Source organism: Uloborus diversus, chromosome 8 (assembly GCF_026930045.1).
Source record: "Uloborus diversus isolate 005 chromosome 8, Udiv.v.3.1, whole genome shotgun sequence".
Lineage (NCBI taxonomy): Eukaryota > Metazoa > Arthropoda > Arachnida > Araneae > Uloboridae > Uloborus > Uloborus diversus.
Window position 1 is genome coordinate 120,122,076 of NC_072738.1, and position 72,089 is coordinate 120,194,164.

Below are 72,089 nucleotides of genomic sequence, written 5' to 3' on the forward strand. Positions count from 1 at the left end.
ATAAATGTGTTATTTTCCTTTCGGCTTCTCATTTTTGTAAAATGTCTGGTTTTATATTAATTTTTATAAAACAACGTTTTTTAACTCACTTGACTGTAAATTTGTTATTGCTATAGGGTCTTATATTCGCAATATAGTAATGCCTTAATATTACAAATTATTGTTATTATTAATATTTATATTATTTCATTTTTTTCTGGAATAAATTCAATATATAACATGCTGAAATTAATTTCATCTCTTTATATCAATGCCTTTTTGTCTAGAAAGAATTGAATATTCTGCTTGAGAAATCTCATTTTTCTTTCGATTTTTCAAGGGATTTCTGTAACCTAATAACTGGTGTATGAAGTAATATTTAAAACCTGGTTTCTAAAAAAATGTTCTCTATTTTTTTTCTCTAGTTTTTTAACGTTTATGTGAAAAATATTTGATTAATTTGTCTACGCTTACATTGTAAGCATTTTTATCATAAAACTATATTTTTCATTTTGATTTCGGTGTAAATTATGAAAGTATTCTCACATTACAGTGATAAATGTTGGAGAAAAATAAATAAAAATCTTAGTTTCCGTATTTAGCAATGTTTTACATTTTCATGATTATAATTTCCATATTTGCGTATCATTATGAGGTTGTATTTACTGCAGTTTAGGTAAACGTAACCTGGCACTCATTGTAAAAATTAAGTAGATCCTTATCACAGCAATACTACACTGTAAAAAACTTCCGAAACGTTCCTGAGTATTTCCATGTAACGTTTCGGGACTTCAATGGTTCATATCCACTTTCTGGAAATATCAATTATCATTGTCAAAAAGTTTCCTGAATTGCTATTAGTTGCCCGAATTCAGACGTCTGTCTGTTGTAAAAAATATTTTTAGCTCCCAGTTTATAGATTAACTGGGAATATTTATAAGGAGTATCGGCCTCAGCTGGATTACAGCTAGTTCATGCTGATTAAACTCCCAAAGGAAGCGAATCACAATGGACTACGTAGCTTTGCAAGAATTGTAATTAAATGAGTTGCTTGATCCTCAATTGCAATTCTTGCTTAGCTTTGGCCACGGTTGCAATACTGCTTTTGGAACTCTGCTGATAAATAAGGAAGGTGCCAAGCAGTTATGTAATTTCTACCTAAGATTACTCTGAAGTTCCAGAGACTCGACAGTCTTTAATCGGGAAGATTTCTGGGTTTTTCAGGATGGTTACTGAATTTTAGCGAAAATGTTTCTGGTTTTGCGAGATGTGTTACTGACAGAAATTGGGCACATCAGCTGCCTATTATTTTCCAGGAACGTTTCTGAATCGTTTTACAGTGTACACTGCTAGGTTAGGTTCGCCCATACTATGGATCCCCTGCTAGGTTATTTTAATTTTACGTAACAGTAAAATTTGAAAAGGAAACCAAAAGTAATGTAGTGTCAAATTTATCACTTTTTAGAATCTTTAAATTGATTTGTTGCAGATTTTTACAACTCGTTATGTAAGCATTAATTTAGAACTTTTTAATAAGCATTCTAAATGACTGGTAAAACAACTATCGTTCACTGTAAAAACGATTTAAAAACGTTCCTGGAAAACAATGGGCAGCTGACGTGCCCAATTTCTGTCAGTAACATATCTTGCTAAAACCAGGAACTTTAATTTTTGCTAAAATTCAGTAACCTTCCTAAAATTATCCTGGAAACAACCTGAAAAATCAGAAATCTTCCCGTTGAAAGACAGTCGTGTCTCTGGAACTTTAGAGTGAACTTAGGTAGGCTTAATATAATATTTTGGAACCTTCCTTATTTATCAAGAGTGTTCCAAAAACAGTATTGCAAAAATGGCCAAAGCTAAAATGGAATTGCAAGCAAGTGTCAACAGTTTTACTCGCCTGCAATTCTTGCAAAGCTAAGCAGATTATAGACTTTTTTGCTCCTTTTGGGAGAGCTTAATCAGTCTAGACGGGCTGTAGTTGGACCAAAGCCGATAAACTTTTTTATAGATGCTCAGTTAACCTTTATACTGGTAGTTAAAAATATTTTTCACATCAATGAGAAGTCTGCATTCGTGCGACTTGTAGCAATTCAGGAAACGACTTGACATTGATATTTGATTTTGACAGGAAGTGTATAAAAATCATTGAAACCCGAAACGATACACGGAAATACTCAGTAACATTTCGGAATTTTTTCAGTGTTGTTGCTCCGAAATGTTATGCTTTTCTCATCTGTTCAGAATTCTACTAAAAATAAGCTATTTAAAATATCATTACTTATGCAAATTTCAGTGTTTATAGTTTTATTAGTTGCATATCATTATGGGTCTTTTTTACGTTTTTGTATCAAACGAGTTTTAATGCAGAAATATATGTCCTTTTTTAACACGCTTTTATTAGCTTCACTTGTATGAGAAACTCTCCTTTGGACTAAGAGCTAGTGACTTATTACTATTAGTACATTCCTCCACTTCATGAGCGTTCGTGGCCGATCGGTCTAAGGCGCGGGTCTTCGCTGACGTCCACCTCTGGGAATCATTAGGCGTGCGTTCTAATCCCGTCTACACTGAAATTATATTTTTAATTTTGCAACTCAATTTCCGCTCACTTTTTGTGATCGGATTCTTTTAAAATTTAGAATGTAACTTTCGACCCGATGACAATGCAATATTCTATAATCAAATTGATTTATTAACGATAAGTTATTAGTTTATTCTAATTAACACGCTTTTATTAGCTTAACTTGTATGTTTGTGTGTATGTTTGTGGGTTCAACTATCTTTTGGACAAATAACTAGTGGCTTATTAGAATTACTTACAACGTACAAATCAGAGCTGCGGAGTGTAACAATGTTTGCACATGAATTTACCAGAAAGCATTCAAAATGTCTAATGCAAATAATGCAATAGAATACTAAGATACATTCCATTATAAAATTCGAACACACGCACAAAGATTTCATTTAAGAGTTACAAGTGGTAGCAATATTCAGTATCTAAATCTAATTTGAAAAACAAAATGAACTGAAAAGCAAAAAACAAAATAATAGTTTAAAAAATTGAAAAAAAAAAAAACCACGCTTTTGTAGCAAAGTGAACTAAAAGTTCAAAGCGTGGGGGGGGGGGGGGGGGGATTCTTATCAGTTGGTCTTAAATTTCGTCCACTTGTTATCCCTGCAATGATGTAAATAGGCAGCCCCACACGCTTTTTTTACTACAGAAAATTAAGTGTTTGGTCAATTACTTTATATACATTCAAAGATTATTTTTAACTTTTTAGTTCATTTTGCAACGAAAGCGTGCTTTTTTAGTTTTTTAAAATTTTAATTTGATTTAGTTCTAAATTTTTACAATTCGTCACATAAACATCATTAAATGGCCGATAAAACAACTGTCGTTGTTGGCAATCTGAAATTTTACGTTTTGCAGATCTCCTCATACTATTCTCAAAAATAAGCTATTAAAACTTCTATTACTTATGTACTCATAACCAGACACCCTGTAACTAATGAAACATATCGTAGTTGATAACTTCAAAGACATAAAGCTCAAGGCTTTTTTAGATGAAATATAAAAGTATATTAATTTAAAAATCTCTCCAGAGTTTTACGAGAAAAATAGCCTTTCTTGCTTTTAGTACAGCATTAAAAATTAAAATTGAATTTTATGTGCGCATGAGTGGGTATAGCGAAGATGAATTTCTCAACTTCCTCACAGCATTTCCCATAAAATGAGGGTGATATTGTTAAAAGTAGCTTTAACGCAGATAAAAATTGCATTTTAAAAATATTCATATCCAACGATGCTTTATACTTTGGAGTGAACTTATTTTTATAACTTCCGAATACAGTATACCTGGTATAGTAAAGCCATAAACTTTTATGACCCGCATGAAAGATATTTATTCAACTTCTGAATAATGCACAAAACATAAAATAATGCTTTATTACATGGAAGAATCTAACATTTTATGCATATGATATTGAAAAAAAAAAAAAAAAACTTTTGTATCGATAAGTTTTATTACGAGGAATAAAGTTATTGAGAATTAATTACGCTTCTCTGCTGAATTCTAGTTATTGAAAAAAAAGTATGATAATTTGTGTTATTTTATTTAAAAAACAAAAAAATGCCTTTATGTTTTAAATCTTAATAAAAACTAATATGCAATTATGTATAGGTACATTGTTTAAGAGCAGTACATTGTATTTTGTTAGACTAAAAGACAGAAGAAAACATTCAGTAAATTAAAAGCATTGATAATAAAAGAAAAACCAAAAATGGTAATTCCTCTTGGTAAAAAAAATCATTAATATAACTTTGAAAAGCCCTAAACTTCAAAAACATATTCGCATAAATTTATATTATGTAGAACAAATATAATATGTATTACTAGGGTAATTAGAATGCTGTGCGATGAGTAAAAACTTTGTGTAAATTAATTGCAAATCAAAAAAAAGAAGTATAATTTTTTCCTATACAAGTGAAAAAGGTTTAGAGGAAGTCAAAAAGTTAATACAAGCGTATACGTGTTAGGTTAGCAGCTAGATTAACGACGCTTGAGGATAAAATTTTTCTCAATTGGGCTTGCTGAATAAATTATTTCTTGCACTGTAAAAATTCTACTTCCAAGCTTTAGCTGCCATAATACATATATTAGAAAAACAAAACAGATTTATGCAGTTCACGAACTACCTATAGAACACTGATCTTAAAAGTAGAAATAATAACTTGGTATGTGTCAATTAACCATGGGAGATAGAACGTAGTTCTGTAATGCGGTTGTTTCCTTCAGTCAAAAGTACTACTTTTAGTCACTGAAATTGATAGTATAAGCAATAATAATAATAATAATAATAATAATAATAATAATAATAATAATAATAATAATAATAATAATAACAATAACACGGAACCAGAACAAACTTTCATTTTTCCAACGCTTAATTTTTAATTACTTTTTTTTAATGTCCGATTTCAAAAATACGAAGTGGTCTTTATGACGTCACAAATGATGCACTTAGGCTCATCTGTCTACCGCGTGTCCACGTTGTGACAATCAAGAAGTGAATTAAATATTGCGCTCTATGCTTGCATATCTAATATCAACTATATCGTTGCCAGTACTCGCGAGTAAAGATAATAATTAAATATTGTGATCTGTGAATGGCAACAAGTTAATGGCATTTCAACATTTCTGATGTGATTGGCAAAAGCGTAAACAATGAAAGCGCATCGATTAAAATATTTTTTTTTTTAAATATTTAACTTGGTCAAATTATTTAAAAAATGGTCAGATCCTACGTTTTTTAATCATGATATTTCAGAAAAAATACTTTTGAAGTTTCGCAAACGACCCCATTCGCCCACTGAGAAATATTTCCACTTTTGGAAAACTAAAATGGAGTGAAATTTAATTATTTATTCTCTAAGATATTTTTAAATGAACAGAACATCTTTTTGTCTGTATAAACTGTTATTCTACTAAGGTTTTGAAGTAGTAATTACAAAATAACCCATTTTTAGTTGTTTTTATTTTTTATTTAATGTGTGGGATTACTCTTTTTGTAATGTCTCGCATATCCTTTTTATAGTAGTTTTTTCATAGCAGTATACACATAATGTAAGTAATAATCATATCCACAAAACTGAAAGCTACTTAATTCAATCTCCAAATGATATAACTAATTTCTATATCTAGTTCTTTGAAATTAAACCTTGCAGTACCAACTTGAACATCATTTGAAATTTAAATATCAAAAAAGAAAAAAAAAAAACATATTAAGAGTGACGATTTTAATGCATAATTTGAAATGCATTTATTCGCAACAAAGTTTAAGTGTGAAAATTTCTACTTTCTAGAATGATATGCACTTCTTATCTGCAGTTCTTTGAATAATCTAGAGTTCAGAACTCCCCTTTAAATCAAACGTAATTTCTCATAGTTTAATCGGAAAAATGTTAATGCACATGACGCAAGCTTTTTGTGTCGTGAATTCTTATTGATTTTTAAGTTAAAATAAACACTAATGTTCCTACAAGCTTGCTACAAGATTGTTTGAAAATCAAGTTTTAACATAAAAATAAGAGGCTGTTTCTTATCGAATTATTTATATTTCAAATACTTTATTTCAAACCTTTGACTTATTTAACGACTTTTTTGAAGACCAGAAATAAAGTTCTGTTTTTTTTTTTTTTTATTATTATTGATAAAGAAGTGAAAAAGATAAATGAACACAAAAAGCGAATGCTTAGTTGTTTTAGAAGCGATTTTATTCAAAACTGGAAAATCAATCTTCAAGATATGACGGGTTAAAATTGCTTCTACATTTAAACGAAGCAATTGCCTGTTTGGTGATATTTTGATTTTTGAAATATTTACCTCAACTCGAGACTCGACGTTAAATCCCGGTTATCACAAATTTGTCATTTCAACTGCGCTTGCGCGAGGACTTAGCTTATTTCAAAAATCTTGCTAAAATTAATTACAAAAATTTTAAATGTGTTAATAAATATGAGATCGCAACAGATCAAAATTAGAAATCACAAAGCTTTCTCTGACTTAGTTGTTAGTCCTCGGTAAATCCTGAGTTTTGCGTCTAAACTATTAATGGATTCGGTGTCTGATTTTTCTGTCCCTTTTCAGGGCCAAATTTTTAACTTCAGAAGAGCATACTAGAATTGCAGTTTCACTTCTATTACAAAGCCGAACCCTCAACCTAAATAAAAATGTATAATACTAAGCTGTTTAAGCCTAACGTAAAATATCCGCAAAAAAAGGACGTCTGTTCTCATATTCCAATCATTTTTTAAGTACACAACGTATTTTACGTTTATGTTAAATAAATATTTCCAAACCAATAAATATTAAGGTGTCATTCTTCTCTTTACATTATAAAGATTATCAGTTATTCATATCCGTATTTTCATATAATATGTCACGAAATCGCTGAGAAAATATTCTAATCGCATTCATTAATTTGTTGGGACTCAGCCTAAATATAAACAAGCTACACGAAATCTTAAAACAGAAAGCCCAAACAGCTAAGTCCGCGCGCAAGCGCAGTTGAAATGGCAAATTTGTGATAACCGGTATTTAACGTCTAGGTCAACTCGAGTGGATGAGTCCTCAACTCCAGTAGACAGCGTACATTGTTGACCACGTTTTCGGTTCTTCATTCCCCTGAAATGAGTCTTACCAGTGAAACATTTCAATTACCGGATCAAGTTCAACCTTGTCACAACAAAGCCTTGCCCTGCATGTTAAAAATTACCAAAACACATTATCAAATTATCATGCCGTGGCGAAAATTTCTTTCTTGATGACGTCAAGAGCATTACTTGATCATTGGCTATTATTTATATGAGGATACTGAACGAATGTCATACGCTTTTGCTTTTGACGGTAATTTCATTTATTTTAATAAAACATATTTGTAAAATCTACTTCGCATTTGTTTTATTTATTTTCTGTAAACATAATTCATCTTTTCTTTTCTTATTTAAAACTAGCATTCCCGTACCCGGCATTGTTTGGGTAATGGAATTAGCAGGGGTTAACAATGTTTGGTGCACCTAGTTTCGAAAATCCCCCTTAATAATTACTTATTACCTATATTTTTTTTATAATTTTGGGAGGATTCCGGGGCCCCTAAACTCCTTATATATATGTCCTTGTCCTTAACCGATCTTTAACTGTTATTAACGTTCCTTTTAAAGTATTGATTATCTTTGCAAACACAGACCATCCACATTTTTTTAGTTATACCTATGTTTAAGCAAAAACTTCTTTCTATACAACATTTTTAGCTTTTTTTTCTGGTGCTAAAATTATTAAGCTGCTTGATGAACTGACTTTGGAGCAAGCTACATAAAATTGGCCGTGTGAAAAAAAGTCTTCTCTTAAATTGATCCCTGCTACTTTTAATGTCTGTCCTTGTGACTTATTAACGGTTATGGCAAAGCAAACTTTTACAGGAAAGCGCACTCTTCTAAATTCAAAAGGATAGTCTGCCTGTGATGATGTTCTTAAAAACTTCGTTTCTAGTTTCGAAAAAATAAAAGCCAAAGACAGAAACATTATTATTTGACTTGAGAAAAGCCTCGAAGAATCACGTGAGAAACAAAAACAATAGGTATCAAATTCAAAATTCGCTATCGACCAAAAGTTGAGATGAAGTACTGAATAATGATTTGAATGGAGGAAAGCCTCCGAGAAAATAAGGGATTTAAATTTCAATGACAGGTTTTAATTTCACAGAAATTAAGGGGTTTTAATTAATTTCTCCCGAACTAATTGATATTTCGAAAAATCCTTTCTTAGTGGATACTTTCGTAATCATGTGGACATGCCTGCCAAATTTCAAGTTTGAGGCTTCAGCAGTATTGGCTGTGCGTTGATATATATATATATATATATATATATATATATATATATATATATATATATATATATATATATATATATATATATATATATATATATATATATATATATATATATATATGTGTGTGTGTGTGTGTGTGTGTGTGTGTGTTATCTCAGGACATTGATTTATATATATATAGACTAAGGTCAATGTGTATATAGTATGTAAAGTTCAAAGTAAACCTGTAAAATTAGTAGGGGAAGACCGCTTATATTGGACCACTGCTTAAATTGGACCGGGGGCTTAAAATCTAGCGTAGAGCTCTGTGCTACACTCTAAAGGTGGAATTACAAAGACTTGTACCTGAAACCTTTGAGGATGGAGTTTCGTCACCTTTCAATCTGCATAACTTGAGTTACGATGGGATTTGTGTTGAAAACGTGTTCGATCTTATTTTGAAAACTTGTATCTAGTAGAATCATACTAAAATTTCTGAACTGAGAAAATTGCTTTTATAGTATTACTAGTGGTACCCGCACGGCTTTGCCCGTAGTTGAAAACTAAAAGGTCATTCGGTTTGCCTGTATATTTACAAATAATGGATGACAAATTTCTCGCCAATTGGCTATGTTCATTCTCTCTCCCACTCCATGTCATGATAATTTCGTAATTTACTCGTTTATCTTATGATAATTTTCCTCTCCAAAATGTTCTTAAAATTGGAATAGAAAAAGAACCACATCGAATTTTCGAAAAATCGCTTCGAGGTGCATATCCCTATGCTACAAACTAACTTTTTGCCAAATTTCATGAAAACCAGCCGAATGATCTAGGCGCTATGCGCGTCACAGAGATCGAGACATCCTACAGACATCCTACAAACATCCTCTAGACAGAGAGACTTTGAGCATTATTATTAGTAAAGATAAACAGTATTTAATGGGGATTACAGCAATGTATTTACATGCACGATTGGGAAACATTTTGACACAGTATAAATAAAAGAATAAAAAATGGCGTGTTTTCCTTTTTATTGGCCCAAAATAATTTTCCTATTCGCAACTCCAACAAACTATAGGGGACGCTGCTGCCACTGTCTAATGGCGGAAGAAAAAGGTAAAACAAACGCACGCCGAAATGTATAAATTGCATCTAAGCTTAGTAAATGACAGAAAATATCTGTTCGTATGTATGATTTTTTTTGTTCTTCATTCTTTTGAAATGATTTTTTGAAGTCTTTTGGTTATTCTTACCCATGTAGAAAGAGATGAGAAATTAAAAAGTATTATGAAAGTGAGAAATTTATGCAAAACACACAGTAAGTTGTTCTCAAGCAGCATTTTCTACGATGTAAAATTCGACATTCCTAACTTTTTGGTTCATTTCGAACGACATTTTCATTATGCACTGTTTTTTCTAAACATTTATACTTATTACGTGCAGTTTCGCGACATTTCCGATGTTTGATTACATTTTTGTCACATTGTGCACATACGTGACCGCAAGACTGTTCGAATCGGTTGACTTTAATTCTCGCTGTTTCATATGTTTCTATTTCTCAACTAAATGATTTAATTCTGTCATACTATGTTGTGTGAACCATCTACAAAATGCTCACGGATACGTAGTGGCTGTTTTCTTTTAAATCTTTAAGATGCATTTAATTAATTCGTCATGGAAATGATTTAATCGATAAGCGAAATCTTTTCAAAATATACATTATTCTTTCACACAATACTACCACTAATAGCGGCAGCTTTTGCAGTAAAGTTGGCGCACTATTTTAGCGATTAAAATTCCAAACTTTTTTTTTGTTATTCAAATTATTAACGTTCTTTCTGGATTTTTCATTCCGTTCAGCGGCGGCGATAAATACTTTCAAGAATGCTTATTGTCCATTTCAGTAAGATGCTTTATTTATAAGGTTATTTAAATCAATTATTTGGAAATAGGTTAAAGTAAAAGCGGCAATTTTTCAGCTTGGTCCAGTATCCAGCCAATGTTATTAAGTCCACTTGTTTTATCGAATTGAAATCTAATATTTATTCAAATTCACCTAGAACAAGATAAATAAAATGTGTACTCACAGTTTTTTAACAGATATTTTTAATGTTACTCTGGCGAATGACGATTTGAAATGATGAATCACGCAAATAAAAAAAATACACATAATGAACTGCTTGTTTTGCTCAAAATGGTACACGTGGAATGCAATGTTTTACCTTTTCCGGCAATTTTATAAATCACCGCAAGGTAGCGTATTCGAGCTCTGGAGTTGCGAATATCGAACCGGTGGTCCAATGTAAGAATATGTAATTAAGCAAACCTTTTTACTTATCACGTTATAAAATATGTGATTAGTGTAACTTAACTACATAGCTAGGATTATTTTGAGCATATTCAAACACTAATTCAGGAAATTCATTTTGACATTTTTGTTTTTTTCGAGCACACTTTCTAGAGCCAGCAACCTATAAAACTAAGTGTTTATCCAATAAGAATCAATTTTAGTTTTGTTAAACATAGTTTTTCAATTTTACTGAAATGTGTGCTTGTTCACGGTACTTGTTGCCTGGTTATTTCATTAATTACAAGGACTGGTAGTCCATGTTTAAGAACATGAAATTCAAACAAAGCTTAAAATGTAATTTAAGGCTTATTAAAGTATTCACTTTGGTTTTTATTAAGTACGTGGATTAGTAGCTTGAACCTCATAAAATAGATTATTTTAATTCTTTTCTTTTTAGCCAGAAGATTCAATTTCAGTTTTATTTGATATAATTCTTTATTTTTTTTTCAAAAAAATTATTATTTAACTGAAATTTGTCCTTGTTAACTTTTTTTTAGCTGATTTCTTTTCAGTTACAAGCTAGTTAATTTCTATCACTCTTGGTTTTAGATGATGTTTAAAGGGGAAAATGTGGTTCTTAGGTGGGAAAGATAATGGAAAGAGTTTGTAGGGTAGATAATATGAGGCTACGCTGTGAACTTAGTTAACGATAACGGTGTAATAATGATTCATCTTCCAGCACACACTTCCTTCTCAGTTTTTCGGAAAAAATTAAGAAAACTGTGGCGTTTATCGCAAAAAGGGCAATATACAAAATAATCTACAATTGGGGGGGGGGAGAAGTTAATAAATTAGTAGTTTTTATCAGCATTTCGGAAATATTTAGAAAACTGGCATTTACCGAAAAAAGTGCAATATACAAAATAATTACAAACAAATTAAATGTGAATTAATATTACACTAAATTACGAAAAAAAAATGATCCTTAACATTATTTTTTTACGTGAACCGTTCCAGAGTTACGGCGGGTGTAAAGTAGAAAATTTTTGCATTTTAAAGATTTTTGGGAAACATGAAATTTTAGCTACTACGTAAATAACTAAACAGTTGTATTAAAAAGTAATATTGCACAGTCGTATTGTAGTCTACCTACCCTCATAGAGTTTTCTAAAACTGTTGAAGCGCAAAAGTTGCAAATAAATCTAGAAAATAAGAATTTCTACCTCTTTCACGTGATCTAATTAGGGTTACCCGTGGCAGAGTAAAAGCTGTAAATAAAGCGCTTAAGCAAGGTTGTCTACCTTTTCCAGTCATTAAGCGGGTTGCCAGGGGTTAAAAAGTGCCCAAAAATGAGTAATTTACAATCATCGAGTTTCCAAAAATCGTTGTTTTAAATGAAGAGTAAAAGCTGTAAAGAAAACTTTGAAGTAAAGTTGCCTACCTGTTGCGCGTGAACTAATCATGGTTGCCAGAGGCTAAAGGTGCATAAAAATGGGTAATTTACCCTCATTGAGTTTCCATATATAAAAATGTAGGTTAAAATATTACAAAACCGATGGTAGAGGATTGACTAAGCAAAAGTGCTTTAATCATAGAGTTGCTGCTATGCAAAGTTTCAATATTGAAATTTCGACTCAATCAAGCAATCGACTCATTCGATGTAACTATCAATCGAAGTGAATTTCTAGCCAACGCTTAGGTCAAAATTGGCCTTATTTCCGATTCCGATTCCGAGTCACAACTGACTACAACTGTATTTATGTCGAGGATTGCATACTAAGTGCCTTGCGTCCATTATTTTTATACCGATAGTGGCAGCACCATCACCGGATCGTACAGTTAATGAAGATTTTTGAACCAGTCCAGGAGCTAATAGCTACCTGGTGCTAGCACCCTCAGAGGTGTCGTTTCACTTAGAGGACATTGAGACCAAGAGCATATTTAACGTCGCCCAGTCCCCTTTAATGACGACGGTGGATCTTCGACCATCGAGGTTCGAACTCAGGACCCTCCGGCCCCGAATCCGACACTCTACCGATCGGGCTACCACGGCCCCAATTGGCCTTATTTCTCTCCTTACAATGCACTTGCAAAGAGGCGGTTGCAGAGTTCATCAAGCGTCGGGTGACGCTGACTTATTAATAGTTTTACCAGCGATTGATAAAACTAAGAATGCAGTTGAAGCTGATGATTGGTGATTATAGACTTATTATAGTCTTGTTGACTCTTCAAACACCATCAGAAAACAAATTGAAAATGGTGGTGCCAAAGAAAAGCAATTAGCAGGAAAAGATGTACACTATTTCGGACATTCAGCGAGGCATTGGAGATATGAAAGGTCTACTCTTAGCAATATACGCCTTCACAGGATGTGACAATGTATCATCTGTCTACAAGAAGGGAAAAAATTCACCATAGAGAAAAGTAGAATCCAACAGCGATCTTTGTACGAAGCTTCTAGTCTTGAACGATCCCAAAGCTGACCCCAGTGCAGTGGCTGACAGATTGAGAAGAGATAAAACGGACAGAGTGAAGACTTTCGATCATAAAACCAAGGCCCCAAGTCACTTGATAGATTTTAAAGCATAGCATTTGAAAAAATCAGGTTTCTTTCGCTTGTTTCACGTGAAACGCGCCAACCTGTCGTTGTTGTTGAGTCACGTGACTTGGGGTCTTTGGGTCAGCTTTTATTAAGCCAATGATTGGACTTGCTCCCTCCATATAAATTACTGCTCTAAGGGCTGACGCAGAAAAGCAATTCCTTCTTGCGGTGTTAGGAGCCAAGAATACTGAAGATCTGGATAGCTTTCGCTACCAGTGTTACTTGTAGACTACCGCAAAGCAGCCCATATATTCATTGTTCAAGTTTGCTGCACTATCCCCCTTTTTAAGCAGCTTCCATGCAGCATTCATATAGAAACTACCACCAGGAATTACTTTCATTGTGTACATTCGCAAAGACGAATGCGTCCGTAACTGCGAGTGCAGAAATAAAGGTCTAAACTGATAGAAGATCTAGAAGATGACGGTGCTATGCTTGAAGAGAACTGAATACTGGTGAATATCCTTTATCACAATATGTCGCATGTGTCGTTCTACATTTTTACTAAATACAATGAAACCTCTCTAAGCGGCCACATGTCATAAGCGTCCACCCCTCTTAACGGTCACTTTTTTGTGGCACGGAATTTTTAGCCCATAGACTTAAGGGTAAAAACACCCCTAGCAACGGCCATCCAACCCTTCTGAACAGTAGCTGAGTGGATACGTTCAATCCCATTTTCACGAAAATCTCTTCCACTTTCTGTTTCTAATCTGCAGCTTTTCAGTTCAAAGAGGAGAATTCTTATTGGCCTTTAACGAATTTCGATAATTTTGGACTAAAAGTGTCACTCATGTTTATTTTATTAGTTGGTCAGTGTGTATGTGTAATCTAGGTTGCGAACAAATCTGTCAGAGATTATTTTATGACTCTCGAACTACGTATTGAAATTCTGAGCAATGTGAACGCAGAAAATCGGCGAGACAAATAATAGAGTACGATTTCGAATTATTTCCAGCACGAAACAGCAATGGAAAACTTTGATAATGATAATTACACTGCCGACTGAAAGAAATATTTTCTGGTTATCGAGTCAGCGAAAATAAGCATTTTTCAATCAAATGTAATATTAGTTTGGGATTGGTTTAAATTAACTAATTAGTTCGCTGTGCGTATTATTAACGCCTTTTGAGAAAATATATTTTTATTCCCTTCAGGCACTGATTCGGTCTCTGACAATCAGTTTACAAATACGTTTTGTGATCCTGAGCAAACTAAACTTTCAACTGAAGTGATTTTGGGGATAATAAATAAAGTCTTCGGAAGTTCAGATGCAATGACAAATAATCTTGTTAGAGCAATTTCGGTGTCATTGTGAATTAAAAACAAAGTTGAATTGCAACAAGCAACATTTTGAATTAAGTTTTGAAAACAATTGTTGGAGAAGATTAAAAACGTAAGTCCCAAATTGTATCCCTTCTTAGAAAAATGTAAACAATAATTAAATAATATACTATTTACCTTTTAGAGAGGTCTCAAACTTCATTCTATGTATTAGACTTGCTTATATTGTGTATTATAGAATTATATTGTAACTGGTACGAAAACCCTTAAAAACGGACACTTCCTCTCAACGGCCGAAATTTCGTGGAACGGAGGGCTGCCGCTCAGAGAGGTTTCACTGTATTAATATTGCACTCAGTTTACGAACTTCAAAAAGTTTGATAAAATATGGTTGCAATACACAGGCAATCATGCCTTATTTCTAAACAAAAAACTTCATGCCTTATTTCTAAACAAAAAACTTCAAAAACTGCACCCATAAAAATGTTATCATTAAAAATAATATAATTTAATCCATAATTGTTATGCATTTATACATTTTAAAATCATCTATGTTGAAAATATATTAATTCTTATTGCGGCAAAGTCTATAGAAAGTTCGGGTTTCTCCGTGCCACAGATTTATATAGCCACGACCTGTGAAAGCCTCGTTTCCCTTAAAAGAAAAGCCCCTCTAATAGGTGGTGTCGTTGTCGTTCCTTCAAGTGCTTATCACAAACATACTACCGGCCCCTAAAATCGTAACTTGCTTTTACAAAACACAATTCGTGCAAAAAATTTGTTTCCTTAGTGATAATGAATATTTTTTTCGAAAAATCTAAAAAAAATGCAAAAAATTTCTATTATTACACCTTTTGTAACTCTGCAACCGTTCACGTAACAAAATAATGCTTAGGACAATTTTGCTCGTAATTTAGTGTAGATTATTTTGTAAATTGCACTAAACACGCCACAGTTTTCTAAATATTTCCAAAAATCTGGTAAAAGCTACTAATTTACGACCAACGTCACCCCCCCCCCTCCCCCCAAAACCCGACGCTGAAAACGGTGTAACTTTTTACCAAACAATATGTGGACTGTATAGAACAACTTGGAGTTGGAGGGAAACTTTTAATTTGGATGTTAAGGTTAGTCCCTTTTTTGGTTGACCACTTTTTAAACAACGTAAAACCTGAAATCTACACTGTTAAAATCGGACCGGATACATACCTCTATGTACTTATGTTCCCTTAAAGATAACCCCTGATTGGTTGTTGGGTGGATGAAGTCATCACAGATGTCATGTGACTTTGATGATGGTTACACGACAGTGATGACTAATAGGTTAAAATCTCGTGAAAACTTCGTGACATTTGGCGCCAAAACTAAGTCACCGAAAAATGGTGCCAACTTTATATTATATCTTCTATTTTCTGCCAAGCCTATAGACTACACTGTAAAAAAAAATTCCGAAACGTTCCTGAGTGTTTCCGTGCAACGTTTCGGGATTTCAATGGTTTTTATCCATTTCTTGGAAATATCATGTATCATCGTCAAAAAAAAGTTCCTGAATTGCTACAAGTTGCCCAAATGCAGACTCCTCTCTGTTGTAAAAAAATTTTTTGCTCTCAGTTTAAAGATCAACTAAGTGTATTTATATGGGTATCGGCTTCCGTTCACTTACAACTCGTCCATGCTGATTAAACTCCCAAAAGGAGCAAATAAGTATGAACTACGTAACTTTGCAAGAATTGTAATCAAGCGAGATGCTTAATTTTGCAATTCTGGCTAAGCTTTCGCCATTTTTGCACTACTGCTTCTGCAACTGTCTTGATTTATCAGGAAGGTGCCAAGCTATAATATTATCGCTACCTAAGATTACTCTGAAGTTCCGGAAACACGACTAGCTTTAAATGGGAAGATTTCTGGATTTTTCAGGAAGGGTTACTAAATTTTAACGGAAAACGTTACTGGTTTTTGCGAGATATGTTACTGGCAGAAATTGGGCACATCAGCTGCCTATTATTTTCCAGGATCGTCTCTGAATCGTTTTTACAGTGTACAAACGCATATGACGTCATTGATATATGAGACGTCGAAGGCACCTCAGGCGGAGAATCCTGTCACCTTAGACCGCTCGTATAATAAATACTTAAATGTTAAAATATACTACTAAAGACAATGCATTGGTATTATGAGTGATCAGAGTAAGTGCAATAAACTCCCAATTATCTGCAGAAAAGGGTGGCATGGTAACCGCGGATAGGTGAAATTTGCGGATAATCCGCAAAATAAATTCAAAGCGATTGTAAAAAAAGCAACACTCGCACATACCAGCGATGAACTATTAAATTAAAAAAGCGGGCCGTGGTAGCCTGATCGGTAGGGCATTGGACTCGGGGCCGGAGGGGCTCGGGTTCGATCCCCGCTGGTCAAAGACCCACCGTCGTCATTAAAGGGGACTGGGCGACGTTAAATATGCTCGTGGTCTCAATGTCCTCCAAGTGAAACGATACCTCTGGGGGTGCTAGTACCAGGTAGCTATTAGCTCTTGGACTAGTTCTAAATTCTCATTAACTGTTCGATCCGGTGATGGTGCTGCCATCTATCGGTATATAAAATAATGGAGGCAAGGCACTTTGTATGCAGTCCTCGACATAAATACAGTAGTAGTCAGTTGTGACTCTTGAATAGAATAGAATAGAAAATTAAAAAAGTCGGCACATTTGGCAACATTTAGCAATTTCTCGTCAAATTTTGGCACCAAATATATGATAAAAATTACGGCAACTTAGCGATATCTCTTTAATTTCTCGCCAAGTCCATAGCAACCACTCCAACCAGATATGACAGCACTATCATGTAAGTCGCCGCAGGACCCGAACGTTACCGTCGACCCGAATTTAGTCAGCATAGCTGCGAGAATAATGCCTAAATTATGTAACATTACTGTTAAGTAACCCTTACATAAAAAAATGATTAATAGTTTATACGGGGGTCCAAAAGCAACTTTCCCTATATACGGAGTCCTAGCGGCCTATTCGCAGAACCTATTGATCCAAAATTTTAGAGAATGTTTTTTGAAGGAATGCGTTTTAACTGATGATTTTAAACAGCACAGTAATCACCTGGCTGCGGTTACAGTGATAGAATCTTGAAATTTTCATATGACAACACACACTTTTTCCTTGCGCAAGTTGATCAGTGTATTGATGAGCCAGAAATGGCGTTGGATCGATCGACCTGTGACGAAAATTGCTTGTTTAAAAATTTAAGCACCAACTGAAGAAACACGCTTTCCACTCTGCATTTCAAAGATTTTTTCCTTAAGCTTTGCACATGGTGTTTAGTGGTTGGTGCTTCTACTATTGTCTTATCCTGTAAGTTATGCAAAATGCTTCGCTTTTATATTGTCACTAGGAAAAACAATTTTCATCTTTTTTTTTGTCACACGCCACTCGTTACCACGCAGTTTGAGGTTTTTCAATACGCAGATCAATTTGCGCGAGAAAAATATTTGTGTTGCAATTCGAAATTTCCGAAATTAGTTTACTATAATAGAATTTGTGTTAGTACTATGTTGTTTAAAATTTTTCGGAATTAGGAGCCCATCTGTTCAAATAACCGTATCACAAATTTCGGTTCAGCGGACAGGCTAAACCGAAGGCTTTTGTTTAAAAAAATGCTAGTCAATTACTAGCATTTTTTTAAACAACAGTAGCATTATATTTTATCTTAAGCTAAAAATGTTTGCAATCACTTTGTTTCGAAAAAAAGCTTTAAAACCAACATAAGTCCATTAGTTGACCGTTCTGGTCAACTATTGGCATTAATTGAATTTTAGGCAACCAGTAGTTGACCACCCCTCAGTCGCAGCATAAATGATTAGTAAATTGATGCTTTTTTTTATTTACTTAGTATAAACGTGGATGATCAGCATATAACATTAAATAAACCTGAAGAATAAAATTTGACGTGGAGGAATACGATTAAACATTTTACCTCATGACAATTCTCACTGGTAAGAAAAGTGATTTTCTTGAAATTTTTATGTGTCTTTGTAATTGTACCGTCCTAACCTGCATTCAAAACTTTAGTCACAACTATAAATTAAAACTTCATGGGATGCTATAAATTAGTTTCAGCAATCAGATTAAAAATATATACTTATTTATTCTTGATTGCATATTAGTGCTCGAGTGGTCAACTACTGGCATATGGTCAGCCTTTGACGAATCACCCTATATAGCATTTGATAAAATCAAACCCATTTATTGCACATTCTGGTTAAAAAAAAATAATTTATTCATGCTCCATTTCAACAAAATTAAAGCCGATGTAACTCCAACAAACGAAATAAAAATGCAAAAGATTCTTACATTTTTCTGGTTTTAAACACAGAATAGAAAAATCCAGTTTTAGATTAAAAATATTACTTCTTCAAAGTCATTTTCTCGCTGCACGCAAGTGTTCTGAAACTACGAATTTAAAACTTTCCATTTTTACTTTAATGCAGCAGTTCTCAAAAGTCATTTTCGTAATGTAATCAAGTCTCGACACAGCCACATTGTTGGGGACCATTAAAAGTAGGTTCGTAGAATATCATTAACATTTACCATCGTGTACTTATTTCTACATCAGAGAAATTAATGTTAGTGTATTTTAATATTCAAACTACTTTATTTTCAATTGTTTTTTTTTCAGGAAGGAACATTTTGCTTTGTCTTTTTTATCCATCATCAGAACAAGTGTTTTGTTGAATTAACGCTATTTTTCTTGTAAACTAGGTATGCTTTTTTTTTTTTTTTTTTTTTTGTAATTTTTAAAGTAGTTCCCATTACTAGCGTAAGGTTTTATAAAGATATGATATAGCATTTAGTTTGTGAAATAAATGCTTACACTTTTAACATTAATTAAATAATATATTTAATCTAATAGTTTATGCATTACAACAAAACACGAAACACTATTTTTATAACACATGTTTTGATGCTCAGTTTTAAGCAACAAAATTTATGAAACTTACAAAAGTTTAACCTTCTTCTTTACTAATAATAAAGCAGAAAGTCTCTCTGTCCGGAGGATGTCTGGATGTCTGTAGGATGTTTGTAGGATATCTGTAGGATGTCTGTGACGCGCATAGCGCTTAAACCGTTCGGCCGATTTTCATGAAATTTGGCACAAAGTTAGTATGTAGCATGGGGGTGTGCACCTCGAAGCGATGTTTCGAAAATTCGATGTGGTTCTTTTTCTATTCCAAATTTAAGAACAAAACTATCATAAGATGGTCGGGTAAATTACGAAATTATCATAACGTGTAACATGGGCACAAGCCAATTGGCGAGATTCGAAATGATCATAACGTGTAACCGTATTATGAGTACAAGCCAATTGACGAGAAAATTCACAATACATTATTTGTAAATATACAAGCGAACCAAAAGACCTTTAATTTTTCTATTACGGGCGAAGCCGTGCGGGTGTCACTAGTTACTAATAATAAAGCAGAAAGTCTCTCTGTCCGGAGGATGTCTGGATGTCTGTAGGATGTTCGTAGGATGTCTGTGACGCGCATAGCGCTTAAACCGTTCGGCCGATTTTCATGAAATTTGGCACAAAGTTAGTATGTAGCATGGGGGTGTGCACCTCGAAGCGATTTTTCGAAAATTCGATGTGGTTCTTTTTTTATTCCAATTTTAAGAAAAATGTATCATAAATTACGAAATTATCGTAACGTGGAACCGTAACATGGGCACAAGCCAATTGGCGAGATACGAAATTATCATAACGTAGAACCGTAATGTCGGTACAAGCCAACTGGCGAGAAAATTCACTATACATTATTTGTAAATATACAGGCAAACCAAAAGACCTTTAATTTTTCTATTACGGGCGAAGCCGTGCGGGTGCCACTAGTTACTAATAATAAAACTGAAAGTCTCTCTGTCCGGAGGATGTCTGGATGTCTGTAGGATGTTTGTGACGCGCATAGCGCCTAGACCGTTTGGCCGATTTTCAGGAAATTTGGCACAAAGTTAGTATGTAGCATGGATGTGTGCACCTCGAAGCGATTTTTCGAAAATTCGATTTTGTTCTTTTTCTATTCCAATTTTAAGCCAATTTTTCACAAAAATTTAATAAAATGGGAAAGAATTTGTTCTGAAAATTACCTTTCTTTTCTTTACTTCTTTATCTTTCTTCTTTTCTTTTCTTCTTCTTTATCTTTATCTTTACTAATAATAAAGCTGAAAGTCTCTCTGTCCGGAGGATGTCTGGATGTCTGTAGGATGTTTGTGACGCGCATAGCGCCTAAACCGTTCGGCCGATTTTCATGAAATTTGACACAAAGTTAGTATGTAGCATGGGGGTTTGCACCTCGAAGCGATTTTTCGAAAATTCGATGTGGTTCTTTTTCTATTCCAATTTTAAGAAAAAAAAAACATAATGGACGAGTAAATTACGAAATTATCATAACGTGGAACCGTAACATGGGCACAAGCCAATTGGCGAGATACGAAATTATCATAACGTGTAACCGTAAGATGGGTACAAGCCAACTGACGAAAGAATTCACCATACATTATTTGTAAATATACAGGCGAACAAAAAGACCTTTTGATTTTTCTATTACGGGCAAAGCCGTGCGGGTATCACTAATGTAGCATAAAACTACTGAAAATTAGAATTTTTTCCAACATCGAACATTAAAATTTAAGCACACTTATCGAAAGATATAATGCATTTTTTTTTCTTCTGATTTAATATTTTCTTTGAATTCAAATTAGAACGATTTCAATGCGTTGTTATGAATTGCAATCATCAAATTATTAATATCATAGAATAAATTATTATGAATTTATTTAACATTCAAAGTAACTAAAAACTTGTAAAAATTCTGCTCATGATTCTGGACGCTTTACCAATTCAAAATTTAGTGATCTTTACTAATAATAAAGCTGAAAGTCTCTCTGTCCGGAGGATGTCTGGATGTCTGTAGGATGTTTGTAGGATGTCTGTTATGCGCATAGCGCCTAAACCGTTCGGCCGATTTTCATGAAATTTGGCACAAAGTTAGTATGTAGCATGGGGGTGTGCACCTCGAAGCGATTTTTCGAAAATTCGATGTGGTTCTTTTTCGATTCCAATTTTAAGAAAAAAAATATCATAAGATGGACGAGTAAATTACGAAATTATCATAACGTGGAACCGCAACATGGGCACAAGCTAATTGGCGAGATACGAAATTATCATAACTTGGAACCGTAAGATGGGTACAAGCCAACTGGCGAGAAAATTCACCATACATTATTTGTAAATATACAAGCGAACCAAAAGACCTTTTGATTTTTCTATTACGGGCAAAACCGTGTGGGTATCACTAGTATGATAATAAAATGCCAAAAACAAAAATAAAATACCAGCAGGTATGTATGAAATAAATATATCAGCACAAATTGATACATATCGCTCCACGCAGAAAAATAAACTTTTATGAGAATATAAATTAACAAAAGTGTATATTTGTGATTTATAGCATAACTTTATAAATAGTTCTAGATGCCAGTGTTGCTTTATCCTTTTAAGAATAATACTTATTGCAAACGATCCGTGAAAAAAAGTGATGCAATGAATTTTGAAATAATTAATGCAAGCAGACCTAAAAAAGTGTAAAGAGCTTTCATAAAAACTAAAAGTTACAAAACCTACTCCTCCCTTCTTGCAGTTCTGAGAAAAATGGTTCATAAGGTGTAGGAATAGCCAAAAAAAAAGGATTTGGGGTCATTCCATAGTGTCTAACGTAACATTCGCAGCTGATTTTCAAACTCTTTTTACTTACACCGGGAGTAAAAATTAATGTGTTTTGGTTTAATATGCAGATTTCAAATGTACAAGGTGACTATTTTTCATTTCTACCAAGAATTTGAAGCAAAATAAGCGCTGGCAGGTGTTTTTTCACCAAAAAATTCATCGTCACTAACGCAACATTTTTGCAACCCTGAAAAACAATGCTTACGTTACGAGGCAAATTTTTCTGAAACTTACTCAGACATTTAAAATTGGCCGATATATTTGTAAGTGGAGAACAATCTATTTTTAAAATCGTACTACAGATTTGTTACAGACGAATGTTTTTTGGCCCTAAATGGTACTTTTCCAAAAAACTGTGCGTGACTAACGTAACGTGACTAACGTAACGTGACTAACGTAACCATCGAATAACAAGCAATGAATGCATATAAAAAAATTTTTATAGTTAATTTATTGCTCTTATATTACTTTTACACTTTTTAGGAACCTTCTTTGCGTTCTATTATGGTTCTTTCTTTACTTTTTTTCTATATTAGTGCAAGAAATTGAATGGAAGGATTCAGTTCAATTAACTCAATTTGAATGTGCGAAAATAAACAAATAAAAAAAACTGCTTTTACAAACTGAATAACATTATTCTTGGGCTAATTAAATCCTAAATATCTCTCTTTTAAAAAAATAACTTTTTGCAAGTTGGTAGTTTCATTGAATTCTAGTATTCTGCTGATATACTAGTAATTTATAAAAACAGAAGTAGAGGCGTTTTAAAAACAAAATGCAATGTTATATTAATTTACTGTTATCTCTATTAAAAAATTATATCTCTATTAAAAAATTATTCTGAATTCCTGAAACAATTTATTTGAAAAGACCTAACAAATTTAAATTAGCATCTTCGGATACTCAAAATGTGTACTTGAAATATTTAGTTGTAAAAATACATATTTTTGATATTTTAGACAATTTAGTTTAAAAATGAATAAATAAATAAACTAAATAAAAAAACGAATATTGCTTTGAACGCACACAAAAATTGGCATATTTTAAACATATTTTAATTGTACGTGAAATACACCGCCAGCTCAGTCATTTCCAGCCGAGGACTGCAGTTTCGTGCTTATTAGCACTCATCAGCCCGGCATAGGAAAGTGACTGAGCTGGAGATGGAAAACCTCTGCTAATTCCATATTAGCTACCAGTTTGTTTCGCACTCTTGGCTTCCTTTACAGATTTTACATCTCCCACTCAGTCACTTTCATATGCCGGGCTGATGAGTGCTAATAAGCACGGAACTGCAGTCCTCGGCTGGAAATGACTGAGCTGGCGGTGTATTTCACGCATTTCTGCGTTAGCATAGGCAAATGGGCGGTAATTTACTGAATATATTTTAATTGTGTTAAGAAGTTTGAATATAGTATCAGAGGGTAGAAAGTAACTTGTGAATTCCAGCGGCAACGGAAGGACAGTTTTACAAAAAAAAAAAAAAAAATCGTTGCGTTTCTGTCTGTGAACATATCAAAATTCATATTTTTTTCAAAAACTGATGCATAGACTTTTATACACATCATAGTAAGTTGTTAAAAGAGCCAAAGCCAAAAATCTTTTGTTAGTAACTTTTTTTTTTAAATCAAATTTAAAAAACAGTAACGGAAGGACATTTTTATAACATGATTTTTACGCTACCATGTTCTCCATAAAAGTTCAGCTAAACTATAAAAGGGAAAATTCTATAAAAAATTGAGCACATAGTGGAAGGTTCAATCATTACAATTTCACTTTTAGTTTTAAAAAATAATTATTTTAAGCACATGAGTTATGTATTTGTTAAGGGTAACGGAAGGACAGTAACGGAAGGACTAGAAGTCCAAATCAAGTAAACTTGATAAGTTTCAACTTACAAACATTTATTCAGTTAATACAGCAGTCTGAAACAATATTATCTAATGCCTGAGCCAACTGTTGCAATTCTAAATTATTTAAATACTCAATACTTTTATCATAATCCATAGAACATGTATCTTCTTTCTCGGCAAACACGAAGATCATTCCCACATTATTCGCACTCTCAAACAAGATACTTCTATTTCTTCATCTTCTACATGAAATACCTGTGCAACATTGCTTTTTGTTAATTTCTTTCCCTTCCATTCAACTAGCAAAACTTGTCCAAACGTTAATGAATCCTTTTGCATATTCTTATGATTTGGTGTTTTTGATTCAGCTGTATCTTCATTTTCAGTAATATTTATTGACTTTCAAAGTCAGTATGACGACTTTGAAAGGAAATCTCCTTCAGTTTGTTGATGTACTTACTATATTCAATAACATAAGTTGTTATAGGATTCAAATAGCGCATATTTTGAGGGTCAGGATGAGAATGGATATTTTTCGATCATTTTTTCTCCATCTTTTTGAAAGTTGATCTATGAATTTACTGATCTCTTCGCAGTACGTTTAACAGTTAAATCAATGCTCTCAACAGTCCTTTCATGTACTTATGGTAACAAATCTAAAAGTAGATTCAATATTGTGTTGTTCTAGTATAAATTTGAAGTTTTGAAGCAAATATTTCTGCTTGAATTGGCTTGTCATATCAAAATGATTTTCATATGCTTAGGAGTTTTTAAGTAGTTTTCATGATTTTCATCACATACAATAGAAGAAATAAAATCACGAAACAGTTTTTAAACAATTAACACAAAAGTTAATTTTTTAAATAAAATCACATATAATTTTTGTACGAATATTACTTATATATGTTTTTAATCTGGCATTTAACTTTGAATATAATAGTTTGTTTTGCACTAACATTCTAAAATTTTACCCTGTACCAGCTTATAATTAAATGTCCGTTCGTTTCCGTATTTTTTTTTGTCATTCCGTTACTATTAAAAACCATATAAATTAAATCTATATTGAAATTCTAACTACTAGTCGACCCGTGCGGAACTCCGCACTGTGCTTCGAATCGTTTCATAAGGTATTTCGCTCTTTAAGAATTTCAAAGGAAGAACATTATGAAGAAGAACCGAAAAAAAAAGTAAGCGCAGAAGAGAACACATGTAACTTAAAGACATCAGTAACAAAACCTCGTTAAATACAACGTTGTGATAATTTGATCATCGCTCACCTTTTGGTCGTACATATTTTCAATTCAAACATAAATATTATTAAAAGTGTGGCTGAGTAGTGACTCGTGAAAAAGCAATAATTGTGCATGTAAAAAAACAGGTTGTGGCAAATACAGTCCTGCCCATGTGAGCATCTGACGGGAAAAAAAGACATATTAAAGAGATATTTAATGGCACGGATTCGAATTGGCGCAATTCTGATTAACAGCCCGACACCCCAACAAACCTAGCAATTGCGCCTTCCTTTTCGAAAGCTATTCATTGAAGGAATGCGTAGTAAAAAACAGCAAAAAAGCTTTTTGCCAAAAAAATAATAATGATAATAAGATCATGCTTCTATGTTTTGTCATTAACCAGCATGATACGATTTAAAATTATTCGAAAAGCATGGAATTTGATTAAAGAATGACGAAGATCTCTCGTAGCGATTGAAACGAACATTCTAGAGAAGAAATAAATTAGATTGAGAATAAGTGTTTTTATCTTTGAATATTGAACTATTTCACATAGAAGGTTGCTTTAACAGTTACGGCTTAAATGTACGCACATGTTTCTCTTTTAATCGAACACTTAAAATTCAAAACCAAAACCAGTTGAACTGATTCCGTTTTTTAAGTGTAATTTTTCGAACGTAGACAAAACGTATTTTTTGTGTGAAACTCGGAGTTTTAATTTGGCGTAGAATTTTTTTCATTTGTATAAACTGTCGAACACTGCTATTAGAAATATCTACATTTCAGCGTACAAAGAAAATGTTTTCTGCACAAAAAGGATTCCCTTGAGGTAAATCTAATACTTTTTTATGCTTACATTTTGTTTAGTGGTCTGGACGGAGTCAAAGCTTAAAAAAAAGGAAGAACACCCTTCGATTGACAGTCAACTTATCCGCATGATAACTGTAGCCTGCATAAAGCAATCGGAACACCAAGTAGCATTCCCACTGCATTTATTTTATTACGTGTGTATGTTATGAGTACATGTAATGCGTAATACTGATACAAATTTGATATTATGTCGGACAATCCAAGCTTGCCCGAAGTTCAGATAGTTTATAGCCGAACGCTCTACCGAAAAAAACTTATCAATTTGACCGAACAACTAAGTCCAGTGCTTTTAAGCTTTATTAAAATATAAACACACACACACAGTCTTTTTTTTTTTTTTTTTTTGCCGAAAGCGACGTAAAAAATTGGAAAACTGCATTAGAACTTTGCTTTAAAAAAATGCATAAGATCTACAGGCTGTATCAAGGTTTTGAAACAGCAAGGGGCGTTTTCGAAAACTTGGTTTTTCGACCGTAAGTCTATTTTTCGTCGTTAGCCAGCCTGATAAATTTTAAAATGAGAGGGGAATAATATATAAGGTAAGATATTGAAGAAAAATGTTTTTATTTTTGAAAATTTTTACAATTTGTTATCGCAGGCTGCTTGAACCGTTATAACTTAGATGGCAGCACGTGTTCATCATTTAACAGCACGGTTAAAATACAAAATAAATTGAACTATGCTCTTTTTTAAGCGTAGCTTTTTCGAATGTAGTAAAAATGTGATAAGCTATTTGTTTTTTAGCAAAAAGAAGAAAAAATATATATTTTACCCTTCAAATTGAGGTGGTATTTTATTTATTTGTACAAAGAGTCAAAAACTCATTAGAAGAATATATATTTCAATATACGATTTATTATTTTTTTTCTGAACAAAAAACAATTCTATTGTAGTCTGAAATCTTAAACCTGTTACTTATATTTTCGCTTACATTATGCTTTAATTTTCTTTCCAGAGCCAAAGCTTCAGAAAAAAAAAAAAAAAAAAACACGTGCAATTGCGAAGTAATTTAGCACAAAATCACTGAACGTTTTCATATCAGCAAGGAGCATTTCCTTCTCATTTATTCTATTCCCTCATAGTTGTTTTTCATTTAGTTCAGTGTTCACATAATGCGCGATATTTCTCTAATTTTTTTTGGTGCAGATTGTCCGGACGTGGGCCCGAACACGTAATCTCCTGGTTATGAAGAGAACGCTCTGCCGATCAAGCTACTCAGCTCTGTCGGTCATATCGAAAATTAAAGTTATAAGTTTGACCGAAAACCTTATTCTGGTTCTTTAAAACAGGTTTTCGGCTAAAAGAAACAATTTTTAGACCTTGGGTCTATTTTTCGTCAGTAGCCAGCACCATAAGCTATAAAATAAGCCGTAAATCAAAGAAATCGATCAAGAATTGAGGGAAATTTGGCGTAGAAACCAAAAACAGGCTACAGAAATAATATATAAGGATGCTTCCTTGACAAGGGAGATAGTTCTGCTTTGCATAAAAAAACATTAGTTTCTATACACAATAGGTTCTGGGTGAACTAACTGAGATGTAGTATTTTTGAACCGGAAGGACATCAAATTGTCACCTAAGTAGTGGGCCTATTTCATAGTTGAAAAAATAGAACTTTAAAATACTTACCAAAAAAATTCACTAGACATTCAAAATATTAAAAATAACCTAAATATTATATGTTGCTAACAAGTTTATTAAATTTACAGTATGTAACAAAAAAGAGATTTTTTGCAGTGTAAAAACACAAAAAAAAAACTTCATTTGCCCTTGATTTTTTAAAATTCATCAAACTATTTTGGAAAAATAAGTTAAGATTCAAGAAACTGATGTATTTATGAAGAAAATGGTATGTGGCAAGTGACAGAATATTAATTTTCAAACTTCAAATGGGTTGTTCTATTTTTCCTGGAATTCACCAACTGTAAGGGATAAGAACAGCTATGTTATGCAAACATATACGTGTTTGATTGATAAAAATTAATGGAACTTTATTGAACATTTCAATTCAAAAAAATTATTTCAGTTAAATAAGGATGTATTAAGGGCCATTCATAAAGTATTAGGCAACACTAAATTAAGGTATTTTTTAGACTACAAATAAAAAATATGTTTTTTTAACGTAAGTTTAAGTAACTATAAGTTATTTCCAAATAAAAGACATAATGCAAGCTAAGTGTGAACTGATTTTTAAAATAAAGTGCGCTAAGATAGGATTTGTTAATTTGGGTAGCGCATAAATGTAAGGCCATACCAAATTTTCCTCCCAAGAAGTAACCAAAAAATACGCTTCTCCGCTTCCAGTCATATCTGCTTTATTCTTAGTCACACACTTGAACACATTTTGTTGGTGACTTACCTTTATCTACTGTTTATTGTATAGAACTATTGAAATATTAGTGGTACCCGCACGGCTTTGCCCGTAGTAGAAAATAAAATGGATGATGAATTTCTCGCCAATTGACTATGTTCATTTGCTCGCCCATTTTACTGTTCCACGTTATGATTATTTCGTAATTTAATCTTCCACGTTGTGATAATTTGGTAGGTAAAATGTTCTTAGAATCAGAATATTCAAATTCGAATTTTCGAAAAATCGCTTCGAGGTGCACACTCCCATGCTACAAACTAACTTTTTACCAAATTTCATAAAAATCATCCAAATGGTTAGATCTGTTCGCGTCACAGAAATCCAGACTTACAGACATCCCGACAGAGAGACTTTGAGCTTTATTATTTGTAAAGATTACAAACAAATACAGAACAGCTCGGTTACAATATGTAGATACGGTACTTCCGTCCTTATTTCAGGCTCATCAGCTTGGAAGACCAGTAACAGCGCCACAAGAAAATAATCTTCCAAATAAAGCTGTTATATCCTTACAATTACCTTACTTACCTTACTTAAATTATTTAAAACTGTTTTAGCACTACAGTAGCCTGAATTATCTGAATGATGTGACTGGGTTTGTATGTGCTTCCAAGTCTGGTTATGTGGAAGTTATTTTGCTTTATTGAGCAACTAGTTTATGCTATTCATTAAATTTAATGCGCCGAAAAAATCTGGAAAAGTTATCATTTATACGCATTATGTATAATTGTTTCATTTCTGAAATTTCAAATTTTGAAATTTAGATTAATATTTATTTCTATGAAATAATTGGAAAAACGATTTAACTTTGAATTAAAACGTAATTCATTGAAAAAAACAAGCGAAATAATCAGCAGCTACAATATTGACTATAATTTCATTTTGCAAATTTTGAATTCTTGAACTTTCAAAAAAATCTAACGTATTGAAAAACCTTAATCAGCAGTCGCGTTATGTACTGTTATTTCATTTTGGAAATTTCAAAATTTTAAGCTGTCAATAAAATATAATAAATTTAAAAAAATGGAAAAATAATTAACTTTTTCATTAAAATGTAATGTAGTGAAAAAACTGGAAAAGTAATTTCACTTTTCATGTAAATCTAATACGAAATAAAAAACTATCAAAGTAATCATCAGTCACAATATGTTTTATCACTTCAGATCAGAAATTTCAAAATCTTAAATTTATACTAAAATCTAGCGTAATGACAAAACTGAAAAAATAATTTCACTTTTCATTAGTATCTAAAACGATGAAAACACTGGCAAAATAATCACCAATCACGTAATGTAGGGTAGACCGGGGAACGTTTACGTGGATTTTTTTCAATGTATTTTCTATTTTTTATGTTTTAACCTAGGAAATTTTAGACATTGTGGTTTTATGAAACAGTTAATGAAGTCAAAATTTGTACATTCAGTTGTTGCGCAGCTTGTGTTTCTAACCTTTAAAAAAATGTTTTTTTTTTTTGAGTCCAAATCGAATGCATAAACTTGCCCCGTACAGGGGACAAGTTTACGCATCGAGTGGGGCAAGTTTACGCCCATTGAAAATGGAAATAAGGAGTTCGTGAGAAAGATATTTGATCAAATTTGAATGTTTTGTTTCTCTTAAAACACTTTAAAAATGAGAAAATCACACATAATTAAAGAACATTTTATTGGTTGAACTAAAATCCCAGAGCTTACTGCTAATTAAAAACATAAACTATTTAGTCATCTTATGCTTTCAAACAATAGATGCAAACACAATTTTCTACTTCGTGAACAGAATCGTTCAATAATTTCCATTTTACAGAGTGTGCTAACTTTTTCCCTGTCGCAGGTTTTGGTTGCATACTTTTTTCTTTGATGTCTTCTATTTCTATTTCAATAGAAACTTGATAATAAGAAATAAATTTCTCCTTTTTGGTTTGTTACGCCCATTATGTTTTTTTCTTTGTAGCTTCTAACTGCTTTTGTCTGAGGCCTTCTTTAATCGGAGCATAAGTAAGGATTGTAAGCATCCCTTTTTTTTTCCTTTTCTGGTTCCTAAGCTTTAGTTCTACTTTTTCAAATGGTCTCACAGTTGAAACAGTCAACATGTGACGATGTGGAAGGCCTAATATGCAAAATGCTAGGATTATCGTAAAGCCTTTTCATTATTTTGACATCTAACGTGGTTCTGCTAGTGTTTTGAACGTAATTTCTTACCGTCTGAAAATGTATTACTGGCAGAATACACTGTAAAAAAATTCCGAAACGTTACTGGGTATTCCCGTGCTACGTTTCGGGATTTTAATGGTTTTTATCCACTTCCTGGAAAAATACAGTATCATTGTCAAAAAGTTTCCTGAATTGTTACAAGTTGCACGAATGCAGACTTTTCACTGTTGTGAAAAATATTTTTAGCTCCCAGTTTGAAAATTAACTGAGCGTATTTATTAAGTGTATCGGCTTCATTGAAATTACGGCCCGTCCATGCTGACTAAGCTCCCAAAGGGAGCGGATAAGTATGGACTACGTTGCTTTGCAAGAATTGCTGGCGAGTAAAATTCTCGTTACTTACCAGCAATTCTGGCTTAGCTTTGGCCATGTTTGCAATAATGCTCTTGGAACTTCCTTGATATATCAGGAGGATGCCGTGCATATTATACCTTTTTATGTTTGCACTATTTTTCCCGAGAGACGACTGGCTTTTAACGGCAAGATTTCTGAATTTTTCAGGAGGCTTCCAGGATAATATCAGGAAGGTTACTGAATTTTAGCGGAAAACTTTCCGGGATTTTGCAAGATATGTTACTGGCAGAAATTGGGCACATCAGCTGCCCATTGTTTTCCAGGAACGTTTCTGAATCGTTTTTTTACAGTGTAGTGTATAAAGTTAAAGCTGAACAGGTATGAAGAAAACACTATTTGATTGAAATTTATAAGAATATGTTACCTAATTAAAAATAAATGGTGTGTTTCAAAACCAAATAACTTAAAATATTAAAGGTTTGAAACAGTACAGAGCGAAAAAAGCGTACGGGGCCGGTTCAAATGTAAAACAGAGTAATAGTATTATTTCATTTTTGAAATTTCAAAATCATAAGTTTTCATTTAAATGTAATGGAAGGAAAACATTTAAAAAAAAGGTTTTCCCTAAAATACTATGTAATGAAAAAAGTTGGAGAAATTATCAGCAGTCACATTATGTGTCATTCCCTCATTTTGAAAATATTAAAATATTAACATTTTCATAAAAATGTAATGTAAAGAAAAAACTGGAAAAATAATTTAACTTTTCATTAAACTCTAATACAACGAAAACACTGGAAAAATAATCAGCAGTCACATTATGTATTATTATTTCATTTCATGAATTTCATAAACCAAACGATACCAGTAATAAAACACATCTACATCTATCAAAACATTATCTAAAATGATTCCCGTAAAAATGTATGAAACAATAACAAGAAAGAGGCACGGAAACCCAGTGAAGAATATATAAGGAATGTTCTTCCATTTCCTGTTTGTGTATCAAACTGCACTTCATACAGAGAGGATACAATTCCATTCCGCATCCCGAATTGGAAATTGAAAACGCCACTTCAAAAGTTTTTCCTCCGGGCTTCTGGGGAATTGAAGAACAGAACTATTTTGGTTTTCTTCCTGTATTATGTTTTTCGATGTAACAAACAAGAAACAGCGTTTATAAATTCAAGTAAAAATTCTATATAATACATAATTATATCATTTTCACAATGTTATTACATTATTTAAGTTGTGCTACATGAACCTATATTATACCTTTAATGAATCTCTGTAATTTTTTTGAACTAAAGTTTTGAACAGCGTTTATAAATCCTAGCAAAACGTCTTCAAATATCAGAAAATTTAGTTTCACATTTTCTGTAGTGATAAGAAAATTTAAATTGTTTTATATAAATCTATGTAGCATCTTCTATGAGTCTACGCAATGTTTAATATAACAACCAAGAGTAAAGTTCGAATTCTAATAAAATTTCTTTCAATAACTGAAAGTTCAATATTTCATTTTTTGTAACGTAATATGACTAATTTAGTCTTTTCATTTGAATATTCTAAAAATTTTATTTGATATATCTTAATAGTATTTTATTTGAATCTTTCATGATATCTTATTTTAATCTATTTAATGGTTCTCCAATATAACAAACCGGGATTATTATCTCTAAATCCTAACAAAAAGTCTTGAAAACACCCACACACACACAGAATGGATAATTTTCTGAATTATGATATGATTATTTTATTCGTTTAAATAAAACTATATATTTTTGAAAAATATGTATGATATTTGATACGAATCTGCATGAAGTTTTGCCAAAAGAAAACATTCTTAAAAAAAGTAACAAACGGCTACAAAACACTTTTTTTTTCCTTTTCTGTAATGCAATGAAAATATTTTTTTTCTTTAGGATTATTTACATTATTATATGTTTTAAAAGGGGCTCTAGAACAAAAAATGTATAATCTGCAAAAAACATTGTGTAGAGATACTATTATTAATTACAAGACAGAAGAACAAAAATTAAAAATGTTTGGAGATTTAGGTTTAGAAAAATGTAACATTTGCATAAATACATTAAAAAAGAAAAGAATTATGGGTAATAGATGTTTGACCCGTGCCAATGTACTACATAACAAGAGTTAACGCTCTCGGTGCACAGGAATTTAGTGTTTGCTTTGAGAAAAAATGTTTTTGAAATTTGATGACTCAAACATTTGTCCTTTACAGTCCTTTCTGAACAGTCGCTGTAACTTAATGTTTCATAACCCACAAAAGGCGAAAGCATAGAATAAGCATCTAAAATTTCTCAAACCTACTAAGTACCGTAAAATGGTTCAACTATGGGCCATTGTTCGATGTTTTCAATGAAAATTGCATGCACCGTAAACGCGGGCTTCTTTGGCCCTAGGGTCCTTCTTTGGCCCAAATGGATAAAAGGAAACAATGTCCCCTTTCAACCTTTAAGGTGCAATTTTTTCAACATATCTTGACAAATTACACTAGCGAGCATCCCCAAATACTCAATTATGTGTACCAAGCAGTTCTATAGCTATGCTCAAGAAGCAACACTAGTGGTTCTGCATTTCTTGTGCTAGCATGCGCCTTCATAGCCTCTCAACGTTCTTCATGTACACTGTAAAAACGATTCAGAAACGTTCCTGGAAAATAATAGGCAGCTGATGTGCCCAATTTCTGCCAGTAACATATCTTACAAAAACCAGGAACGTTTTCCGATAATAGTCAGTAACCTTTCTGAAATACTAAGAAATCTCCCCTATTACAGCCAGTCGTGAACCTTCTAGAAAAATTAAATAGGTTTAATTTATTTGATTAGAATCTTCCTGATTTACCAAGAAAGCTCCAGAAATATTCGAGCACCAACGGCCAAGCTACGCGAAAATTGCAAGCAAGAACCAAGCATATTCCTTGCCTGCAATTCCTGCCTCGCAAAGCTATCCAGTGACTTATTTGCTCCAATTGGAAGCTTAGTCAATCCGAGCGGGTCATAAACAATCTAAAGCCGATACAGTTAATAAACACGCTCCGTCAATATTTAAACTGGTAGCAAAAAATATTTTTTCACACCAGTGCAAGGTCTGCATTCGTGCATCTTTTAGGAATTCAGCAAACTTTTTTGCGAAGATACTTGATTTCTTGGGGAAATAGGTGAAAACCTCTGAAATCACGAAACGTTCCACGGAAACAACCAGTAACGTTTCGGAATTTTTTTACAGTGTAGAAGCAGTTCTACATTAGTCAAAAGTTTTTTAAGAACCTATTTACGAGCACTATTTAATAGGCTATGCCGTAAAATAGTTGTACTTTTCATTTCTGTTTCATTTTTTTAAGTGAGAGTGGCAACATATCTCTTTACCTAAAAATTACGACCTACTTTGTCCCAGCATGAAAACATGGAAAAATCCGCCAGAGAGATTTGGAAAAGTAAAGAATAGCTAAAATTGAGATTTTAATTAGGAAAAACACAGAAAAAACTTGTAATTCTAGACAACTGATAAATAGTGAGATTGCAGACTCAATTATCAGGGTTCCATTACATGGCTTTTTTTATGAAAGATGAAGAGGATTTAAAATATGCAGAAAGTTAAAAAAAAAAATAATACCCAGTTGCATCTAAATCTTACAAATGTTGTTAAAATTTTTGGAAAGTTTATGGAACTTTAATATTGTAGAATGGAATGAGCTAAGGTTTCCAAAGATAGCTGTTGATGTGAAAGAAGAAGGAGCAAATGTTTAGAGCAATGGAATGCACCAAAACGTTTTGGAAATGACCGAAAATTAAGGATCCTTTGTTTTACGACTGGTGTTGTCTTCATAAAATTATTCAACCTCCAAAACTGATGAAAATATGACTGGTCTTCGTCGGTAATTCCTGAGACAATAACTAGGTATATGCACACACATATTAAAATAATAATAATATTTTTCCTTAAAACAAATATGTGTATACTCAAACTTCTTTTAAATGTATTTTTTATTCAAATATATAGTTTTTCGTATGAGCACACGTATTTTTTTGACTCTGGTTAGTTATGCAGTGGTTTTAAATAGAGAAAACCACTTTGGAACCCAACCGAAACGCAAGGGTCAAAAAAAAAGAAAAAAAACACTAATAAAGGGACAAAAAAAAAAAAACTTAAAAATGAACTGATCACGATTCAAAAATTAAATTAAGAGATCTTTAAATGTGTAAAACTAGATTCTACAGCATATAAATATGAATAGTTGTAAAATTATTGAGAAAAGAATAAAAAAAGATAAAAATCTGGGACAAAGTAGCCCGCGTTTACGGTATGTTCTGGATTAAGAAATTTCAGGACTTCGGCAATGGTAGGTATACATGGCAGCTTTAAATGAAGTATTTAAAAAAATGTTTTAAAAAGTTGAAAAAAAAGAAAGAGGAATTTTTTAACCGCGGCCCATAGTTTTACCTTTGTTTTGCCATTAATTACAATAAATAACACAAAAAATGACGAAAGCATTCCTACAGAGAATAAAATGAAGATCCTAGCCACTAAAACCGTGAAAAATAGGTGGCATTTTGTTGTACCCCCAACATTCCTATTTTCGATAAAATGTCTAAGAGCTTGTGAAAACTATGAAACATTTTAAGTCGACAAGCGGCTTAATTCATAACTGACAAAATAGTAAAGCAATTCTGAACCTACCAGATCTCAGAAACTAGTATAAGTGGTTTGCCCAAAGGAGACTTTTGGCTCTTCCACGAGTGAGTAGAATAAGGCACTAAGAACGCCAAAGTTATCTTCGTTATACAACAATGGCAATCTCTGATAAAGAGTCTTTAGCTACCTAAACGGTTACACTACCTGATGAATTTTGTTGGAGCTCTTAAGTTCGAAAAAGAAGGCACTAGATAGCAAAATCATCACCATGGCAACAATGGCCAAAATTCGAAAAAAAAAAAAACAGAGAGATTTAGAAAAGTAAAAAATAGTTAAAATTAAGATTATAAGTAGGAAAAACACAAGACAAAACTTGGAATTCTCGGCAACGAATAACTAGAGATATTGCAGACTCAATTCATTAGGGTTCAGTTACATGGCTTTCATTATGAAAGATGAAGAGGATTTAAAATATGCAGGAGGTTTAATAAAAAAGGTTTACCCAGTTGCATCTACATTTAAAAAATTTTGTTAACTTTTTGGAAAGTTTATGGAATTTTAGTATTGTATAATGGAATGAGCACAGGTTTCCAAAGATAACTGTTGATGTAAAAGAAGAAGGATCAAATGTTGAGAGCAATGGAATGCACCAAAACGTTTTGGAAGTGACCCCTTGGCACAAAGTTGCACCATTTTACGGTAACTTCATGTTGTTGTTTTTTTTTCAAATTAAAGTATTTTATTTTAATGCTTTTCAAGTATCAAATAATATACTGATAAATAGCTACTAAAATAACTTAGCGCAGGTTGAATGATTCTTATCATTCTACGTGGATAGATTTAATTCTTTAAAAGATATAAATGGCTCTTTTTGTCGTATTAATTCTTAAACTTACAGAGTTTGAGGAAAGAATTCCTTTTAGACAGAAATTCCCAACAGTGACACATTCTCCCCAAAATTATAGGATAGCAATTGATTGATAAGGTTACAAAAAATACCTGAGGGAAGGTCTCAAAAAGAATCGGTGAAAAATGACTTTTCTTACACTCTGACCAGCTAGAAGCTGTTCTTCACTTGTGTTGAAAAGACTCCTTAAGAAAGAAATTCGATTTATTTTCCAAAACTTAGTAGCTGGTTTTCTTAAACACTCTTTGTTGAGTATAGGTTTAAATAAATATTGAAAAACGGCATGAGAAAGTAAAAGAGCACTCGTCATTTTTTTTTACGTATTTTCAACGTTTATCTTCGCTGATATCTTCGTAATGTGTAATTCTGAATTTACAAACATTTCTTTTTTTTTTTTTTTTTTGCCAAGATCTGCAGCACTTTGTCGAACTATCTCGAAATCATTGGTACAACAACTTTTTGTGAAAATACATTTTCTATTATTTAGCTATCAGATGTTAGAAAATCTAGTTTCATTTAAAATGCATGCTTAGTTAAAATTATATATATTTTTTATTGAACTATTTGAGAGAATAAATTTATTTGTTTAGCTAGGTTATATACATCTGTGTTAACTTTCGTAGCTTGAAAGTTTCAACCGAAATAATAAAATTTGTGATTTTCGAAACTTTTTTTTTTTTTCGAATAATATATTTTATTCGTGAAATGTTTTTCGCAAAAAATCTGCTGATATGTTTATTAAACTTTATGTAGTTATTTTAACTAGCTTTATAGAATGATAGAATGACTTATAAACAATGCCTTAATAGCCTTATAGAAAGTTTAGAAATGTTCAAAACTAAAGATTTAGTTATGTCCGAATTAATCATTTACTGCCAGTATTGCGAGAAGATTTAAACAGTTGGGTTTTGCTAACTAATATTTTTTTCTTCCCTTGGTAGCATAAACTATTCTGATATATACTCCAATATCTATTTTCTGCAACATGTGAGTTTCAGGCCATGGGGGCTAAATCGGTAGGAAGAGGGACTCGTAACTGAAGGGATTTGGGTTTGATGCCAATCTAATTGTTTGATGCTAATGATGACTGAAGCACGTTAAATATAAAAATAGTGGTCACAAACTCCTTCAAGTTATCATTCCAAATCAATACCTTTAACCTTTAAGAACACGGACGGCGTAGTGAGTACGCCCCCACACTGAGAAAGCAGCGGTGAATTTCAAAATAGTCAGTTGACCAATGCCTGGCTATTATTTACCCTTTTTCATAGGTCTTTTCAGTGACGTACTTGTGTTTAAAATCGAAAGTTGCCTATTTGTCTTGTTCCTTTTAATATTTTCATAGAAAGCACACGTAAATTTACCACTTTCGTATGCAAAAAGCATATAAAAACAACAAAATACAATTGTGAAGGCTGCAATAGTTGTTCAACAAGACAACGAGTTGTCTCAATGACTAAAATATCATTTAATATGTATACATTAAAAAAATTGCAATTTTACATTTGTGAAATTAAACGTTATCATTTTTCTTTACTATATCGTGATCGTTTTCATTTCAATTTGTTTTTCTCTGCTCGTTCAATTAGATCTTTGCTCCTCCTTTAACATTACTAGACATCAAGAAGGAAAATCTTTAAAAACTGATAGTTAAGAGCCAGTTTTTATAAGAGTCAGGCAGATCAGATACATGACATTTTTAATTTCGCTAAAAATTTTACAGTGGTTTCTTTGAATGATTTTAGAAAACACATGTATTTTCTTTCCTTCCAAAAGTTTTTTTTGTAACCCAGGGAAATTCGAAAGTTGGTCCCAACTTAGGGTTTTTCTCAAATCGACATTTTTAAATATTCAATTATACTTGCGCATTGATCATCAGCAAAAGTAATCTTTGTGATTACAACATGATACTTAGCGCCTCTAATGAAATGTATGGTAATTTTTACGGCTGATCTTCAGTGGACCCTGGCAGGGGTGGCTAAACTGCGCCGAAGAAAGTGAAAATGTGTCATGTTTGAGGCATCCTGGATTCATGCACTGAGGTCCAACATAGTTTTTGCGAGCAATTTGAGTAGTCAGATATATAAATTATTAAATAGGCTCATTAAATGCATGGTTAATGTTCACTAATGCGAAACAATAGCAGTTTTTTCATCAAAACATGATAAAAAGTGTACTTTTTAGGGGGCCTGCCTCTCAGTGCACTGAGGGTCAGTATAGAACTTACTGGCTGCATTTCAAACTAGAGTATGTGTATTTTCACAATCAAGTGAGAGAACTATGGGCAAATTCTTTTCAAAAACATAATACGTATTTCAAAACAGTAAATTGAACTATTTAGTTTTCAATTCAATCAACATATCCGGGTTTAAACTTTCCTGTAGGGACTTCCAGATGTTATTTAAAAAAACTAGTATGATCAAAAACTTAACATAAAAGAGTTATAGACATGCAAATAAACTGAGTATGCTTAAGCGCATACTTTATAATATGATAACTGGAAGCAAAATGGAAAAAATAAGTTATTTTTGCGGTAAAAACTTAAGTTATGTATATATATATATATATATATATATATATATATATATATATATATATATATATATATATATATGTGTGTGTGTGTGTGTGTGTGTGTGTGTGTAAAACGTTTTTGAAAATGCTTTAGATATATTTTTAATAATTTTAATTAGGATAGCTCTTTTTCGTTTTTTCTGTATACACTGAGAAAAATGAAGTTTTCAAAAATGAGTACATTCATGCTTTCAAATTTTCTTGAAACCTTGTGTTTCAAATATGAGTACCCATGTTTTCAAACAGTTTGCTGAATTTTTTCATACTCCAAAATGAGTACATAATACTCAGTTTTGAAACTATTACATATTCAAAAATGAGCACAAAGACCTAATACCTTAAAATATGTAAAATATAACCACTACATTTGCGTGCCTAACTGTTATAACATATCAAAGAGTGGTATTAACTATATTTCAGGAATACGTAAAAATGCTCTAATATTACAGAAACCTCACGGGCCATTGAGTTTAAATTTCACTCAATGTGACGTCCATTAATTCACATCCAGAAACGAATAATGAAACAAAGAATTCTTCAAAAGCGAGACGAAACGGTCCTTTCAAACTCGAAGCGAACATGTAATTAGAAGAGTTATTATTACCTAGAATGTATCTCAACTAATAGACTCCAAAACGTTGGAGCAAAGTATTTCAGTTTCCGTTAATAATGCTTTGGTCGAACTGCTTTACACGATTTTAAACTCTGCGTCTATGCTCTACCAGTTATTATTTTCGATCAATTTGTTTCAGATGCATTTCGGAAAGGCCAAGGGCAATAAAGATTATTGTAAAACTTTGGGAAATGAAGTTCGTTAACTCGAATTTTCCGTATTGTTTCCCTCCTAAATAATGTTCGTCGCCATTAGAGCTTTATATCCAGAACTTTTGCCAAGTAATTTAAAATAATAATTATAGTTAGGAATAATGTGATTTTATGTAGGCAGTATCTAGTAACACACAGTGGCTCCCAAAAGTGTTCGTACACCTCGAAAGTTTGTGGTAAAACAAAAATAACGTGAAACTGTGACTCGAGTATGATGTGCGTTTTTTTTTTCACATCATTCCTATGCCATTCTAAATAAAACCCTGTAATTTTTTTTTCAAAATATTGCCTGATTTTATTTTTGAAATTTGTCAAAAAACGTATAGAAAGAGAAATAATTCGCCACAAAAGTCATTGTACACTAAAGTATTTTCGAATAAATTCGTGATTAAAACTATCGCATGTCGTTTTTTTATTATGTTTTGCGTTGTGTTGACACTATAAAGTCATTTGGTTTTATAATATTTTGTTTATTTATACCCTAATATTCTGCTTCTTATTTAAAAACGTCTGGAACTCGTAAAAAATACAACAAACACCATTCGAAATTTCTTTTTCTTTCCTCACAGTGGAGGTATACTGATTTGAAATGTCTCTAAATTAGTTTATTTACACCATTTTATAGTGAAGTGCTTAATAAAATGATTTAAAGAAAAGAATCGGATCGAAAACAAAGAAAGATAAGGTCAACCGTAAAGTCAACAAAGTGTGATCGGAGATTTACAGTTAAAATATTCATGAAAAATACACGTTTGAGTGCTGTAAAAGTTTCTGCAGATTTTAACGAAATATTTTATGTTTAATTTTCACCTAAAATTATTCGCCAAGTTCTCTGATCAGCTGGATTAAATGGGACCTTTTCCAGCAGACATTTCCTTGTTCGTGCAAAAAACAGAAAGCTTCCGCTTTCCGTCTTGAATTCAATAATAAATGATCTCAAAACGTTTTGGAATAACGTCTTACTTACAGATGAAAATAAATTCATCATTTTTGGTTAATTTGTAAAATTGTTAATGCTAAAAGAAAAAATAATGAATTTAATCTTAAGAATTTAGATGGATCAGTTAATGAGGAAGGTGAAAGTGTTCTTGTGTGAGGGTGCATATCAGCACCAGGACATGGTCGGTGGAAATATTTTGATGAAATAATGAATCACGTTGTTATCCTAAATATTTATAAAAAAAAACTATTTTAACCTATCAGCCAAAAAGTTGGTTATCCCAAACAACGTTTTATTTATTTTTTTAATCAAGATAACGATAAGAAGCACACGTTTTTTAACCTTTGCGTCTGGTACCTCAAAAATTATCCTTAAGCTTAGAAATATCTCCTTAATCGCCAGATTTAAACTTAGTGTAACATACTTAGAGAAATCTGGAGGTTACATTATGAAACTAGAGCATTTAAACGAAAAGAGAACTAGAAACAGTAAGACTCAATGCTACTGCATGAAATTCTTTAATACTGCATGAAATTCAACTAAATAATATCTTAGTAAAGAGTTATTTACTAAAGTATAGATATTTTTTCAAAGTGTACGAAGACTTTCACGAGATAAAATTTCTGGCATTTTTTGATATTTGATTTCTTAAAAATCAAGTTTTATTAGGTTAGTAAAAATTTTCATGTAGTTTTATTAAAAATAGATTATAGATCTTCCAAATAAATGCCTATTCCAAATTATAATATTTTACCAATGCATAGGCGTGTATTCCTTTTAAAACAGCAAGTGTACGAACATTTTGAATTGAAAAGTTTTTTTTTGATTTTATACAATACAAAAATTAAAACGTAAATTTTTGTTACTATAAAGTTTACGGTGTAAGTCCAAAATCAGTTGAATCTTGACATTAGCCGGTGAATTCCAACAGTCACATAGCAAAGATTTTAGTGAAAGACCGACTATTATCAGTGATTTACTTGTGAAGTTCAACATACTCCAATATTGGTCTTTTACCGTAACATATAAAATGGCAGACAAAAAAAAAAACTGCATGACTTTCAATTGTTAACGTTTTAAAGAATTTCATGAGAACATAGAGAAGAATTGTTCTGTAACATTTGTCACTTAAAAAGTATTTTTCAGCTGACATTTTTTAAAAAACATTAAATACTCATACATTAACTGGACCAGCAACAAACTGAAGAAACCAAAACACATTCTTGATCATCCTTCATAGTATATATCTAGGAATAAGCTTCGAATCTCTGAACAATTCATTTAGATATTTTCGTGAAAATAACAATTTCATTCACAAAGATATAAGAATGTCTTACAACAGTATCAATTTTGTTCGCATGTTTTTGCCTCATAAAACGCAGAGTTTTCCTTCAAACCTTAACAAAGTAAAAAAAAAAAAAAAAAAAAAATACACCATACAAGAGAACGATTTTTCCAAAATTTCAAATAAAAGTATTGAAGGTAAGTGCAAATATGAACATTTAAAGAAATTAATTTATCACTGCATACGTAATCAACTGCATTTTGGCGTGCTAATAATCCAGCTTGGGCCACTGGAGACATTTTATGCGATTGGTTCCAAAGCTCTTTCCAGAAGTTACACTGTAAAAAAATTCCGAAACGTTACTGGTTATTTCCGTGGTACGTTTCGTGATTTCAGAGGTTTTCACCTATTTCACCAAAAAATCAAGTATCTTCGCAAAAAAGTTTCCTGAATTCCTAAAAGATGCACGAATGCAGATCTTGCACTGGTGTGAAAAAATATTTTTTGCTACCAGTTTAAATATTGACGAAGCGTGTTTATTAAGTGTATCGGCTTTAGAATGTTTATGGCCCGTCCGGATTGCCTAAGTTTCCAATGGGAGCAAATAAGTCACTGAATAGCTACAGCTTTGCGAGGCTGGAATTGCAGGCAAGGAGTATGCTTGGTTCTTGCTTGCAAGTTTCGCGTGGCCGTGGTTGCTCTAATACCTTTGGAGCTTTCTTGGTAAATCAGGAAGGTTCTAATCGAATAAATTAAACCTATTTATTTTTTCTAGAAGGTTCACGACTGGCTTTAAAAGGAGAGATTTCTTAATATTTCAGAAAGGTTACTGACTTTTATCGGAAAACGTTCCTGGTTTTTGTAAGATATGTTACTGGTAGAAATTGGGCACATCAGCTGCCTATTATTTTCCAGGAACGTTTCTGAGTCGTTTTTTACAGTGTAAGTTATTTAACTCACACAGTTCAGAACTCACTGGAAGAAGAGCTTTTAGGAGTGACAAAGGAGACCAAAACCAACGAGGATACCGACGTTAGTGACGCACAACCAAAAACGTTCACATTGAAAATTTTGAGTCATTCCTAGACAATAGAAATGACCCTTCTCATTTTTTAGTGAAGGAAGATTCTACCATGGAAATGACACAAGTGATCATGGATGCGTTAATGCTCTGCAAAGAATTACAGAGAAAAATACTTAATGACTGCCAAAAGACTGTCATAGCCAGCTCCTCTTTATAGTCAGAACACGAAATTAATGTATATATTTTTTTTATATACGTTGTGCATAAAAGTCGATATAAGTACACATTAAACTTATTATACAATTAGTTAGCATTAGAATGGGGTATTTTATTATCTATGGAGCAAAACCCCTATTTTAACACTAGTATTAGTTCTCAATTTACGTGGTTTCGATTTACGCGGCATTTCCGCGGAATGTAACCCCCGCGTAATTTTTTTAAGAATAACGTTCTTTGAAGTTTTCCGTAAGTTAGTTTTTCACAACGATAACTATTCAAACAGTGATTTGGGGATGTTTTGTGACGTATAGAAGAACATAATTTCAGCCATTGATTACATTTTTTTTCAAAATGAAAATGAGTTTTGAAATTAAACTTTCGCTAAAAAATGCGGGATACAGTCATTGTTGTTTTTGTCTTTTCAAATAGATTTTTTTGTTCATCGATTCATTATATATTAAATTATATTTTATGCTTTAATTTTTTGTCGATGAAGTTTTTCCTAACTGCTGTTACAGGTTTTATTTAACTTGAATACTTTATGTTTTGTAAATTGAACAATTTTTAACGTATAAAATAGGTTTAATATAGAAAATAGATTGGTGAATATTAAGCCCAAATAATTGGTAGACATTGAACATACTGAATTTAATTTGACTAAGTAAGACTTCAAAACCAGCTTCATTCTATTCTAATTAATTAAAAAAATTACTATTATCAAGTTTATACTATATTGTGATATAATGTAATATATCGCAATATAAGAGATATTTTTTGTGTGCTACCATATTTTAACTAAAATACTTCCATTTCTTTAGCTTAATAGCATTTATATCCATGTCGCACGCAAAGTCTTGTTTTTTGAGAGCAATTTTTATTGTAATGTGACAAGATCCATAATTAATGGAAAAAACAATCTAATGGATTTTAAAATAAATAAAATTAATTTTGGCCACAAGAAATACTTTACATTTGCAACTTGCAAGCCCTATTTACAGGTTTTAATGGTCTGAAGTTGTATAAAAGTCAAATGGTATTCGATATACACTAGTGTGCAAAAATTAAGGACGAAGTCGAAAAATTAGCAAATCAGCTGAACGAAGAGGCAGAGCGGACAGAAAGACCAATCAGGAGATTAAGTAAGGTGATGTACGGTAGCACATGCGCAGATATGCAGGCAGACGTAATGAGGGAGTGTCTGAGAAGTATAAAGCATGTTGTCGGTGTAAGATCAGTATTTCTGGCAAAGAGATTGCAGCAGTTAAAATCACACCGAGTTGCTGCCTCAGCGAGAAATGGAGAATAATCAATCTGTTAGACGACATCTGGATGCTTTTACCCAAGGTCGAATCTTTGGGAAGTTGGAGGAAAGCCGCAGTGTGACAAGTGTGGCTGCAGAGCTCGGAATTGTTCACAGCATCGTTTCACGACTTTGGAGACAATTTCAAACTACAGGAACAGCTATCCGGGGGTTCACAGTAATGGTCGTGCACGAGGAACCACACCCGCAGATGACCGGTATATTGTCTTACTGGCCAGAACACTGTAAAAAAAATCCGAGACGTTACTGACTATTTCCGTGTAACGTTTCGGGATTTCAATGGTTTTTATCCACTTCCTGGAAATATCAAGTACCATTGTCAAAAAGTTTCCTGAATGGCTACAAGTTGTCCGAATGCAGACTTTTCTCTGTTGTAAAAAATATTTTTAGCTCCCAGTTTAAAGAATCACTGAGAGTATTTATGAGTTGTACCGGCTTTAGCTCGAACAAGGCTCGTCCATGCTGACTGAACTCCCAAAGGGAGCGAATAAGTATGGGCTACGTAGCTTTGCAAGAATTGCAATCAGGTGGGATGCTTGATACTTAAAGCAATTCTGGCTTAGCTTTGGCCACGTTTGCTTTACTGTTTTTGGAACTAACTTGATAAATCAGGAAGGAAGGTCCCAAGCTTTTATATTACTCCTAATTAAGATTATTCTGAAGTTCCAATTGCACGACTGGCTTTAAACGGGAAGATTTCTGGATTTTCTAGGAAAGTTACCGAGTTTTAACGGAAAACATTCCTGGGTTTTGCGAGGCATGTTATTGGCATAGATTGGGCACATCAGCTGCCTATTATTTTCCAGGAACGTTTCTGAATCGTTTTTACAGTGAAGAAACAGGCGGCAGACAGCGGGAGAAATCGTAGACACACGACACAGGCGACTGGACAACAGATATCGCGTTTTACCGTGGCCAGAAGACTGCACGGTGGTGGTCTGTTTGCACGACGCCCTATACGGTGTGTACCTCTAACGCCTGCCCATCGGAGAAGGCGTTCTATGTGGTGCCGGGAACACCGGAATTGGAGAGACAATGAATGGGGACGAGTACTCTTTACAGATGAGAGTAGATTCAGTCTGAGTAGCGATTCTCATCGCGTACTCATCTAAAGAGAGCGGGGAAGCCGCAATCATCCCTCGAACATCATTGAAAGGGGCAGGTATGGAGATCGCGGTGTTCTCGTTTGGGTAGGCATTATGCTTGGTAGTCGTACAGACCTTCACATCTTCGACGCAGGTTCAGTCAACGGGACCCGTTATTGCAACGAGATTCTTCTTCCATATGTGCGTCTTTTTAGAGGTGCTATGGGTCCGAAGTTCCCTTTCATGGACGACAATGCACCATGTCATCGCACAGTAGCTGCCGAACAGCTCTTAGAGAGTGAGATATTGAACGTATGGATTTGCCGGCACGATCTTAGGATCTCAATCCCATCGAGCATGTCTGGGATTTTCTAAGCAGACGCTTGGCAGCTCGTACCTTACCACCAGTACCGATTCGGGAGCTTCGATTGTCGCTGCAAGACGGATGGGCAGCAATGCCTCAACAACTCATTGACACCCTCATTCTCAGCATGGGCAGACGCTGTGAAACCTGCCTAGCAGTCGGGGGAGATCATATCCACGACTAAAGACCGGATGTTTCTTGCTGGACACCCATCACAGGGATGTTTCGGCCTTCTGCCGCATTGCGTTCCATACTACTTTTTCAATAACGCTTCTTTTTATCCCTCTGATTTCTCTTTTAGTAAGTGTTGCTTACATTACACATGTCCTTACGTATTGGGGATCTTACGGTATTAAATGTGTTGATTTGGAAAGCTTTTGTACAACGTTATATTGAAAAAACCATCTCGTCCTTAATTTTTGCACATCAGTGTACATTTGCATAAATATAGTTGTATTTTCCTTGCTTGAGACGGAACATCGATGTAAAAACAGTTAAATTGGTTTAGTTGCTACTTCGTTAAGGTCCCAGAAAATGCAGCAGTAATATTTTTTCCTTGTTTAAATTCAGTTTAAAAAAAAAAAAAAAATCTTCAAAAGGCAGCGATAATATCGAAAATGCATAACTTCAGATGTAACTTCGTTGTGATGTTAAACTATTTATTATAATATATTTTTTACACGTTTATTCTAAGATTGGGGACCATCCCACAAAGAAATACTACACGCTCTGTACATGGGGCAAACCGAATCTGGCAGCTGTGGTTTAAGATCCGATTAGCCTTTACAATGCTGTCACGTTAGGTTTGCTCCAGTTATAGATTTCATTACTCCGATATTTAAATCAGAACCGGGATTTGAGTCAAAGACCCTAGAATCAAAAAACGACTTCACTTTTTTTGAACGGCTGTTCGTTTTAGAGTGATGAAAAATTGAATAACAAAATATAAATTAAAGTTAAATTTGTGTTAATTCGGAAATATGCATCAAACTCCGTGGGCTGAAAACAACTTTTGTACCTTATTTTCGATATCATGATCACTTTTTTCATTTTTGCTTCCTTTTACATGGTAAATTAATTATTGCATTCGCAAAATTTTTTTCACTCAAATCTCGACCTAAACTTTTCTTTGTCTCACCCGAATGAAAGTTGAGTTGTGTTTTCAGCCCGAGAGTACGTGCAGACGTACCTAAAAATGAATGGAAGCCCGAAATATTCCTTTTGACGAACCTCGAGTTAATTATCACGAGTTTTCTTGTGACATCTGCATAAACGTATGTGCAGGTGCTTTTCTGTAATAAACTACCATGCCTTTGATGGACACTCCCACTGACAAACAGTTTCAACGGTATGATACTTTGGACGGCTGAACGTTAGTTTTGAATTTTCACCTTTCTAACAACAATGGCGTGCAGTGACATAACGCTAGGAATGTTCCTCTGATTGCATTTGAAGTATAATTGCTGGCTTTTTCCTCCTCATTTTGCGGTTACAAGACAAAATTATCTTTCCTATTGTTTTTATTACACTGTCTAGCTAATGAATAATAAGTTTTTTGAAAAAAAAACTTATCTTTTATGCATGAACAGTACATAATCTTCCATCGTGTCTGCCAAAACGGTGTTTTTATTGGTTGAATGAGGCCATGAAGAGACCCAGACATAGGTACATTTCTATGGAATGAGAAATTTGAAAACCTGGTAACCTTGAAAGATTTAAATCGTGAGTACACGGAAAGTCCTCAACCGGCAGGTTCCATATCTCAATCTTTAAACCTTGAACACGAAGTCTAATGACTGGACTGCCTCGGCACTAGATCTGTAACTCACAGGAAAAACTCACCTTAGATAAATGACTCAAGTCAAATGTCTACTAGAGGTACGTACCGAGTTATAACCTGCTCTGAATACCTGTCCTGTTTGTTTACGATAGGGATGTTTAGACTCTTTTTCGGAAATCTGACGAGAGCGTTATAAACCAATTTCAGAGTACAATACAATTAAAGAAAAATTGGGAACATAATAAGAAAATAGTGTCATAATTGAACCAAAATTTCATGTAAATACAAAAATCAAGTTTTGTAAAAGTAAAAACTACTACGCAAAAGTGATAGAAAATTTCCGGCATATAGATTAAGATGAAAAATTAAAAGTATGCAGAGCGAAGTAAGTGTTCTGAAAAATATTCTCCGAAGTTTTTTCAAAACTGTTCGAAAAAGTGCTTCTAAGTACAATTCATAAAAAGAGCACAAGTGTTCGTGTTCAAAAAGGGTCAGAAAATTTGAAGTGTGTGTTTCTATTGACTGATTGAATAGCGTACACTTAAGTTAGAAAAATATAATACATTTCGAAATACCAATGTGTAGCTATGTAAACTAACTTTTTGTGCAAGTTTTGTGGCGAGAAAGAGGTTTAAATTTGAGTTTTTAATTAATAAGGGATCTAGATTCAAAACTTTTTGTTCCCTCATTTTTTTTCATGTTCCAAATTTTATGATACGTCGCTTGTGTTGTGTTACATATATATATATATATATATATATATATATATATATATATAATATCTTGTCTAACTAACGGCATGTTTTTTTGTTGTTTTTTTTTATTATTATTTTTAATAATGTTGTTAAAATAATATTATGCATTTTTCTTTCAAAATCACAGGACAAAACATATTTCCAAAAAGAATCTGAACTTCACCCAACATTAACAATGTTAATTTAGTTTTTGAGGAAATATGAAACGTATTATTGCTCTTTTCTTACCAAATGTTCTCTCTGATAAATGACTTGTCATCAACTTCAGATAATTTACAATCTCTTCTCCGTGTACTTCAAAACCTGCCAGACACACGAAATCATGCATAATTCTGTACAAATAATGGTGTATTAATCTAATGAGATTGAATTATGACTTGCCCGTATTTTAAGAGAAAGTTCACATTAAGTTAGTAAACAAGTCGAATTCATTGGTCTCTGGTTTACATATCATACATATCTGATTACATACATGTCATCAATTTTCAACTGATTTCTGATGTGCAGATTTTTCTTTCAAGGAGCAGATGGAGTGAATAAAATTTCAATTGAACTTAGATAAAACAATATATATATATATATATATATATATATATATATATATATATATATATATATATATATATATATATATATATATATATATATATATATATATATATATATATATATATATATATATATATATCAATTTCAGGATGAAAAATAAAACTTGAACTTAACGAAAAACTTTGATAACGAAATACTTTTTTCTGCAAAATGTTTCATGATAAATTCATAAACAGCAAAGTAAGCTTTTTTTTTTCCCATGCACTAGAATTAATTTCATGGCATAAGTTATCTTTTCGTCCTCTGTAAAATTTTACATGTGTTTATTTATGTCCTTTAAATATACACTAAGTTTTTTGTATAAAAAAGCAATTTGAATATAGAATGAATGAATTCCTAGAATTTATTTACTGGCGTTTAAGATATGTCATTAAGTAAGAGTTTGAAGATTGGGTTTGTAATATAGAACAGTATTTAATAAATTTATGTTCAAAAATATAAAAGAAAAGAAAGATAAAAAATAATTGCAAATTTTTTATGATAACCAGAAAAATGCCACCAAAAAGAATCAAAATATAGTGACTGCGGAATTCTAGGTCAAAAAATACTAATACACATTTTGTAATAAACAAATGATCAAGACAGTGTTTTAATTTTGGGGGAAATATTAAAGATTTAAGAGGCAAGTCCAGTGCAATCTCCCTCTCCTTGAAAATGGAAAGTTATTTTTAAAGGTATCATATTTTCAGTGTTTAGGAAGTACCCCTGGTTTCGGGCATTTCTTGATTACTTCTGGAGTAATTAATTATTTATTATAGTTGGAGAAAACCTAACCTGGCAGCATTATGAAAGCTCGCAGAGCCTACTCACAGCATTACGTCGCTGCCAGGTTAGGTTTGCCTCAACTATAGTCTTTCTTTTAGTTAATGCATTTTTAGGATAATCATGCGACATGAATTCACAAAAAAATGAATTAAATTAAATAAATAATCTCACAAATCTTAGTCAAGATAACTTTATTGTCTTTATCTTTTTTTTCTGAAGAAAAGAAGAAAACTCACCACTTTAAAATCTCCAAATAACTTCGAGTCCTGTTTTTTAACATTTTTTTACTTTTTTCATGTTCATAAGTATTGTCACAATGCAAATTCCTAGTACACATTGAAAACACGTTTGGAACATATTTTTTCAGAAAAAGTGTTAACTAAAATGTTAACTGAATGTTAACTAAAATGTGTTCCGAATGAGATACTTCATAAATTTATTGAACAGTAATTCCCCTGGGTCACTCTATATGCTTTATACTGTACGTTATATAACATTACACGCTCTTTATTTCATGTTTCGTACGTTAAACACTTTCATGAAATTTAAATGCTTATATACATTAACAATTGCCTCAGTTAAATCATTACATCATTGTCACCCTTCAATGTCCCCCCCTTGTTTTCTTCTTTTTAACTCCCACCTGGTGGGACGAAGTCGTATCAGGCATTGAAACTATTAACATTTAAAAAGTCAAAAACTTCCAGTGGCGAGGTGTAGATGTGGTTGGCTTTGCACAGTCCGACGTAGTACCGTTAACGCAGGCTGCTCTGGCCCATATTTTGGGACTTTTTTCGTCTTTTCTCAAAAATTTTATAACTATTCATATTTCCATGCTATGGGAAGCTTTTTCACATATCTAGTTATCTTAATTGAACTTTTGAACACTGATTACATTGTTTCAAATAATTATTAATATTTTAAGTTGTTTTTATTTAGGCCAATTTTACCCTTACGTTTGGCACAAAGTGTTTTTTTTTTATTTAAAATCATAGTAGAGCTACTAGAGTCAAAGAAAGACGTGTGTTTATAGGAAAAACTATTTATTTGAATGAAAAATACATTTTATAAGAAGTTTTGAGTCACACATATTTGTTTTAAGGAAAATTATTATTATTTTAATGTGTATGCATCCCTAGTTATTGTCTCAGAAATTACCGACGGAGAACAGTCATATTTTCATTAATTTTGCAGGGTGAATAGTTTTATTAAGATAACACTATTCGTAAAACAAAGGATTCTAAATTTTCGGTCACTTCCAAAACTTTTTGGTGCGTTCCATACTCTCAACATTAGATCTTTTTGCTCTCGAATGAACAGCTATCCCTGGAAACCTTAGCTCTCTCCATTCTACCAATAACAAAATTCTTTAAACTTTCCAACAAATTTATGAAAAATTGCAAGAAGTAGATGCAACTGTGTCAACGTTTTCTAAACCTCCTGCAATGTTTAGTTCCCCTTCATCTTCCATAATGAAAGTTACAGGGTTTGTCCCAAAAGTAATGAACCTCATTTTTTTTGCCACTCGAATACACCCCGCACACCTGCGCGACCGGTTGCAAATGGTGGAGGAGACTCTAAACTTTCTAGAGATGCCTGGTTTAGTCGTCTACGAGCTCTCGAATCGTTGGTAGGATGTTTTTGTAAACTTCCGTGCAGAGAGGCGGCGTGGTCTTATGAATGTTGTTCAATGTTTCCAAATTTTGTCATTTCAGATCCCTTTTATCTCTTCGGAAGAAGAAGAAGTTTACCGGGGCTTTTGGAGATCAGTGGCAACGTTGAAAACACCAATCCGGATCTGATATGAGTTGACAATGAAGGCGTTAAGACAAGATTTTGCCACAAAATTCGCGCAAATGTCACGCATTATCAAATCTTCCTCACACTCCAGTTATCTTCTACCATCTTGTAGTGATCTTCCCAAAATTCATCCTCTACACAGAAAAATTGATCCTATACATTGTGGGCAAATAACTGTTTTTTTCTTTTTTTTTTTTTTTTTTTTTTGAGCAATTCCATAAGTAAACTTAATTACCTAGCGAGAAAATTAGAGCAAATTTGACTATAAAATATAAACGCATCAACATCGAAGAAACTTCAAAATCGAAACATCGATGTTCCAAAAACATCGAAAGTAAAACAACAATGTTAAAAACATCGATGTTTCCTAAACAGTGACATCGATGTCGCATTCCTAATAAATGCACTTATTTTAACTCCTAAATTAAAGAAATATATACATAGAATACGCTTTTGCTAGCTGTATTAAGTACAGTTACACAATATCAGACTGCAATTACTGTTCACTGCATTTTTACACAAAAAATTCTCTTTTCCCCTAAGAGCAAACAAACAAAACAAAAAAAAAAAAACTGTGCATAACGCACCAAATTGCGGATATGCTATCTCTCTAAAAACAAAGGCTAATCTGTTTCTATGACTCCCGAGCTAGGTGTGCTTAGTACATTTTGTTATGATGAGTAAATATCCTTATATATTATTTCTGTAGCCTGTTTTTGGTTTCTACGCCAGATTTTCCTCAATTCTTGATCGATTTCTTTGATTTACGCCTTATTTTAAAGCTTATGGTGCTGGCTACTGACGAAAAATAGACCCACGGTCTAAAAATTGTTTTTTTCAGCCGAAAAACCTGTTTTAAAGAACCAGAATGAGGTTTTCGGTTAAACTTATAACTTTAATTTGCGCTATGACCGACAGAGCTGAATAGCTTGATCGGCAGAGCGTTCTCTTCGTAACCAGGAGACTGCGTGTTCGGGCCCACGTCCGGACAATCTGCAACAAAAAATTAGAGAAATATCGCGCATTACATGAACACTTGCTTAAGTGAATAACAACTATGAAGAAATAGAATAAATGAGAAGGAAACGCTCCTTGCTGATATGAAAACTTGAAGTGACTTTGTGCTAAATTACTTCTGAATTGTACGTTTTTTTTTTGTTTTTTTTCGTTTTAAGCTTTGGCTCTGGTAAGAAAATTAAAGCATAATGTAAGCGAAAATATAAGTAACAAGTTTAAGATTTCAGACAACAATGGAATTGTTTTTTGTTCATAAAAAATAATAAATCGTGTATTGAAATAAAGATTCTTCTAATGAGTTTTTGACTCTTTGTACAAATAAAAAAAAATACTACCTCAATTTGAAGGGTAAACTAATTTTTTTTCTTCTTTTTGTAAAAAACAAATAGCCTATCACATTTCTACTGCATTCGAAAAGCTACGCTTGAAAAAGAGCTTATTTCAAATTATTTTGTATTTTAACCGTGCTGTTAAATGATGAACACGTGCTGCCATCTATGTTATAACTCTTCAAGAAGCCTGCAGAATCAAATTGTAAAAATTTTGCAAAAATTAAAACATTTCTCTTTAATATCTAATCTTATATATTATTCCCCTCTCATATATTATTCCCCTCTTAAAACTTGTCAGGCTGACTAATGACGAAAAATAGACTTACGGTCGAAAAATTAAGTTTTTTGAAACGCGTCTTGCTGTTTCAAAACCTTGATGCAGCTTGAAGTTCTTATGCATATTTTTTTTAAAGCAAAGTTCTAATACAATTTTCCAATTTTTTACGTCACTTTTGGCAAAAAAAAAAAAAATAAATAAAATAAAATAAATAAAAAATAAATAAATAATAATAATAATAGCCTGTGCGTGCGTGCATGTGTGTGTGTGTGTTTGTATTTTAATAAAGCTTAAAAGCACTGAACTTTGTTGTTCGGTTAAATTGATAAGTTTTTTTCGGTAGAGCGTTCGGCAATAAACTATTTGAACTTCGAGCAAGCTTGGGTTATCAGACAAAATCCGTAATATTAATGTAAATATCAAATTTACATTAATATTACGCATTAAATGCACTCATAACATACACACGTAATAAAATAAATGCAGTGAGAATGCTACTTGGTGTTTCGACTCCTTTATGCAGGCTACAGTTATCATTCGGATAAGTTGACTGTTAATCGAAGGGTGATCTGCCTTTTTTTTTAAAGTTTTAACTACATCCAGACCACTCAGCATAATGTAAGCATAAAAAAATATTAGATTTACCTCAAGGAAATCCTTTTTCTGCAGAAAAACATTTTCATTGCATGCTGAAATGTAGATGTTTCTAATAGCAGTGTTCGACCTTTTGTACAAATGAAAAAATACTACGCCAAATTAAAACTACGAATTTCACCCAGTAAACCTTTATTTTTTTTTATTCGCGCGAATACGATATAAAACATTAAAATTATTATCAACTTCATTAGTAAGAAATCATTTTCTACTCCTCTGCTTTCTGCTGGAAAAAAAAAAAAACATTTTGTCTACGTTCGAAAAATGACACTTAAAAAACGGACTCAGTTCAACTGGTTTTGGTTTTGAATTTTAAGTGTTCGATTAAAAGAGAAACATGTGCGGGAATTTAAGCCGTAACGGTTAAATCAACCTTCTATGCGAAATAGTTCAATATTCAAAGGTAAAAACACTTATTTTCAATCTAATTTATTACTTCTCTAGAATGTTTGTTTCAATCGCTACGTGAAATCTTCGTCATTCTTTATCAAATTCCATGCTTTACGAATAATTTTAAATCGTATCATGCTGGTTAATTACAAAACATAGAAGCATGATCTTATTTATTTATTTTTTCAGCAAAAAGCTTTTTTGCGTTTTTTACTACGCATTCCTTCAATGAATAGCTTTCGAAAAAGAAGACGCAGTTGCTGGGTTTGTCGGGGTGTCGGGCTGTTAATCAGAATGGCGCCAATTCTAATCCGTGCCAATAAATATCTCCTTAATGTTCCTTTTTTTCCCGTCAGATGCTCACATGGGCAGGACTGTATTTGCCACAACGTGTTTTTTCACATGCACAATTATTGCTTTTTCACGAGTCACTACGTATAACGTTGTATTTAACGAGGTTTTGTTGCTGATGTCTTTAAATTACATGCCTTCTCTTCTGCGCTTACTTTTTTCGGTTCTTCTTCATAATGTTCTTCCTTTGAAATTTTTAAAGAGCGAAATGCCTTATGAAACGATTCGAAGCACAGTGCGGAGTTCCGCACGGGTCGACTAGTAAATTATAATAAAAAAAGATAAATTATACCGGCACATTTTTTGTGAAGCATATTACAATACTAGAAAATATTTGCATTAATATATTTCTAATGAATTAAACAATTGATTTTTTTTTTCTTTTTGAACCAAAATGTATGTACATCCAAGTATTTCGAAATAACTTTACTGTGATTGCTTCTCAAATATAAATCTTACTTCTTTTGCGTAATTAATCAGTTTCAGTTGGTTACAACAAATAGTACACCGCGCACATAGGTATGTAGGATAACTTTAAATTAATTCGATAAACCCAAAAACAGTTACAATTGGAGCCTCATCAAATGCAAATCAACAAAAATATAAATGTATATAACAGCATGTTTTAAAATATTCATTAATACTTACAAGTGAACATAAGCGGAAGAAAATCTAAGTACCTCCATTACAACTGAATAAGTAATCCAAAGGGTTTCGTTTCATTAAGTATAAACACGGGTGTTGAAACTATTCACGCTTGAACACACAATATATATCTAATTATGGTCGCATTGGAAATTGTAAAGAAGCAAATGGTTATTAACTAACTTAATAGCTGCGTACATCGTCTAAAAAATCAAGGACAGTCCAAAATGCAAAAGCGTATAATTAATTTCGACACATTTTACTACTCTCTAGACATGAAATAACAAGCAATCCAATGCTAAACAGTTGCTGACTGCAGCAACCATAGATAAGAAAAAAAGAAGTTCTCGTTATTTCCGACTCATTGGCGCCTGTGTTGGAAGGATGAAATAGGTTTCGAAGCGTTGCGTCATCACTTCCGCTTCTAGATATCTTGAAATAACAAAAAGCTTTCTGAATATTGAGGAGTTCGCTATTGGATGAAGGATTCCTACTATTTCGGAAACGTTTCCGATATACCCAGAAACGTTTCCGAAATTTGTTACAGTGTGGGCAGTAACACATCGAGAATTTTGCACATCACTTTCGTCACAAGATCTTCCTTCACTAACAAATCAAAAAAAATTACCATGGTGAAGAAATATTTTTTAACTTTCAATGTGAAAGTTTTTGATTGTGAGTTATCGATGTCGGTATTCTCGTTGGTGTAGTTCTCGTTTGTCACTTTGAAAAGCTTTTTTTCGATTAGTTCTGCATTGCTCGAGTTAGATCATTTTACTTCTGGAAATAAAACTGATCGCAAAAAACGAGATAGGGACCCCAATTCGCTTTATCATGCCGAAATGTAGTTCATTGCATGCTATTCTCAGTTCGCTTATTAGCACGCCGAAATTCAGTTCATTGCATGTTATTCTCATTTGGTTTATTAGCACGCCGAAATGCAGTTCGTCGCATGTTATTCTCAGTTCGCTTATTAGAAAGCCGAAATGCAGTTCATTGCATGTTATTCTCAGTTCGCTTATTAGCACGCCGAAATTCAGTTCATCGCATGTTATTCTCAGTTCGCTTATTAGCACGCGGAAATGCATTTTATTGTATGTTATTCTCAGTTCGCTCATTAGAACATCGAAATTCAATTCATTGCATGTTATTCTCAGTTCGCTTATTAGCACACAAAATGCAGTTCATTGTATGCCTCCATCTCATACATCTCAAGAGTTTGGATTTTAGAGAAGGGAACATTTTCTCTGTTCACAATGTCGCTTCCATGTAAAATCACAACTCATCCGCGTAAAACAAAATAAAAACACCAAATTTTAAACCATATATGCACAAATTCCTGTAAAATAATCACAAATAAAATGACAATGCAGTGGCTTATCTTCAGTATCTCGTCCTGGATCCTTTGTAACCACGAAATCTTTTTATGGATCGAAGAGACATCTGACTAAAAAAAAAATCTTTCGTCGAATGTCACTTTATTTGTAAACGCATTATTCTTCCGCCGATACGAAATTTACTTACCTCCTTTTTTTCCAGCTTCAATCTTACCTTTTGCTATATGTAAGAGGGTTGGAAATTTTAAACGTCGACGAAACTGGGGGTAAACCATAAAAGTCCTCGCTCGTAATTCCAATATTAGCGTAATTCTTACTACTATTTGTGCCATTTTAGCATTGTTATTTTTCTTTTTTCATAACTTAGTAATATTCGAACCAGTAACCCAATCGTTATCATTAATCTTATTTTTATTATTACTCTTGTTGTTGTGGTTATTATTATTGTTATTATTATTATCTTTGTTGTTAATAATAACAATAATAACTGATGATGAAAGTGAAAAATTTAGCTAAAATGCACTTCGGATTTCGTACATGCTGGAACATTTACATAAGTTTTACTAATCAGTTTTAAGAATAATCTAAGTCGCTTAAAGAGTACAACTAATGATAATCCTTTCTTAATTTGGTTTTGAGTAAATTGCTTCTTACCGTATAAATCTGACCAACGCTTGAGCGCTACATAATAAAACACGACTTTTATAGTAAAATTTAATTTCATAGGTAGTTACTTTTAGTATTATAGAACCATCATAAAGCGTAACAGGACTATCTTCTACAGCTAGGTGAAGTGTATACGACGTCACTTTTGTATTTAAGCAATTATCTTAGTCTAGTGTGCTTATACGATAGCCGAACTCTTGAGACAAGCCTAATTAACAGTAATGGCATAAGTTGTATGGCTCCGTTGGGTAAAGTAGAGTTTTCGCAGGAAATTTGAGATTGAAAATTCCGGGGAATTCTAGGGAGTTCTGCATAACTACCATCGGAACGTGAATCACGTCCGGAAAATGATTGTCACGTTTACAGTAACGGTGGATTTGAGATGCTTTTGGAAAATAGAATATGCGAGATTTTGCTCGATTCGATTCCTTTAAAGTCAGTAGCCTTTCAGTAATGCAGTCATTTTGCTGCTGCCTTTTGGCATTAAATAAAACAATGCGGCAGTTAAAGATAGCGTTAAAATAACAAGGTGTTTCTAGCCTCGAGGGCAAAACTTTGGGGGGTGATAGTACACATCATGGCCCACAATATAATGGCAAAAATAAGGGTCCAAAACGTCTACCGAAGAAGATAGGTGCCAGTAAAGTTCAGGGTCCATAATTTCGAATGATCATAAAAAACGGAAAAAAATGGTCGATTCGTTTGCGTTTTTCGCTAAAATTATCCTTATATATTATTTCTGTAGCCTGTTTTTGGTTTCTACGCCAACTTTCCTTCAATTCTTGATCGATTTCTTTGATTTACGGCTAATTTTATAGCTTATGGTGCTGGCTACTGACGAAAAATAGACCCAAGGTCTAAAAAATGTTTCTTTTAGCCTAAAAACTTGTTTTAAAGAACCAGAATAAGGTTTTCGGTCAAACTTATAACTTTAATTTGCGCTGTGATCGACAGAGCTGAGTAGCTTGATCGGCAGAGCGTTCTCTTCGTAACCAGGAGATTACGTGTTCGGGCCCACGTCCGGACAATCTGCAACAAAAAAAATTAGAGAAATATCGCGCATTACATGAACACTTAATTAAATGAGTAACAACTATGAGGGAATAGAATAAATGAGAAGGAAATGCTCCTCGCTGATATGAAAACATTCGGTGATTTTGTGCTAAATTACTTCGAAATTGCACGTGTTTTTTTTTTTTTTTTTTTGAAGCTTTGGCTCTGGAAAGAAAATTAAAGCATAATGTAAGCGAAAATATAAGTAACAGGTTTAAGATTTCAGACTACAGTAGAATTGTTTTTTGTTCAGAAAAAAAATAATAAATCGTATATTGAAATATATATTCTTCTAATGAGTTTTTGACTCTTTGTACAAATAAATAAAATACTACCTCAATTTGAAGGGTAAAATATATATTTTTTCTTCTTTTTGCTAAAAAACAAATAGCTTATCACATTTTTACTACATTCGAAAAGCTACGCTTAAAAAAGAGCATAGTTCAATTTATTTTGTATTTTAACCGTGCTGTTAAATGATGAACACGTGCTGTCATCTAAGTTATAACAGTTTAAGCAGCCTGCGATAACAAATTGTAAAAATTTTCAAAAATAAAAACATTTTTCTTCAATATCTTATCTTATATATTAATCCCCTCTCATTTTAAAACTTATCAGGCTGTCCAATGACGAAAAAAAGACTTACGGTCGAAAATTCAAGTTTTAGAAATCGCCTCTTGCTGTTTCAAAACCTTGATGCTGCCTGTAGTTCTTATGCAATTTTTAAAGCAAAGTTCTAATGCAGTTTTCCATTTTTTACGTCGCTTTCGGCAAAAAAAAAAAAAAAAAAAAGCCTTTGTGTGTGTTCATATTTTAATAAAGCTTAACAGCACTGGACTTAGTTGTTCGGTTTAATCGATAACTTTTTTTCGGTAGAGCGTTCGGCTATAAACTATCTGAACTTCGGGCAAGCTTGGGCTGTCCGACATAATATCAAATTCATATTAGTATTACGCATTACATGTGCTCATAACATACACACCTAATAAAATAAATGCAGTGGGAATGCTACTTGGTGTTTCGACTCCTTTATGCAGGCTACAGTTATCATTCGGATAAGTTGATTGTTAATCGAACTGGGTTCTTTGACTACATCCAGACCACTCAACATAATGTAAGCATAAAAAAGCATTAGATTTACCTAAAGAAATCCTTTTTGTGCTGAAAAACATTTTTATTGTATGCTAAAATGTAGATGTTTCTAATAGCAGTGTTCGACCTTTTGTACAAATGAAAAAAATACTACGCCCGATTAAAACTACGAGTTTCACTCAGTAAACCTTTAATTTTTTATTCGCGCGAATACGATATAAAGCATTAAAAGTATTATCAACTTCATTAGCAGGAAATTATTTTCTACTCCTCTGCTTTCTGCTGAAAAAAAAAATACATTTTGTCTACGTTCGAAAAATTACACTTAAGAACGGACTCAGTTCAACTGGTTTTGGTTTTGAATTTTAAGTGTTCGATTAAAAGAGAAACATGTGAGGGCATTTAAGCCATAACGGTTAAAGCAACCTTCTATGTGAAATAGTTCAATATTCAAAGATAAAAACACTTATTTTCAATCAAATTTATTACTTCTCTAGAATGTTTGTTTCAATCGCTACGTGAGATCTTCGTCATTCTTTAATCAAATTCCATGCTTTGCGAATAATTTTAAATCGTATCATGCTGGTTAATGACAAAACACAGATGCATGATCTTATTATTATTATTATTTTTTTTTTGGCAAAAAGCTTTTTTGCTGTTTTTTACTACGCATTCCTTTAATGAATAGCTTTCGAAAAGGAAGGCGCAATTGCTAGGTTTGTTGGGGTGTCGGGCTGTTAGTTAGAATGGCGCCAATTCGAATACGTGCCAATAAATATCTCTTTAATGTTTCTTTTTTCCCCGTCAGATGCTGACATGTGCAGGACTGTATTTGCCACAACCTGTTTTTTCACATGCACAATTATTGCTTTTTCACGAGTCACCACTCAGCCACACTTTTAATGACATTTATGTTTGCATTGAAAATTTGTACGATTAAAAGGGGAACTATGATCAAATTATCACAACGTTGTATTTAACGAGGTTTTGTTACTGATGTCTTTAAATTACATGCCTTCTCTTCTGCGCTTACTTTTTTTTCGGTTCTTCTTCATAATGTTCTTCCTTTGAAATTCTTAAAGAGCGAAATGCCTTATGAAACGATTTGAAGCACAATGCGGAGTTCCGCACGGGTCGACTAGTCCTTATATATTATTTCTGTAGCCTGTTTTTGGTTTCTACGCCAGATTTTCCTCAATTCTTGATCGATTTCTTTGATTTACGCCGTATTTCAAAGCTTATGGTGCAGGCTACTGACGAAAAATAGACCCACGGTCTAAAAATTGTTTTTTTCAGCCGAAAAACCTGTTTTAAAGAACCAGAATGAGGTTTTCGGTTAAACTTATAACTTTAATTTGCGCTATGACCGACAGAGCTGAATAACTTGATCGGCAGAGCGTTCTCTTCGTAACCAGGAGAACGCGTGTTCGGGCCCCCGTCCGTACAATCTGCAACAAAAAATTAGAGAAATATCGCGTATTACATGAACACTTAATTAAGTGAATAACAACTATGAAGAAATAGAATAAATGAGAAGGAAACGCTCCTTGCTGATATGAAAACTTGAAGCGACTTTGTGCTAAATTACTTCGGAATTGTACGTTTTTTTTTTTTTTTTCTTTTTAAGCTTTAACTCTGGTAAGAAAATTAAAGCATAATGTAAGCGAAAATATAAGTAACAGGCTTAAGATTTCAGACTACAATAGAGCTGTTTTTTGTTCAAAAAATAATAATAAATCGTATATTGAAATATATATTCTTCTAATGAGTTTTTGACTCTTTGTACAAATAAAAAAATTACTACCTCAATTTGAAGGGTAAAATGTATATTTTTTCTTCTTTTTGCAAAAAAAAAAAAAAAAAAAAAAACAAATAGCTTATCACATTTTTACTACATTCGAAAAGCTACGCTTAAAAAATAGCATAGTTCAATTTATTTTGTATTTTAACCGCGCTGTTAAATGATGAACACGTGCTGCCATCTAAGTCATAACGGTTCAAGCAGCCTGCGGTAACAAATTGTAAAAATTTTCAAGAATAAAAAAATGTTTCTTCGATATCTTATCTTATATATTATTCCCTTCTCATTTTAAAACTTATCAGGCTGGCTAATGAAGAAAAATAGACTTACGGTCGAAAAATCGAGTTTCCGAAAACGCCGCTTGCTGTTTCAAAACCTTGATGCTGCCTGTAGTTCTTATGCATTTTTTAAAAGCAAAGTTCTAATGCAGTTTTCCATTTTTTACGTCGCTTTCGGCAAAAAAAAAAAAAAAAAATAGCCTGTGTGTGTGTTCATATTTTAATAAAGCATAAAAGCACTGGACTTAGTTGATCGGTTAAATTGATAAGTTTTTTTCGGTAGAGCGTTCGGCTATAAACTATTTGAACTTCGGACAAGTTTGGGCTGTCAGAAAGAATATCAAATTTATATTAGTATTACGCATTACATGTACTCATAACATACAAACGTAATAAAATAAATGCAGTGGGAATGCTACTTGGTGTTTCGACTCCTTTATGCAGGCTACAGTTATCATTCGGATAAGTTGACTGTTAATCGAAGGGTGTTCTTCCGTTTTTTTAAGCTTTGACTACATCCAGACCATTTAGAATAATGTAAGCATAAAAAAGTATTAGATTTACCTAAAGGAAATCCTTTTTGTGCAGAAAAAACATTTTCATTGTATGCTGAAATGCAGATTTTTCTAATAGCAGTGTTCGACCTTTTGTACAAATGAAAAAATACTACGCCAAATTAAAACTACGAGTTTCACCCAGTAAACCTTTAACTTTTTATTCGCGCGAATACGATATAAAGCATTAAAATTATTATCAACTTCATTAGCAAGAAATCATTTTCAACTCCTCTGCTTTCTGCTGAAAAAAAAAAAAAACATTTTGTCTACGTTCGAAAAATTACACTTAAAAAACGGACTCAGTTCAACTGTTTTTGGTTTTGAATTTTAAGTGTTCGATTAAAAGAAAAACATATGCGGGCATTTAAGCCGTCATTGTTAAAGCAAATAGTTGCTATGTGAAATAGTTCAATATTCAAAGATAAAAACACTTATTTTCAATCTAATTTATTACTTCTCTAGAGTGTTCGTTTCAATCGCTACGTGAGATCTTCGTCATTCTTTAATCAAATTCCATGCTTTTCGAATAATTTTAAATCGTATCATGCTGGTTAATGACAAAACATAGAAGCATGATCTTATTATTAATTTTTTTTTGGCAAAAAGGTTTTTTGCTGTTTTTTACTACGCATTCCTTCAATGAATAGCTTTCGAAAAGGAAGGCGCAATTGCTAGGTTAGTTGGGGTGTCGGGCTGTTAATCAGAATGGCGCCAATTCGAATCCGTGCCAATAAATATCTCTTTAATATTTCTTTTTTTCCCGTCAGATGCTCACATGGGCAGGACTGTATTTGCCACAACCTGTTTTTTTACATGCACAATTATTGCTTTTTCACGAGTCACTACTCAGCCACACTTTTAATGATATTTATGTTTGAATTGAAAATATGTACGACCAAAAGGTGAGCGATGATCAAATTTTCACAACGTTGTATTTAACGAGGTTTTGTTACTGATGTCTTTAAATTACATGCCTTCTCTTCTGCGCTTACTTTTTTTTCGATTCTTCTTCATAATGTTATTCCTTTGAAATTCTTAAAGAGCGAAATACCTTATGAAACGATTCGAAGCACAGTGCGGAGTTCCGCACGGGTCGACTAGTCCTTATATATTATTTCTGTAGCCTGTTTTTGGTTTCTACGCCAGATTTTCCTCAATTCTTGATCGAATTCTTTGATTTACGCCTTATTTTAAAGCTTATGGTGCTGGCTACTGAAGAAAAATAGACCCACGGTCTAAAAATTATTTCTTTCAGCCAAAAAACCTGTTTTAAAGAATCAGAATTAGGTTTTCGGTTAAACTTATAACTTTAATTTGCGGAATGACCGACAAAGCTGAATAGCTTGATCGGCAGAGCGTTCTCTTCGTAACCAGGAGAATGCGTGTTCGGGCCCACGTCTGGACAATCTGCAACAAAAAAATTAGAGAAATATCGCGCATTATATGAACACTAAATTAAGTGAATACCAACTATGAAGGAATAGAATAAATGAGAAGGAAACGCTCCTTGCTGATATGAAAACTTGAAGTGACGTTGTGCTAAATTACTTCGGAATTGTACGTTTTTTTTTTTTTTTTTTTTTTTTTTAAGCTTTGGCTCTGGTAAGAAAATTGAAGCATAATGTAAGCGAAAATATAAGTAACAGGTTTAAGATTTCAGACTACAATAGAATTGTTTTTTGTTCAGAAAAAGATAATAAATCGTATATTGAAATATATATTCTTCTAATGAGTTTTTGACTCTTTGTACAAATAAAAAAATTACTACCCCAATTTGAAGGGTAAAATATATATTTTTTCTTATTTTTGCAAAAAAATAAATAGCTTATCACATTTTTACTACATTCGAAAAGCTACGCTTAAAAAAAAGCATAGTTCAATTTATTTTGTATTTTAACCGTGCTGTAAATGATGAACACGTGCTGCCATCTAAGTCATAACGGTTCAAACAGCCTGCGGTAACAAATTGTAAAAATGTTTCTTCAATATCTTATCTTATATATTATTCCCTTCTCATTTTAAAACTTATCAGGCTGGCTAGTGAAGAAAAAAAGACTTTCGGTCGAAAAATCAAGTTTTCGAAAACGCCCCTTGCTGTTTCAAAACCTTGATGCTGCCTGTAGTTCTTATGTATTTTTTAAAAGCAAAGTTCTAATGCAATTTTCCATTTTTTACGTCGCTTTCGGTAAAAAAAAAAAGCCTGTGCGTGTGTTCATATTTTAATAAAGCTTAATAGCACTGGATTTAGTTGTTCGGTTAAATTGATAAGTTTTTTTCGGTAGAGCGTTCGGCTATAAACTATCTGAACTTCGGGCAAGTTTGGGCTGTCCGATATAATATCAAATTTATATTAGCATTATGCATTACATGTACTCATAACATACAAACGTAATAAAATAAATGCAGTGAAAATGCTACTTGGTGTTTCGACTCCTTTATGCAGGCTACAGTTATCATTCGGATAAGTTGACTGTTAATCGAAGATTGTTTTTCCTTTTTTTTTTAAGCTTTGACTACATCCAGACCACTCAGCATAATGTAAGCATAAAAAAGTATTAGATTTACCTAAAGGAAATCCTTTTTGTGCAGAAAAGCATTTTCATTGTATGCTGAAATGTAGATGTTTCTAATAGCAGTGTTCGACCTTTTGTACAGATGAAAAAATGCTACGCCAAATTAAAACTACGAGTTTCACCCAGTAAACCTTTAATTTTTTATTCGCGCGAATACGATATAAAGCAATAAAATTGTTATCAACTTCATTAGCAAGAAATCATTTTCTACTCCTCTGCTTTCTGCTAAAAAAAAAAAAAAAACATTTTGTCTACGTCCGAAAAATTACACTTAAAAAACGGACTCAGTTCAACTGGTTTTGGTTTTGAATTTTAAGTGTTCGATTAAAAGAGAAACATGTGCGGGCATTTAGGCCGTAACTGTTAAAGCAACCTTCTATATGAAAAAGTTCAATATTCAAAGATAAAAATACTTATTTTCAATCTAATTTATTACTTCTCTAGAATGTTCGTTTCAATCGCTACGTGAGATCTTCGTCATTCTTTAATCAAATTCCATGCTTTTCGAATAATTTTAAATCATATCATGCTGGTTAATGACAAAACATAGAAGCATGATCTTATTATTATTATTATTTTTTTTTTTTTTTTGGCAAAAAGCTTTTTTGCTGTTTTTTACTACGCATTCCTTCAATGAATAACTTTCGAAAAGGAAGGCGCAATTGCTAGGTTTGTTGGGGTGTCGGGCTGTTAATCAGAATGGCGCCAATTCGAATCCGTGCCAATAAATATCTCTTTAATATTTCTTTTTTCCCGTCAGATGCTCACATGGGCAGGACTGTATTTGCCACAACCTGTTTTTTTACATGCACAATTATTGCTTTTTCACGAGTCACTACTCAGCCACACTTTTAATGATATTTAGGTTTGTATTGAAAATATGTACGACCAAAAGGTGAGCGATGATCAAATTATCACAACGTTGTATTTAACGAGATTTTGTTACTGATGTCATTAAATTACATGCCTTCTCTTCTGCGCTTACTTTTTTTTCGGTTCTTCTTCATAATGTTCTTTCTTTGAAATTCTTAAAGAGCGAAATACCTTATGAAACGATTCGAAGCACAGTGCGGAATTCCGCACGGGTCGACTAGTATTTAAAACTGTTAAATTGCTTTTAACGTCTATCCAAATCCCAAGCAAATGCTCAAGGACGCAGACTTTTATGCTAAAATCAAACACTTTAAAAGACAAACGAGTAGAGATGTGCCAAATCCAAGACTGCTAGCATAAATTTCAATTATTAATGACAAATTAATTCCCCGAATTCGATTTATATTGCACGATTTCTCTGACAGAAGGTTTTGATTGAGCTTGCCAAAGCTTTCAGCCGCTTTGTTTCTAATTTACATAATCTACCCTGAAGAAATCACGGTGAGGTTTTTATAAAATGTTCTGGGGAATAAAGACTGCAGTAAATAATGGAGTTGTTCTAGGGTAAATAATAAATGAGAAAGCGATTTAAAGAACGAATTTACAATTCTCGCGTCACTTGATTTCAGACCGAAAATGACAATTTATTTGCATTCACTTAATTTTCCATTATCTAACAGTTTGCAAAAATGCATTATGCAAAAAGCAAAATAACAAAACAAAAAAAAAGAAGAAAAGAAGATAATAAAGGTTCGCCAACATCGCACATTTTAAATTCAAGACATGCAAAATTAACGTCTGGAAATGATATTATAAAAGTGAAACTCAAACTTAACTTTCATTGGAAAAAGTATTGTAACAACAATTGGGCAGTTTAAAAACTCATTCAGACCGCTATTTGGTTCAAAAATAGTTTTGCTGCAGATTTTAATGCCATTAAAAATGAAGGCGGGTAAAAAAATGGTAAAGGAAACACTTTTTTTATTTTTTTATTTTTTAATCATTTGCGGAGGGGGGGGGAGTGTCTCAAATCAATACCTTGACAAAACAATCTGCCCGTAAAACACAAATCACATTTCTCTCTACAACACGAGAGATAAAAAGTACTTTTTTTTCACTAAACAAAAATATCACTCCATTGTTTAATTTTAAGTTCTTGCACAGCGAGCGAACATTTACATAAGTTCGAAACCGATTCAACTGTAGACTTTATTTTGAGGAAAATGTCATAATTATGACCAAGTTCTAGCTTACCAGTAAGAGTTTAAGTTTTTTAAGCACAGATTATTTTTATGTTCACATTACTTTGGAGAGTCTCTCGCCCAGTCTAGTGGTCAGAGGAGTCTAACTGCGATCTGGAGGTTTCGGGTTTGAATCCTGGCTGAGGCATTTATGTACTTTCTCAATTCTGTCTTGGTGTGAACGTGTTGTTGTGCTGTGAATGGTTGCCTATAAATGAGTCCTTATGGCATGTGTGTATTGTGGAAGTCGGATTTCACCCCAAGTTACGATCCAGTTCGAGAAGTTAAGCAGCACAACCCAATTTGCCAGCCTAACTGGCACAAAACAACATTACTTTAGTGCTTTTGTAATTTAACTAAAATATTTTTTACGATCTTTGAATGCCAGTTAGGAAATTATAACCTCATTTGACTAGGACTTGAACGTGTTTACCTAATCCATGGATATTTTGGGGGACTGCTGCCCTTAATCTTACGGAGACTTTTTAAGACTGCTGTTTATATTCTACTGGGGAGTTTAGACCAAATTTATTGTGTTTACAAAAATGATATTGAGTTTACGTCACTTATGTGACCTTGAAATCGTCCACGCTCGTTGGTAATTATTCAAATTCATGCAACATTAAGAATAAATCTGATATATTTAACTCATACCGTACGAAGAAAAATGATGACATTGTTATTATCAAATAAAATCTTTTTGGCTAATCGACCATTATTCTTTAACTACCGAAAATAATTTACTGAGAATTATAAATTTAAATGTAGTTGCACATCAAGTTTTTCAAACATATAGTTACATCAACAAAGGATTTTTACCAATTAAAATTAAAAAAAAAAAAAAAAAAAAAACTTTAGATGACTTTGTATCAAAATGACTGTGATAATATGTTGGTCGAAAATGGTACAGGAAATCTATTTTTGCTGATGTAAAACGATAACTTTTAGGTCCGTTGCAAAATGAATGTTATAAACGCATTTTATGACTGCCGAAACCGTTGTTACAACCTATCACACAGTCAATGCTAAGAACACATAAAGATATTACGATCTGTTATATAGTTTATATATAGCATAACTTTAAGAACTAAACTGAACTGATTAGTACAATATTTTCGTTTTAAATTATCTTAAAAGTTATTACTAACTTCTCGTAAAGTATATAGAATTTAAAATACATTACACACTAGAATTCTGGGAGGGGTCATTTTGACCACAAGATATTTTTTTTTTTTTTTTGCGAACTGCTCCTCTGTATTTTCATAAAAAGCTTAATGCGTTCTTGACTTTTCCTAAATAATAGCGCTGTTAATTATTAATATAAAGCTTTCAAGATTATTACTCTTTTAATCCCAAATTAAACAGTTATACCAAATAGTGTAGACAGGTGTCGTGTTGACTTTTTAGAGAAAAAAAAAGCAAATATGCTGTAACACATATGCAACTCAAACTAACAAATATGCTACTCATGCTGAAACAGAGCAAAACCTAAAACATGCCTGTTAGAACCTATCATTGCAAGAACTTGTTGCATTTTGTAATATTTTTGTACATAAAAAAGAGCATTAGTCGCTAGTTTCTGAAATACAAGCGATACAGCAATAATTGTTTTAAGGTTTTTTAAACTTTTCTTAAATGTTTCAATATACGCGTCCTTAAAATCTCTGCATCCTTTAAATAAACTGAATTTATTCTAAATATGTTTATTTTTAATACATTTTACAAATGTTCAACATTATGTAAGAAACTATGCAGATTTCTTTTCAGGGGTCAAAATGACTATCACCTAATTTCTAGGCATACGAAGATCGCCAAAATTATAGTGTTAACGGCATCAAGCTAGCAAGGTAATAATGTCTTCTTCAAATAAAAGTCTTGAACTTACACTTAGCATGATTTCAAATTATGCAACTATTTCATAAAGAAATCATTTTGAACTCATGTATGCAACTGATAGCTCAAAATTGCTCCTATTATTTGCAGAATTGCCGTATAAAAAAGGAACACAACAGCGTTGAATCACAAATAGGGTACATAGACAAGATAAAAAAGTAGGAAGGGAAAACTGAATAAAAAATATCTTTCTATTCCTTACCCAAAAGCCTATACGAAAGCAATGGTAAAAGTCTATTTCAATACTCGAATTCAAAATTGAAATAGCCGATTCTAAAATTCTACCCAGAGGCACTTTTGAAATTGCGGTCCAACGCAATTTATTTTTCTATGAATTCTTCGCTTAAGAGCATGAATATTGGCCTATACAAAAGCTAAAGTATATGGGATAAACATTAACTTGTATTTTTCCAATTACGCTCTTTTGCCACCGAAATAGAGTTTATTTTTATTTGAAAACTGCAATAGAATTTTTGTGAAGTTGAGTTTCTGAGCGATGAAAAAGAGTGCCCTAAATTTCGTGAAATGGCATAAAGAGCAATACAGTTCTTTCACCCCCATTTTTTATCAGTTTTATTTGACTGTTTGTTGCTACAAGTTATAAATACTATGAATTCATATAAACGAGAAAAATTAGTTAGGTGATATTTTATATACACACGTGTATTTTACTCAATCTGATTAGTTGGAAATGTTTGCTTTGAGAAACAGAGTTGGTACTGAATATCCCTTTTCTGCAACTGTGTGACGACATATGAGGCAGTGAGAAAAAAAAAGGAATGTAAGTGGGCATTTTGAAGTTCTGAGTAAAACGCGTTTAAAGATAACATCCTAGGTAGGCTTTCATTGATTTTTTTTTTCTAAATCATGCTGTACAGCATCACCTACCAAGGTTACTAGTACTATCTCTTGCCTCAAGAAAGATGAGAGGTTATCCAATTATTTGCACTGGTTATCTCCAAATTTTTAATTTTGCCACTTGCATCCACTTGCCTCTCACTGCTTCACATATCGTAGTAACATCAAGACAATATCATCAACAGGTTGCAACGTCAGATCATATTTTGCTTTAGTTGTTACAAAGATAGAAGATATTATAGAAATGTAAAATTTAAAAAAAAAAAAAAAAAAAAAAAAACGTTTTTATAGAGCTTCAAATTTCATGAGTGAAATTTAGTACGTTTTGAAAGTTAGTAAGAAGTTTTAACGTACTTCTCAAAAGAAAATATAAATATGTGATAAGTATTTTTTGATCCTCTATTGAAGCAAATATTATTTATTATATGATAAAAGATTATTTAAAGCTTAATTTAATATATGAGATTACTTTTAGCCTTAGAAAATCATAGGTCTTTTCGGTAGAGCTTAGAACTATTGTACTAACTAATTAATAGTAGGGTAGAATTCCCTCCATATTATGTATTACACATTAAGAAAACAAATAAATATAAAATGATGTTATAATTATTTAAAATAGCCTGAGAATCATCCCTCCGATAAAGAAATAAATGTTAAAATAAACTAAAGTTAACTAAAAATATAACTAAATTTGATCAAATTATCAACCCTCATACCACCCTTGTTAGGGATTCACTTCTCATGTATAACCTACCGCCACGTGTCGTGGATTATCTGCAGTCACAGCACTAACCCGTATTTCAAATCACCACCAAATGGCCACGCCGCGGTTTAAATTACCACCGAGTTCCCCCGAGTGCAGCATCACACATTATCAGGTCTCTTCTCATTGTCATGCAGGCGACAATTTTCAAACGCTTCGTGTCCTTCCTAACTACAATGCTCTTAAACCCCCGACAGACACCCCGTATTGTTAACTTTCCAGACGCGTGTCTCGAATCGCTCCAGAAGCCCGCATTAACAATTAGTCAGCGTTTGTGCATTCTGCCTATTGTTGTGGTTGTCCCGGGCATCTGCTAACCCTCTCTGGAAGCCTTTTAGGTGCGGAAGAGGTGTGTGACTTTGATCTTTGGGTGGCAAAGTGGATTTAGAAAATCGAATCACGGATCTGCGGGTATGAATCAAAATATTTGCTCATAAGTCTGGAACATCTAAATATTTGCTAAACAATCGGACGGGACAAAAATACGGTGTCTCTTTTTTTATGTGAGTACAAGTTTAACTACGTTTACACTGAAAGGGTGAAACGTAGTTTCTTCTAGCCACGCTTTGCTGTAGCTCAGAGTTGTTACAGATTGAATTAATTTTATACTTATCCTTTTCATGCAATCAAATTAATAATTTTAAAAAAAGCTGTCTGAATAATGTGAAAATGCCACCTGTGCTTAAGTTACGTGTTTAATTGCATGACACTGGTTTTCATTTTTAAAAAGATAGCATTTGAACATACCAGTATAAGAAGAAATTTGAGTATACAACTATTTCCTCCTAATTGAAAAAAAAATACTTTTGAAGTTACGTTTGTTTTGAGGCGTTGAAGGATTTAAATTCGTTTATAAAAAATGAAATAGTTTTAATGAACACAAAAGTAAAAGTGCGTCAGAAATTAACCACCAGTTTGCAGAAAATTGGCGAATATCACCACAAAATAATTCCAAAGACAGTTTCAGTTTGAAGATATTTGGCACGATTCTGAAGGATCTCATGTCATAATACCATTGTCGATATTTTTATTAACGCTTGGCCACGAAGCGAAGGCGGATGACCTTGAAGCAAAACATCATTTGTAGCATTTGTAAAAGGTAGAATATGCCAAAAGCACCCAATAGTAAGAGGCATGGTCTCGCTAATCCTATCTATTCCAAAATAATAACAAACAACCTATTAGAAATGATCTTTTTGCTTCAAGGTCATCCGCCTTCTTTTCGTGGTCAATCTAAAACAACACCGTAAAATTCGTCTTTTGTTCAGCGGTTTGTAATATCATAATTTTTAACTGACAGATGTTTCACTGTTCCCAAAACCTATTTCTGCAATAATTAATATTTAGTAAATGCTATAAGATTAATTTAGCTTTAAAACTAAA